Below are 62,991 nucleotides of genomic sequence, written 5' to 3' on the forward strand. Positions count from 1 at the left end.
AATATAGAATCATTACCAAAATAATGCAATATCTTTACAAATTAGCATGACCACATTAGTAAATATGTTGATCGTGGTCATTTTCCCCCTTCTCAAGTGTCATTTTCAATTTGCAATGTGATGTCATTTATCAATTGTTGTTTTACCATGATGCCATTTGTGGTAATCTCATAATTATTTTAAGTAAATGTAAAAATAAACATAGATTTAGAGATGTAAGATAGTTAATATTTGAAATTCCATCTATTGTTGATGCAAATGAAACAACTAAAATATGGCATCATCTTTCATTTATAACCATAAGATAAAAATTTAAATTAAAAGAAAAATTAATATACCAAAAATAACCATCCACACAACAACTAGAACTATTGTTTTTTATTATTGCTTGTACCCAACAGCGGAGATACCCTTCAAGCCCATAATGGTCCTAAGAAAAGCAAAGTTTCACAACATCAGATGTACAGAAAATATGAAATTCATCCCTCTAATATACAAAAATATAACGATAACTTAAAAACTGAGATAATTTTTCTAGAGAAACTGTGTTAACAATTGTTGAAACATCCAATCTTAATAAATTCTTTCAAATACTAGTTTTCCACTCCATTGTGTTGATTGCTAGGACTTTTAGGCAATTGGTTAGCATAGTTTCTCCCTAAAAGTTATCTCATTATGAATTACAACTGTAGAAATTTGCATTCGAAAAAACTTAAAAAACTTCATAGAAAAAATATGATAAGCTCGCTCTTACAACTCTCAACAAAATATTAGCATGTTCACAAGGACCAAGATCGAGTTCATCGAGATCATACTTAACCACTTGTCATATCCATTGCATTGCAAGGACCATGGTGTTTCCTCGACCATAGAAAAGTAAATGTCAAAACCAATCTCCCCACTAGCAAACCCATACTTAGGAGGAAGGCGGCTAATGGCGAAGGTGGTTGGAAAACTAAACTAATATAATGAAGCCGAAGCTCATTATATTATCATGATGTTATCAAACGATGTCTCAATGCATGTAGTTTCATGAATGTGTTATTCTATTCTTCTGTTTGATTCCGAAGATTTTTCAATTATTCTGTGCCCATGTGATGCACAGGGAAATTAGATAATAAAAACTCCTATGAAAATGAAGTGAAAATATATCCTTTTAAAATATTTATACTACAATTTTTAAAGATTATTATTAAAGGTAAATAAGTGAAAGATCATTGTGTTTATAACTTTTTCATTAAAAAAAATCCTATCAACACCAAATATAACCGCGCTTTATTAGAATACCCTTCTGGATTTTTTTGGTAATAAATATATTTTTTGCATTCCACATTATTGAGAATAGAGAAACTTCACACAATTGAACCATGCAACCAATGTGATACGGAGAATTCTAACACTGAAAGACTATAGAACTGTTTCAATTCAAGCTGCAAAGAATATAGAACTGTAACTGTTTCAATTCAAGCTGACAAAGAATATATATTTCTTTCTGTGAAGCGTTAACCATATAAAAAAGTGCAGGCAGATACGCCTGAGCATTGATCGAAATCTCTGGCTGAGTGGGCATAACCATCGCTGTCTGAAGTCTTCACTTATCCACAGCACTGCCGCTATACTGATCCAAAGTTTAGGTGTACGTTATTACTGTGCTGAACATCGCCTTATAAAACTCCACTCATGAATACAAGCTTTTCGCCATGTCTCTCGAATCTGAATCCCTTCTAGCAGCAGAGTGGTCCGCTTGGACAAAAAATCAACAGTAATCCCATCTCGCCTATCGCAGCGCCAACATTGCGAGCTCTGCCCTTCCGATTTATGGATGCTCTACATCGATTACATTCAGAAGGGTCTCATCTACCAAACGCCCTTCGCCGATGATCACCATTTTATTTCGGCGGTGGAGCTTCTCAAGAAGAGCCTCGCTGAAGTCCTCGTCCATTTCTACCCCTTGGCAGGAAGGCTCATTACTTCCTCAGATGGCTTTCTGTACATTGACTGTAACGATGCCGGCACGGATTTGATCGAAGCATCCGCGCCAGATGTCGGGATTCAAGAAGGCTCGTGGCCTGCGTCGCCACGAGCCGATGAGCTTAAAGATCGGAGTGAACTGTCGATCCAGATTGATTCCTCCTCTGCCTTACTCTTATTTCGGCAAGCACATACACAGGCTTGATCACACGGTCCACGTGTTGCCATATGGCGCCCATCGACAGGCCAGATCTGACTGTCCCCCCTGCTGCCATGTGGCGCCCATACACAAACTAAATCTGACGGTCCATGTGCTGCCATGTGGCGCCCATCCACAGGCCAGATCTGAGGGTCCATATGATGCCAAGTGGCGCCCCCACACAGGCCAGATCCAAGGGTCCACGTGATGCCAAGTGGCGCGCATCCACCGGCCAGATCCGACGGTCCACGTGATGCCAAGTGGCGCGCATCCACCGGCCAGATCCGACGGTCCACGTGATGCCAAGTGGCGCGTATCCAGGCTTGACTTGACAGCCTGTGCTGCCAAGTGGCGCGCATCTACAGGCTAGATCCAAGGGTCCGGTACTACCAAGTGGCCCACGTCCGCAGGCCAGATCCCAGGGTCCACGTGCTGCCATGTGGCGCCCATCCGCAGGCCAGATCCGAGGGTCCATGTAATGCCATGTGGCGCCCATCCGCAGGCCAGATCCGAGGGTCCATGTAATGCCATGTGGCGCCCATCTGCAGGCCAGATCCGACGGTCCATGTAATGCCATGTGGCGCCCATCCGCAGGCCAGATCCGACGGTCCAAGTAATGCCATGTGGCGCCCATCCGCAGCCCAGATCCGACTGTCCACGTGATGCCATGTGGCGCCCATCCACAGCCCAGATCCGACAGTCCATGTAATGCCATGTGGCGCCCATCCGCAGGCCCAATCCAACAGTCCACGTGCTGCCATGTGGTGCGCATCGACAGGCCTGATCTGAGGGTCCACGTGCTGCCATGTGGCGCCATCAGCGGTCCAGATCCGAGGGTCCACATTCTACCATGTGGCGCCCATCCGCAGGACAGATCTGAGGGTCCACAGGCCATGTGGCGTCCATCCGCAGGCCAGATCCGAGGCTCAACGTGCTGCCATGTGGCGCCCATATGCGGCCCAGATCCGACGGTCCACTTGATGCCATGTGGTGCCCATCTGCAGCCCAAATCTGACGCTCCAAGTGATGCCATGTGGCGGTTATCAGTACCCAGATCTGAGGGTCCACCTAATGCCATGTGGCGCCCATCCGCAACCCAAATCTGAGGGTCCACGTGATACCATGTGGCGCTCATCCGCAACCCAGATCTGAGGGTCCACGTGATGCCATGTGGCGCCCATCCGCAACCCAGATCCGACAGACCTTGTAATGCCATGTGGCGCCCATCCGCAGGCCCGATCCAACAGTCCACGTGCTGCCATGTGGTGCCCATCGACAGGCCAGATCTGAGGGTCCACGTGCTGCCATGTGGCGCCCATCCGCAGTGCAGATCCGAGGGTCCACATTCTACCATGTGGCGCCCATCCGCAGGCCAGATCTGAGGGTCCACATGAGGCCATGTGGCGTCCATCCGCAGGCCAGATCCGAGGCTCAACGTGCTGCCATGTGGCGCCCATCTGCAGCCCAAATCTGACGCTCCAAGTGATGCCATGTGGCCGTTATCAGTACCCAGATCTGAGGGTCCAAGTAATGCCATGTGGCGTCCATCTGCAAACCAGATCTGAGGGTCCACATGATGCCATGTGGCGCCCATCGACAAGCCAGATCTGAGGGACCACGTGCTGCCATGTGGCGCCCATCCGCAGTCCAGATCCGAGGGTCCACATTTACCATGTGGCGCCCATCCGCAGGCCAGATCTGAGGGTCCACATGAGGCCATGTGGCGTCCATCCGCAGGCCAGATCCGAGGCTCAACGTGCTGCCATGTGGCGCCCATCTGCAGCCCAAATCTGACGCTCTCAACGCTCAGATCTGGCTGTCCGATCTGTGACAAGTGGCGGCCTCTCAGCAATCAGATCTGGCCGTCCGATCTGTGACAAGTGGCGGCCTCTCAGCGCTCAGATCTGGCCGTCCGATCTGTGACAAGTGGCAGCCTCTCAACGCTCAGATCTGGCCGTCCAATCTATGACAAGTGGCAGTCTCTCAGCTGCATAATCAGCCAACGGATCTGTGACAAGTGGTGGCTTCTCAGCCAGAGGATAGGTAACAAGTGGCGCCCTCTAAACGGCCTTGTCAAACCAACAGATTTGTGACAAGTGGCAACCTCTCAGCGGTCTGATCTGGCGACGGATCTCAGGACATGTGGCAGGTTTACATTGGGTGTACGCACCCGATCACCAGCGGTTTTGGTTTAGCTTGTAACGCAGGTAATTTACAACTCTTTCGCCATAAAAAAACGGGAGAGGGCCATGAGAAATGCAGATCTTTCCTTTCGAACCAGACACAGCGCCATTGATGCAGAGCTCTATCAGACGCTAAAATGGAGTTATAACGATTTACCTGATCATAACTTATATTGCGCTGGTTTTCTTGAGGATGCAGAGATTCCTGTGGAGACGTGGGTAGAAACGCAGAGCGCAGAAAATTTGGTCTGCTATCTGATTACAAACTTATGAACTTATTGGTGTATCTGCTCGCAAACTTATCAGTTTATATGCGTATACGCTTATAAGTTCGTACACAGAAAGTTATCGTCTTATAACTAGATAAGCTTATGAATTTATAAACAGAGGAGCTTATAATATTATAAGTCATGAGCTTATCTTCCTATAACCACAAGAGCCTATCATCTTATAAGTCAAAGTTCTTATTAGTCTAAACCTGAGATGCTTATCAAATTATAAGTGAGTAAACTTATCATTTTATAAGCAAGTAAACTTTTCAGTTTATAATCTGATAAGCAGAAGAGCTTATCAAGTTATATGCATAAGAGCTTAAAATATTATAAGTCCTTGTGCTTATCTTCCTATAAGCAGATTATCATATCATCTTATAAGTACGAGTTCTTCTCATTTTATAAGCCCCCTTGGATATCAAATTAAAAGTCCAAATACTTATAATTTTATAAGCATCTACGCTTATCAGCTTATAATAAGATATGCTGATGATCTTATAAGCAAGGTCTTATCAAACTATAAGCAGGGAAGCGTATCAGTTTATACGCAGATCAGCTTTTCAATTTATAAGCAGATAAGCGTATACTCTTATAAGCACAAGCAATTATCAGTTTATAAGCTTATCAGATTATAATCCAGTGAACTTATCCGTTTATAAGCCCAAAGAAGATTATCAGTTTATAAGATATCTACAATGAACAGTCGGGCTTATCAATTTGTAATCAGATAAACTTATCAGTTTATAAACTATCAAATTACAAGCGCATAAACCCATAGGCGCATACGCTGTTCTGTTATCCATTTATCTGCAACAGCCGAAGCACAAAAGAACTGTGAGGCGCTGCGGCGGGAGACAGCAACCGAAGCAGGTCAGGTTGCAGGTATGTTTGAGGCGTTGCGGCGGACATAATACCCATTCAAGCTCTTCACAGAGATTAGGGTTGCATATGACCGTCTTCGTTGTTGGTTGGCACGCGCGATTTATAATACAATACGGGACTCAGTATCGACAACGGTCGCCATAATGTTTGACACCATGTGAAGCGACTGTAATTTTAGATGTCATTATACGATCGTAGCTCTCTCCATGAATCATATTGGAGACAAAGGACTGCCATTGAGAGTCTTAAGGAATTGTAGTTCAAATATGCATTAAAACGCCTTTCCATTAAACACATGAAAACAATGGGAAAAACAATTAAAGCACCCAATTAGAGTTCCCGTTGCTGCAGACTGCCATAAACTGAGTTCATGATTTCCGAAGAAACATCTACTTCACATGAAAACCATCTACAGGTAACCTGCCAGATCTCGTCTGTTTAGGACGTGACAAGTGGTGCCCGTCCAATGGCCATATCTGGGCCGTTTTGGGCTTGACAAGTGGCGCCCATCCAATGGCCAGGTAACCTGCCAGATCTCAGCTGTTTAGGACGTGACAAGTGGCGCCCGTCCAATGGCCATATCTGGGCCGTTTTGGGCATGACAAGTGGCGCCCATCCAATGGCCAGATCTTGTGTGTTGTGGGATCGCCAAGTGGCGCCCATCCAATGGACAGATCTGGACCGTTGTGTATCGTTACGAGTGTTTGTTGTGGGATCAACAATTGGTGCCCATCCAATGGCCATATCTGGGGGCATGAAAAGTGGCATCAATCCGACGTGACAAGTGGCGCCCGTCCAATGGCCATATCTGGCCGTTTTGGGCATGACAAGTGGCGCCCATCCAATGGCCAGATCTTGTGTGTTGTGGGATCGCCAAGTGGCGCCCATCTCGCCAAGTGGCGCCCATCCAATGGACAGATCTGGACCGTTGTGTATCATTACAAGTGTTTGTTGTGGGATCGACAATTGGCGCCCATCCAATGGGCATGTCTGGGGCATGACAAGTGGCATCAATCCATTGGCGCCCATCCATATCTGGGGCATGACAAGTGGCATCAATCCAATGGCCATATCTACAAGTGGCATCAATCCATTGGCGCCCATCCATATCTGGGGCATGAGAAGTGGCATCAATCCAATGGCCATATCTAGGACTCGCCAAACTGGCGCCCATTGGTCGACTAGGAATTGCCAAATGGTAGCCATCTAATGGCATTATGTTGCGTTGGACACATGGCAAAGCAATCAGCCTTCCAAACTTTTCATGGGCAACAGAACAACATGTATTTTTTTTCTACGTGACTGTTTATAAATTCGTGCGAAAAGTCTCTGTTTAATGATGTGTGATAATACCGTGTGGAGTCATAACCGATGTGACAAGCGATGGTAAGCCCATTCATTCACACAGCGTTGCACCTAAATTTTGGATCAGTGTGGCGGCACTGCTGTGGATCAATGAAGATTTCAGACAACAATGCATATGTATAACTAGAATTGTCGTGTCGAACGGTTTTTGTTTCAGATGGAAATTTAATTCCTGTGGAGTGCAACATCGAGGAAGAGTTGGAACATGGTTCCCGCATTGAGATTTGGGAGGACACACTCCTGCTTCTACTCTTTCACCTGAAGATTGAACATGTTGCAGCGCTGGAGCATTTGGGCAACCGCATATTACCATTTTCACTTCTATGCTAAGGGAAGTGCGATATACTATATATTGAATGGAGGGGAATATTGAATTGAATTGTAGGATGGACTATGGCAGGGTCTTACTTCTAGAGTACACGGTAGAACATTTCATACATCTTTTTATTGAATTGACTACCTACTCATTGAAAAAGAAATATTGAAATATTATTAATGACTGTAATTTTTCAGTTTTTGGGATTTCATAATCTTTTAAAATATATTTTCAATTATGATATTTAAGATTAGGACACCCAAACTCACAAATTGGCAGAACTATTGACAATTTTGCTACGAGAAACTCACAAGTTGGCAGAACTATTGATAATTCGTAGCAACTTCATGCCAAGGACTTTCTATGATAGTCCAAGGCATTTGAGACCGTGTTGTTCCTCGGAAGGTAGTGACTATTCCTATCTTAGGATAACTTCGGAAGGTAGCAAAGTACTATCATGCCCGTAGAAACTTACCTGTAGCAGTGGTTCAGTTAATAATTCACTCAAGAGCCTATTCTCTGTAGCAGCAAGGCAAGAGTTGGGCGGTTCAGTTAATAATTCACAAGACCCTATTCTCTGTAGCAAGCAAGGCAAGGGTAGGGCAACATAATACTCTTGGAAATATTGCAAGGGATTACATTCTTTTACCAGGTCAGGACAGTGGAGTAAGGAAACAAGGATTGACTGAAGAATTTAGGTTACAAGATATGATGGATTTGTAAATTGGTTCCTTTGTATGAATTTTTGGTGGGATGATATACTTGTTGTGCTTTCGATATTATCATTGTTATGAATGTTAACTTGGGCTAATACTGTAATAAATTGAAAGATTGGTGAACTATTATTGTATTGTGAAAAACTACTACTATGCTACATTGTCATACACTGTATATCATCTCTGTTTAGAATATTATTTTAAAATCAACAGAAACTACCTTGTGATATTGAAACCCTAGGCTTGTGATATTCCAATGCACCTCATGTCTCTTGAACATTAAATTGTTCACTGAAATTATCTTGTGATATTGAAACCCTAGGCTTGTGATATTCCAATGCACCTCATGTCTATTGAACATTAAATTGGTCACTGTTTTTACATTTCTGACTTGTGTCCCCACAACATTAAATTATTCACTGTTTTTACATCTCTAAGCTATGATAGCTCTAAAGGTGTTTTATTTTTAACGAAAGTAATCATCATGAAATGCACAAACACATAGAGTAACTCCTTTGTGAGTTAAAATAAGATCTTTGTATCTTTATCATTTTTCAATCACTATGAATGCATAATTTGTGACTCTCACAATCACAAGCATAATGTGTGGTCCATTTCTCAACATTTTTTCTCTGCTTAATCTTATATTTATCCTAAAAGGATGTCAACATTTTTTGTCTGCTTAATCTTATATTTATCCTAAAAGGATGAAGACATTGAAATTGAAGTAAGAAAAATTAAGAGGGACCAACAACAACCAAAAAGAAAGATAAATTAAGGAGACATGCCACAATAAGAATTTTACTCACCTTCCAGTGGAGGTGGAGGAAGATCCGACCAATGGTTCATGAATTTTTATGCTTTTTTCTAATAGGTTCTCGATTTTTTATGCCATTTTTTCTAATGCATGCTTCTTGCTTCCATGGTGGGGATGCCTCTAATTTAGTTAGAAGAGCTTTTTTCATAGTATGGATCTCTCTATATAGATTATAGATTATCGATATATACATGCATAATAGCCCACAAATCAGAGTCGTCTACTAGAACGATATCAATTTATGAATATGGATTCCTTTGGCTCCCATTCATAAAGCCGACCGTCTTCCAATAAGTTATCCTATGTTGCCACATCTCCGCATGATTCCTATGACTCGTGGTCCATCCATTTTTTTTTTTGAAAACTATGTAGAGCTTCCCAAATTTTCTTGGAACTTTGGAATAGATAATTTGATGGATGTTCCAATGGACACGCCTTTGGTTCTGCAGTCACCTTCCGTAGTCCACTACATTACCAACCAATAACATCTCCGCATGATTCCTATGACTCGTGGTCCATCCATTTTTTTTTTGAAAATCTATGTAGAGCTTCCCAAATTTTCTTGGAACTTTGGAATAGATAATTTGATGGATGTTCCAATGGACACACCTTTGGTTTTGCAGTCACCTTCCATAGTCCACTACATTACCAACCATGAGTGACATATCATTGAGCCTAACCTCACTACTGTTAAGTAGAGTCCTTTGGCCATAAATGCAGTAAATATATGTGCTATGGACATGCTTATATGTACTATTGACATGCCCTTTGGACAATAACTTTTCCTCTACTGATGCTCCTAGTCCAAGTGGAACTGAGGCCAGATGGGGTAACTGGTGTTGTAATTGATTCTTTTAAATCACCATCCCAATTGTTAATTACACCTAACTTCCTATTTAACTCACCTTACCCCAATTCAACTAATGCCATCCTTTGGTGGTGTAATTGATTCTTTTAAGTCACTCTCTTAGTGGTCAATTACACCTTATTGCATATACAACTCTCCTTAGAATTCAACTAATGCCATCCTTTGGTGGTGTAATTGGTTCTTTTAAATCACTCTCTTAGTTTTCAATTACACCTTACTACATATTTAACTTACCTTACTCCAATTCAACTAATGCTATCCTTGAGAGTGACTTTTATGTATCCTCTATCTCATCATTCTTAGCATTCCTTTACCTACTGGACCTAGTCATTTCTGAAACAACATGATTGTGTTGTTTTGTAAGTGGCAGTGATAGTGGGCCACTAGATATAAGGAAGAAAAAAAAAATCCACACTTATAAAGCATGTAATTCATGTAAGATAGTTCATAATGAAACAAATTAATATAATAAGTTCACAAATAGATTGACAATTGCTAGCATCATAGTCTTCACTTGCATATAGATCTCAGACAACTACTTCATTAGGTTCATCTGTTGATTAAATGGATTAGGTTCATCTATTGACTAATTTGATTAATCTTAGTGAGACACCTTTTGGTCTTCTTCACTTGCATAAAGATCTCAAACAACCACTCCATTAGGTTCATCTGTTGACTAATTGGATTAGGTTCATCTATTGACTAATTGGATTAATCTTAGTGAGACACCTTTGAGCTAGGTTGTGATCCAGGTGTTGACACTTTGATTGTAGGTAGGTACGAGATCTTTCAATGTGTGGGGTTCTCCTTTAGTGATCGCTGAGAATGTGGAGATTGTTGATCTAGTGGCTAGTGCAATTCCTTATTGTCGACTTGTGGATTTAGCTAGGCTTCAACAACTTGTACTCGCAATGGCTTTATCAATCATTTAGCTAAGTAAGTGCAAGAACTAGTAGTTCACCTTTTTATGTTTTATCTTCTCAGCAATAACAATTCCACTTTTGTGTTTTATCTTCTCACCAATAACAATTCCACTTTTGTTGTATCCTCTTCAATTTATTAGTTCGATTGCTTGTCAATTTGCTTGGATTTGCCAACCTTTTCGTGTCAATAGACAACTAGTAACTTGTCCTTTTGCATTTTGATTGATGTGTGACTTACTTATTCTAGATGGATTTGACTTCTTTCTCCAATTATTCTGGGCTTTAATAGCCATTACCTTACTATCAATATCTTTCAATGCCCATACTTCAAACAAGTTTACCTCTCATTGGAGAGACATTTAGAGTACACCTAGGTATTCCAGTATGACATACTTTCACGTTCAAAAACTTTTGTGATTTTTCGTCAAGATCGCTGAAATTCATGGAAAGTAATTAACAATTTAACACTAGGCTCATAATGTTCAATATTTCATTTAAACATAATGTAAAAAACAAACATTTTGTAAAAATGATTCATTAGACAATGGAAAAAATTGTCAACATAACACGAAAGCAAATATGGATGATTTTATATTTTTATTATGCATTACCTAACACAAAAGCAAACATGGATGAGATTTTATCTTTTTATTATGTGTTCTGTCCATTATATACACTCACCTTAATTTGCAATCCCTTCCTTGCATTGAAACAATTATTTTAAAGCAAATATGGATGATTTTATATTTTTACTAGGCACTGCCTAACACAAAAGCAAACATGGATGATATTTTATCTTTTTATTATGTGTTGTTCTATCCGTTATATACACTCACTTAAGTTTGCAATCCCTTCCTTGCATTGAAGGAGTTATCTTTAAATCAAGTTTTCCAATTTCTATAAGCATCTATCATGTCTATCTTCACAAACAAAACTTTTGCTTGATAAAAATTACTCATAAAAATAACTAATAACCCATAACAATAGCACAATTCAGCTCTCAACATTCTAAAAACTTAGATAGATGTTTTGTTTCTATGAAAAAAGAAGCCCCTCCATTTGTGGGTTGGGTTATGAATAATCTCCAAGGAAATGAAATCAATATCAATGTAAGTTGTTGAAGCATTAATTCATAATCATGCAATTTAGCTTTGCTTTTCCATATATTTAAATATATTTCATGAAGAAATTTTGTTAAACCTATCAATAAGTAATCAACATTATCAATTTGTCGATTACCTATCTAAACCTCTAAGAACATCCACTATGTGTCTAGACTTCTAATACCTCTAATAGCATCCACTAGACTCAAGACTAACATTATTTCGACATAGACTCAAGACAATAACATTATTTCAACATTATTTCCACTAGACTCACCTCTGAGGACACCCACTATGTGTCTAGACTTCTAATACCTCTAATAGCATCCACTAGACTCAGGACTAACATTTTTTTCGACACATTATTTCAACATTATTTCCACTAGACTCACGATTAACATTATTTCGACATAGACTCAAGACAATAACATTATTTCCAAATTGGCATTATTTCTGCCCCATTCACACTCCAAGAAACAAAGTTGTGTGCTATAGAGCACACTCCAAGAAACAAGGTTGTGTGCTATAGAGCACACTCCAAGAAACAAAGTTGTGTGCTAGGCATAACAAGAAACAAGGCTGTGTGCTATAGAGCACACTCCAAGAAACAAAGTTGTGTGCTAGGCGTAACAAGTGGAGGCATAACAAGTGGAGAAGATGAAACAATGGGTAGTAAATCAGGCACATTCTAGCAATGACCCACATTTTGTTTGAAAGTTTGCCAATTTACAATAAGCTATATGCTCTCCATGTTATCAAAGCAACTAGAATTCATGCATTCAGAGATGGTTACAGATTCATGTATTCAGAGATAGTTACAGATTCATGCATTCAGAGATCAAAGCAACTAGAATTCATGCATTCAGAGATAGTTACAGATTTCATGCATTCAGAGATAGTTGAAAGCACTATAAGCATGCAAGTCTTGTAAATTGCAACTACCAATGGTATAAACGAAGCCTAAGCAACTAGAATTCATGCATTCAGAGATAGTTACACATTTCATGCATTCAATTCATGCATTCAGAGATAGTTACACATTTCATGCATTCAGAGAATCCTAAGCAACTAGAATTCATGCATTCAGAGATAGTTACAGATACAGATTTCATGCATTCAGAGATAGTTACAGATTTCATGCATTCAGAGAATCCTAGGCAACTAGAATTCATGCATTCAGAGATAGTTACAGATTTCATGCATTCAGAAAATCCTAAGCAACTAGAATTCATGCATTCAGAGATAGCTACAGATTTCATGCATTCAGAGATAGTTGAAAGCGCTATAAGCATGCAAGTCTTGTAAATTGCAACTACCAATGGTATAAACTTTCATGCATTCAGAGATAGTTACAGATTTCATGCATATAGTTATAAACTTTCATGCATTCAGAGATAGTTACAGATTTCATGCATAGTCACAGATTTCATGCATTCAAAGATAGTTGAAAGTGCTATAAGCATGCAAGTCTTGTAAATTGCAACTACCAATGGTATAAACAAAGCCTTTAAGGCAGAAATAAAAAATATGAGCAGTATTCCATCAATTGCTTTTGGTAAATATCTATATCAATAGGTTTTTATTGCAAGTGTTGGTTTTTTTTTTTTTTTTTTATTAGAATTCCATCAAAAGCAAAACACAAAGGCTGCGGCAATGGAAATATATGAGCAATAAATATCTGTATCAATATGTTTTTTTTACAAAAGTCCATAAAAACAAAACACAAAGGTTGCGGCAATGGAAAAATATGAGCAATAAATATCTGTATCAATATGTTTTTTAACAGAAGTCCATAAAAACAAAACACAAAGGCCGCAGCAATGGAAAAATATGAACAGTAGATATATGTATCAATGTTTAAACAATAGCCATCAACTGCAAGATTCTTGTTTTTTTTTACAAAAGTCCATAAAAACAAAACACAAAGGCTGCGGCAATGGAAAAATATGAGCAATAAATATCTGTATCACTATCAATATGTTTTTTAACAGAAGTCCATAAAAACAAAACACAAAGGCCGCGGCAATGGAAAAATATGAACAGTAGATATATGTATCAATGTTTAAACAATAGCCATCAACTGCAAGATTCTTGCTTTCTTGCTTTCCATAGATATCTGTATCAATGTTTAAACAATAGTCATCAACCTTTCCATGGATATCTGTATCACTGTTTAGATATCTGTATCACTGTTTAAACAATAGGCATTTTTTCTCAATTGAATTACTGAATCTGAGTTCCAATAGTATTCAACCCAAACATGCTGACTGAGTTACTAAATATGATATTCCCGAGTCTGACAAAGTTTCGGCATAAACCAGATTTGTCTGAATGCACATGAACATATGAAAATATTCGTGGTACAAAGAAAGGTTAGATATATATATCAATATTTAAACAATAGCCATCAACTGAAAGATTCTTGCTTTCCATAGATATCCATATCAATGTTTAAACAATAGTTATCAACCTTTCCATAGATATCTGTATCACTGTTTAAACATTAGGCATTTTTTCTCAATTGAATTACTTGAATGAGAAAAATTGAATTACTTGAATCTGAGCTCCAATAGTATTCAACCCAAAAATGCTGTCTGAGTTAATAAATATAATATTCCCGAGTCTGACGAAGTTTCGGCATAAACCAGATTTGTCTGAATGCACATGAACATATGAAAATATTCGTGGTAGAAAGAAAGGTTAGATATATGTATCAATATTTAAACAATAGCCATCAACTGAAAGATTCTTGCTTTCCATAGATATCCGTATCAATGTTTAAACAATAGTTATCAACCTTTGCATAGATATCTATATCACTGTTCAAACAATGGGCATTTTTTCTCAATTGAATTACTTGAATCTGAGCTCCAATAGTATTCAACCCAAAAATGCTGACCGAGTTAATAAATATAATATTCCCGACTCTGAAAAAGTTTCGGCATAAACCAGATTTGTCTGAATGCACATGAACATATGAAAATACTCGTGGTACAAAGAAAGGTTAGGTTTCAAATATAGACACTGAGAAACCCTCGAAAAGAATATTCATGAATTGCACTCAAATGACACACTTTCAATTTTTACACGACTTAGAAAAATATAGTGACCAGGATTGCACAGTTGCCTAATCTCATCTATAGTACTGAACAATATCTGGTGAAAATTACATTCCTCATGGAATGCCTCGAAAACAAGTGAAGCATTTCACTCACAATACTCTACCATTATTCATGGTATTCTTGTAAATAAAGAGTCGGTAGACACTTGTTCTTATGTTCCCATTGAACTACCTTAACGATGGTTCCGAACCTTGGTGACTTGATGTTGGATTTGATCCGACAGTTCCATTATCTGGGGGAGGTCCAACACCCCATTTCTCAATTGAATTACTTGAATCTGAGCTCCAATAGTATTCAACCCAAAAATGCTGACTGGGTTAATAAATACAATATTCCCGAGTCTGACAAACTTTCGGCATCAGAATTTGTCTGAATGCCCATGAACATATGAAAATACTCGTGGTACAAAGAAAATGGAAACTGAGGAACCCTAGGAAAGAATATTCATGAATTACGCTCCAATGGCAGACTTTCAATTTTTATACGACTTAGAAAAATATAGTGACCAGGATTGCACAGTTGCTTGATCTCATCTATAGTACTAAACAATATCTGGTGAAAATTACAATCCTGGTAGAATGCCTCCAAAACTTCCATTATCTGGGGGAGGTCCAACACCCCATTTCTCAATTGAATTACTTGAATCTGAGCTCCAATAGCATTCAACCCAAAAATGCTGACTGGGTTAATAAATATAATATTCCCCAGTCTCACAAAGTTTCGTCACCAAAATTTGTCTGAATGCCCATGAACATATGAAAATACTCGTGGTACAAAGAAATGGAAACTGAGGAACCCTCGGAAAGAATATTCATGAATTACGCTCCAATGGCAGACTTTCAATTTTTATACGACTTAGAAAAATATAGTGACCAGGATTGCACAGTTGCTTGATCTCATCTATGGTGCTGAACAATATCTGGTGAAAATTACAATCCTGGTAGAATGCCTCGAAAACTGGAACACAAGCGAAGCATTTCACTTACAATACGCTACCATTATTCATGGTATTCTTGTAAATAAAGAGTCGGTAGACACTTGTTCTTATGTTCCCATTGAACTACCTTGACGATGGTTCCGAACCTTGGTGACTTGATGTTGGATTTGATCCGAGAGTTCCATTATCTGTGGGAGATCCAACACCCCATTTCCCTTCTTACTCCGAAGGCTCAATAACATGAACTCCATCTGTCATTCCAAGAGATGTTGGATTTGATCCGAGAGTTCCGTTATCTGTGGGAGATCCAACACCCCATTTCCCTTCTTACTCCGAAGGCTCAATAACATGAACTCCATCTGTCATTCCAAGAGCAAATTGATTCGGTTCGGATGGATGTGATGCAACGACCAGGGGATAGGGATTACTGCTGCATAAATAACCCAAACAATAAATTAAATTGTAATATGAACAATAAATTAAATGACAGTATGCGCTTGTCAAAAGCCAAATCTTAAAAATAGATGTATCAACCATGACAGAATGAAAGAGCTCATTTACCTGTTCATTCCCGTTGGTAAATATGCACCTAAATATGCAGAAGGTGCAGTGCGACAGTGAGACATCGAGCTTTGTGCATCAAACACTCCAATTGCACCATCACAGAAGCTCGCATAAATTAGGGCGCTGTTACATGAGTGTATAGCACTTGGCACTTGAAAAAGGAGTAGATAGGGAATCATGAGGAGACTACTGCGATGCAACCATGTAACAAGGTCATCCAATCAGATACATAAGGTAGGTGACATTATATGACTGTCTATGTTTGAATTCAAGACTGCTTACAAGTACTTCATGAGGAGACTACTGCAATGCAACCATGTAACAAAGTCATCCAATCAGATACAGAAGGTAGGTGACATTATATGACTGTCTATGTTTGAATTCAAGACTGCTTACAAGTACTTACATACCGCAAGCGTTCCAACTTGGAAGCATTATATACAGTGAGCTGGTTCTCATGCACAACAAACAAGTGAATTTAATTATTATGAAACTGTACTTTGTATCCTCGATTTGTATCCTCGACTGGTGGTGATGATCTTCCTGGCTGTACTGGTAGAATTTTTAACTTCCACTTGTCTCACCCATCTATGCCCCAAGGACGTAACTGCCAAAAGACGTGGTTGTGAGTACATGAACATTTCTACTCGGTAAATTTATGTATTTTTTAAAGTGAACATCATGGAATCACTAATTAGCATGCCATGAAATCAGTGATCTAGATAAATTGGGAGCCTTTGAATTCTTAGCCTATAGTGAGGAACGTTAGGCAAGAGCCTTCTAGAGTGATCCTAAACTGAACACCATTTCTCCCATAATTTGAAAGTTGAAGGTGAGATTAGAGAATAAACCCTTAATTAGCTTGCCATGAAACCAGTGATTTAGATAAATTGGGAGCCTTTGAATTCTTAGGCTATAATGAGGAGCATTAGGCAAGAACCTTCTACAGTGATGATCCTGAACTGAACACCACTACCCACAATTACCCACATAATTTGAAAGAGGAAGGTGAAGACCAGAATAAACCCCTAACCAGACCAATGTAACAATAAATTATATATATATATATATATATAATCGGAATCATTAAAATGAAACTAGTCTTTAGGTAAAAGGCTCTGTTACCTTAAATGCCATCATATTGAATAAGGAGACCTTGCCACCAGTTCACCAGAAGCAGACATCATATAAAAATCATTCTTAGACAAAGCTATACAAGCAGCGGCTTCTTCTAAATTTGTGTCAACAATGTCATTATTCATAATAATCCCACTAACTGGCTGCCACATCTGTGGTGGAATCATTACTACATAAAAAAACAGCTGCAAATTATGTATCCAAAAGTATAACAAACAAATAAATAAAACAAGCTAAAATAAAAAAGAAGCAAATAACAACTACTAAAGAACCCCACCTTTCCAGGATTCGGTCACTCCGCGAGAGCATTGGATGGTAGTACTAAAACAGCAACACCGGAATTGGTGTATATCACTCTTACTACCTGCAAAAAATAGTGCATCACTAGTTTGGATCGATCAATATCGACAGAATTTAGTGTTTCTGTAATAGAAGGATGATTGCATACCTCACTCGCATGCAACCTGAGAGTACTACACTGACCCGAATCATTGATTCAGTCAATTTCCAGTTCTTGCTTGTCTGTAACCTCATCGAGAAGCCTTGGTTTAACCTTTGGGGTCAGATTGCTATCTATACTACTGTGCACACATGTCTCGAGTGTCAGATATTGTTTTAAAGGGGGAAAAAACAAAATCCTATGCTATAGGGAAACTTCAAAGCAACAATATCTGGACTCTGGAGTGTAAGTTTAGAAAATGATAAGACAAACTAAATTGAATCTAGCTGGACAAATATGCTAGATTCTAAAGAATAATACTTGAAAGCAACAATATCTGGACTTTGGAGTGAAAGTTTAGAAAATGATAAGACAAACTAAATTGAATGTGGCTGGACAAATATGCTAGATTCTAAAGAAATAATTCTAGGGGAAAGCACTTACAAAATTGGTCATTGACAATGCAGGTGTAAGTCTCCCTGAACGTTCTATACCGTTGGGAAGGATATTGGTGTTATCCATGTCCCAGAATTTATTTGAAATTCGTCACCAGCTGCCAAGAACCTATTCCTAGTTGCATCAAATTGCACAACACTTAAGGAACGCTTCCTAAAACCACAATATGTCTGCTTGATTTTTCCCTCACTTTCATTCCACTCAACCAGGTATGAATCACCATCTTTACATGCTCCACAAGAGAAGCGCTTAATAAAACACAGATGATTATATACTTCAGAAAAGGCATAGTCTTGAAAGAGCAAACATAGAAAATTGGAGAAAGTAACATTCATGTGGAAAGGGCACAGTCTTGACAGAGCAAATATAGAAAATTGGAGCAAGTAACACTCAAATCCACATGAAGACACTTTACAAACTAAACATCATTCCAAGTTGACATTTTACCTTCTTCCATCAGCGCTATAAGTCATTGTAGTGCACCATAAGTCATTGTAGTGCACCAGAGGCCCTGCAAGATCATACAACCAGGCTTTGATCTTTCCATCAATCGATATAGAAAATTGGAGAAAGTAACATTCATGTGGAAAGGGCATAGTCTTGACAGATCAAATATAGAAAATTGGATAAAGTAACACTCAAATCCACATGAAGACACTTTACAAACTAAACATCATTCCAAGTTGACATTTTACCTTCTTCCATCAGCGCTATAAGTCATTGTAGTGCACAAGAGGCTACAAGTCATTGTAGTGCACCAGAGGCCCTGCAAGATCATACAACCAGGCTTTGATCTTTCCATCAATCGATATAGAAAAAATACAATGCATACTAACAAAGAATCATAATCCGTCTATCTTTAGTGCAATAAAGTATTTTTCACATGGCCAAAAATTCATAGGAAGCCAAACATAAAAAAAAATAGAATATGCAAACTCGAAAACAACAAGAATTTAATATTACTCAACCACAATGCACATAAATTGTTCAGGGCTCAAGGAACGAAGTACCTGAATATTTTCTTACTAGTGAGGACAAAATGAATATACAGGGCCTTCACGACCTTCAAATGTGTATTGTTTTCGACCAATTACTGTATCCCACATCTACAAGCACAAACAATTTTCTTTTTCTTTTTCTTTTTTTAAATTTTCATATACAAGTAAACGACAACTATTATCCACATCTACAAGCACAAACAATTTTATTTTTCCTTTTTTTTTCTTCTTTTTTTTTAATTTTCATATACAAGTAAACGACAACTACAATTTTATTTTATCCTTTTTTTTTTAATGTTCATGTAAAAGTAAATGACAACTATTAGAATGAGTATGGACACATGATAAAGCAGATTACCTTGATGATCCTATCATCCCCACATGCAATTATGTGGGGATTTGGGAGGTAGGGATGATGGGCCTTCAATGCTACATGATCAAACTTAATTGCTTTCTTAGGGCATCTAAGCACTCATAACAAGACACAAGAAATAAATTGACCTTGTTAATTTTCTTCGATCATATATTCCTTAGGGTATCTAAGCACTCATAACAAGACACAAGAAATAAATTGACCAGTTTGGACGATCATGGCCAACTTGAAGGATGATGGCCTTCATCCAAGATGTTTTCCATGTTCGCACTCAACGAAATATCTTCAAGCATCTTTAACTTTGATAAGGGGATGGACCCTATATCAACATGTATTTGCTAATCTTACCTTTAGCTCTTTTCTCTTTCCTTTTTATCTTGCTAGTCTATATTAGAAAATTCTTTTGATTTTACATGAATAAAGGGCTGCGTCCCACCAACAATCTATTAAAATTGACAACTAGGGCCAAATTCCACTTTGGATAACTCATTTGGAGATAATGATTCCAAATTTCCTTTGATGTTACATGAATAAAGGGTTGCGTCCCACCAACAATCTATTAAAATTGACAACTAGGAGATAATGATTGCATTGAATTCCTCTAGGCATCTGAGCACTCATAACAAGACACAAGAAATAAATTGACCAGTTTGGACGATCATGGTCACTGTGAAAGATGATGGCCTTCATACAGGATGTTTTCCATGTATCACACTAAACGAAAGATAGATGATGGCCTTCATCCAAGATGTTTTCCATGTATCACACTCAACGAAATATTTACAAGCATCTTTAACTTTGATAAGGGATGACTTTATATCAACATGTATTTGCTAATCTTACTTTTAGCTCTTTTCTCTTTCCTTTCTATCGTGCTAGTTTATATTACAAATTTTCCTTTGATTTTACATGAATAAAGGGCCGCGTCCCACCAACAAACTGTTAAAAATGGCAACTAGCGCCAAATTCTACTTTGCACAACTCATTTGGAGATAATGATTGTATTGAATTCCTCTTTTTGAGAGGACAAAAATTGACCTAAAGATCATCAAATTTGGACAAGGGAAAATGTATTTTCAAATTGTAAGCCCACATGTGCATATTTGATCAGGTCAGCTATAAATACAAGTGACCTCAACCTCATTTGAACATTATCATGAGATGTTCTTCTATTCTCTTTCTTGTTTTTGGTTCGGAAAGATTTGAGGCAGATCTACAGAGGAATGGGTTCGCACAAAAGTGAAATTGCAGGGTCCGGAGCTGGCATCACTATTTTAGGGTTTTGGGCCTCAGTCGCAGGCATGTCACAAAGAGATCTCAGTTGCAGTCACTCGCTGGCCGACTCATCTGTGTGACTGAAGCATTTTAGTCGCTTGCACAACATGTCCTCCATGCGACCGAAAGTTAGTGTTTGGTTTTTCAGTTATCTGAAGTTTTCGCTCATTGACTGCAGTGTTCGGCAATTGATCGCAGAGAATGAAAATTCATTATAGGCTTCTGAATTCGGGTTTTGAGTATGAGCATGGTTAGGTTCATCTCATGGATATTGTTTAGTTGATTTTTGTTGGATAAGCTTAGGGCTTTGCACCCAAAGTTGTGGGTGTGAATCCATGAAGAGATTTGATGACTTGGCACTTGGACATGATAGAGCACCCTTAAAGGGGCAATGGGTTGCTTCAAGCACACGAAGAGCCTTTGTCACTGTGGAAAAAGAATGTTTATATGTTTTGGGTGGCTGAATTGTTTTAAAGATCAAGTCGGCCTTCGTTAAAGAGTCCCTTCTTGAAGGGATAAATGTCACCCTAAGAGAAAGATATAAATATGTGAGAGGAGAGACCTCATTCCACACATCCAAGGAGCAAAACATCAAAGAATATACCTCTAAAATAGCTGCAGATTAGGAGTTCAAGTGAAGTGGAGAAGGAGCATTTTTGTGTCTTCTTGAGACTGTTTTCAGGATGATATTAATAGGCAACAGGCCGAGGACTAAGAGGGTAATTTTGGGCAAATTTTGTGCACGTTTGAGGAGGTTTTTCTCTATATTTCATGCTGCAAGTTCTTTGGATTGATTGCACGTGAACGACAAATCTTTTGGGGAGGGCAAAGAGACCTAGTAGGATGCCTAACCTAGGCCACAATGACAACAGGGGACAACGTAGTTAGAAGAGCCCTGAAGTGAGGGAAAACACAAGTTTTGTATCGGAATTTAGGGTTGACGTCTGCCCTCACTAGAGCTCAAAAATTGCACTGAAACAGAGGTCAAGGGGAGCAGGGGGAGGTTGCAGAACAAGGTATGTTTGTCCTTGTGTTTTGATGTTGTTTTTTAGTGGATGGTTGTCCTAGTTTGGACAAAGTTGGAGGGGCATCTAAAGGACAGTGTGGAGGGTAGAAGAAGGTGTCCTTGCAGCCCTAGATCAATTTGACAAGGGATTTGGCTACTATAAGAAAGACAAACTTTGAGAAGCCTAAGGGTTTGTTTCTCGGAGAAATAAGGGTAGCCAAGTAGGCTTATGAATCATCCCTAAGTTAATCTTCGGAAAAGGACTATAGACAATCATAGTGGGCAACCCTCCATGCCCTAAGATTGTCTACATTGGAGCAACACAAGAAGGCAATAGTGGGAAGAAGTCCCAATGAGCTGAGGAGCAACAATGGGTAATCTCGGAGTTATTCACAAACAAATTTGTGAACAACTCACAAGAAGACCCTATGTGTTGATTCATTGATGGACTAATGATCAACTAGAGGGCAATTGGTGGACGTGTTCAGAGACCTAAACAAGCGGGATTCATTGATAGAGGCAGATTGGTGTTGTAGTTTGGGAGCCAAAGGACCGACATATGTGTTCATGACACATGGACTGAAAGGGTTGTGGAGCACTAGATCATGTTGGAATTTCTAAGTGTAACTGTTAGAAATCCTTCATGTACTTTCTGATTTATTTCTTCCTACTTGTTTCGTTAATTAACAAGTTATTTACCATGTAAATACTGAAAATAAATACAAGTACAATCTCAACACATACAGATCATCAACTGAAGGAAAAACAAGCACACATGTGACACTGTTATTTTTGGACTAATGTCCCCAGAAAAACCTAATGCGGGAAAACCAGTGCAGCGATCTGAGGGTTTTATTATTAAGCAGTTTCAAAATACAATCTGGGTGCCAAACATGGCTCACCCAACAGAGAATGCCCTCGGCAGTAGTACCTCTCAGTGGGAGACAAATATCAGCCCTAATCTGCTCCACGAAATCTCCCAGCATCAGCCTCTCTGGCCTAACGTCAGCGTCTGTGGCCTCTACGTCTCCCACGCTGGCCCTCCTCAGGCTTTGCACAGCTCCTGGCTGCCTCTGCATGGCCTCTGGTTGCTTCGGCGTGGCCTCTAGCTGGCTCTGCATACCCCCTCTCCCGGCTTTTATGCTGATGCTACCAATACTATCTCTGCCTCTTTGCTATTGCATTCACTACCCCTCAACTGCAACTCTTTCGATTTCCTCAGCAAACCCTACCCCAAAAAATCAAATTCTTGATCAACTCGGTGTGTCCTCCAACTGACCCTCAAGTCTCTTCTTATACTTTTCTCGTTGGCAATTCAACGACCGACATTAAGTCCCTAATTAACGACTAAGATTAGATCTGGCTTGATCCATGACTTTTGGACCATTCTAACTCAGTTTTATATTAATTCCCATTAATATTTTGTTTTCCCTAAGTCTAAACTTAGGGATTCCATTAAAAATATTAATTATTTTAATATCTCCCAAATTGATTAGATTCTGCCCAAACCATTTCTGGGTCATGGAGATCTCATTTGCTTTAGCCTCGCCACCAATTTTCAAGGCTAGAGCACATCTGATGCTACCCCAAATCAACACTCCCTCTTAGCGAGGACTGTGCTCTAGTAATACTCCTCACTAAGCATCACCCTGATCATCTGGCATCGGTCCCTGCGCTGATGCTAGCCCTGCTGCCCAACATTCTCTACACTGCTGCATCATGTACTGCTACCCAGGGCCCTGCTACTGCACTGCTGCATCTGTACGACAACTCCCTCTGCATCTGTGCTGCTGCCCATGGCCCTACCACTACCACTATTGCATCTACCCTTCAACCCCTCTCATCATGCTGCATCATGCTGCCCATAACACTGCCACTGTTAACTGCTGCATTGCAACTTAGTTACTGAGAAGTAAGTAACTGACCTCCCAATGCTAACATCTCCGTCAGGCTAGAAATACTCTGATGTTGAAGCTCCCTCTGTCACTGACAAGTGCTCCCTCTCTGACCTCTATGCCACTGCAACAACTCTGTGCATCTCGCACTGTTGCCTCATGTTGTCTTGGGACACCTGCATTGTAGCTCCCTCTATTGCTCCATCTGCATCGGTCTCTACCAACATCCACCAGTCCTACTACTCCTCTTTGGGGCTCCCCTAGCAAGGTATTATCCAAGAGGTTGTGTACCTCGAGGGTCCTGCCCCTCATCGCCTGTAGTTCGTCTGACTATAGCTCGATGTCTCCCCACTTCCTTTCAAGTGGCGCATGAGCACTCATGGCACAGTCATCATCTGTCTCCACTTCTTTCTCTGCTACCCAGTTCCCCACAGTGCTTCCTGCCTTGGGTAGCCTTTTGATCTCTTCTTGATGAAGAGCCGCCCACAGTTCCACCCAATTTGAAAGGGTCGACTTGCCCAATATGCTCTGGACAAATACCTCCCAATCCTTTAAGACTACATTCAATTCGGTCCTCACCATCATCTCCTCATCTGGCGTGGCCCCTATGGAAGTCAGTTGATCCCGGATCTCCTTCAATTGACCGAGGAAGGTGTCAATCTATTCTCCCTTCTTCATCTGGTATGACCGCAACTGATTTTCTAGTAGCATCTTCCTCTGCATGGAATACAATTTCATCAGGGCCTCCCACATCGCATTTGTCGTGTCCTTTTCGGCAATATGTGGTACTACATGTTCCTTGACCCCGTCGAGGATTGATGCTCTTGGCCCTCGCCATTGCTTCCTCGTACTTTTCATTCTTAGCCGGGTCAACTGGGATCACTATCGTGTTCAAGGTGAAGTGCTTGAGACAATTCCTGTCTAGAACGGACAAGATCCTGGCCTTTCAAACTACGAAGTTTGAGGCTATGTCTAGTCTGTCCTCATCTCTTACCCCATTCGCTGCCATTTCGCTGCTCCTCTTTTAACTCCTCTGAGTCTCTCTACTTCCCTCCTGGAAGTTCTCGATGTCACTCCCTTTGAGCCTCGATTTCCCTCTTGGAAACCCCTTTGTCAATGTCGAGATGCCCCTACTTTGATCATTAGTGCAGTTGCACCACTGATCCGGATTTCTTGGCTAGAAATCCTCGACAGCGACTCCCTCCTCCTTGGTCTTGCCCTGTTAGGTACTGTTCTGACCACAGTACCCACTAGCTTCACTCCGCAACTTACCCACATCGTCTTATCCCCTAGCAAACTGAAGGTTAGAGCCTTTAAGCTCTGCGCAATCTCGGCACCATCAAAATCTACACCTCTTGGCCACGGGCGTCAATCCTTACTGAGAAAGATGACCGGGCACTACGTAGGTCAGGTCAGCTCCTTTCTGCCATTGCGTTGATCCTTTTCCCGGCTCAAGCTGATGACACAAGCACTGCGTCACCCCTGCCTCGCTGCTTTTCTGCTAGGAACAACTTCTGTCACTCGAGACATCTGTTTCTGTTGCTGCTGCTTTGCTCGGCTGATGCCCTCAGTTATCCTGTGATCTGCAACCATGCTCCGATACCATGTTGGAATTTCTAAGTCTAACTGTTAAAAATCCTTCCACAACTTTCTGATTTATTTCTTACTACTTGTTCCATTAATTAACAAGTTATTTACCATGTAAATACTAAAAATAAATACAAGTACAGTCTCAACACATACAGATCATCAACTGAAGGAAAAGCAAGCACACAAGTGACACCGTTATTTTTGGACTAATGTCCTCGGAAAAACCTAATGCAGGAAAACCGGTGCAGCTATTTGAGGGTTTTATTATTAGGCAGTTTCAGAATACAATCTGGGTGCTAGAGATGGCTCACCCAACAGAGAATGCCCTCGACAGTAGCACCTCTCAGTCGGAGACAGATATCAGCCCCAATTTGCCCCACGAAATCTCCCAACGTCAGTTTCTAGGGTCTACGTTAGCCTTTCTGGCCCAGCGTCAGCCCAACATCAGCGTATTTGGCCCAGCGTCAACCTCTCGGGGCTCTACGTCAGCCCCTGGCGCCTTTATGTCTCCCACGTAGCCCTCCTCAGGCTCTACGCAGCTCCTTGCTGCCTCTGGGTGGATTCTAGCTACTTCTGCGTGGCCTCTAGCTGGCTCTGCGTCAACCCTCTCTTGGCTTCTGTGCTGATCGCTAATGTTCTCCCGGCTTCTGCACTGATGCTCCCGGTACTATCTCTGCCTCTCTGCTGCTGCATTCACTGCCCCTCAGCTGCAACTCTAATCACTCCTTTGATTTCCTTAGCAAGCGATGCCCCAGAAAATCGAATTCTTGATCAACTCGGTGTGTCCTCCAACTGACCCTCAAGCCTCTTCTTATGCTTTTCTCGTTGACAATTCAACGACTAAGATTAAATCTGACTTGATACATGACTTTTGGACCATTTTAACTCAGTTTTATATTAATTCACATTAATATTTTATTTTCCATAAGTTTAGACTTAGGGGCTCCATTAAAAATATTAATTATTTTAATATCTCCCAAACTTGTTAGATACTACCCAAACCATTTCTGGGTCTTGGAGATCTCATGTGCTTTAGCCTCTCCACCAATTTTCAAGGCTAGATCACATATGATGCTACCCCAAATCAACACATCAACAAGTAGGTCAAGTGTTGTCTTGTTCAGGGTAGATTGGTTGAAGCATTGACACTGAACCCTAGTTTGTATTTCTAGTATTAGTGATTGTATGAGGGCCATGATCCCTGGTACCAGAGCTCTAAACAATGTACTACAGTTTGTTAATATAACGAATTTTTGTTAATATAACGAAGTTGGGTTGTTGAAAAATGATAAGTTGTCTATTTATGTACATGTTGATTTTTTGTTGTATTTATTCCATTGTGCAAAGTAGTTTGTTGTGGCATTGAGTTGGTTGTGTCATAGATTCTTAGACCCTAACCTACATTCTCTAGTGACGTGGGAAAACAACATCCTCATCTCTAGTGCACATTGTGTAGGGGTGTGCGTGTGATGTGGAGCAAAAAAGCACATAAGTCTAAACATTCCATTTGATGTATATGTCAAACCACTAACTGAGTGGTACTACCCAAGAACCATGCTAGAAGGAAAAAACTTCATGTAAACAAATAATAATAACACTATTTTGTTGGAAACCAACATGATTCACCCATCCTTTGGGTGGCATTTACATTGCCTATCTTCTCAACTCGACCCTCCGAGACACTACAATTGTAGTCACTCAATTCACAAAGTAATATTCTATATGAGATCATGAATAAAGCACGAGTTTAAATAACAAATATACAAAGCAATGTATTAAACATACACATACCTAGCCTACTACCTGAGAACCATGCTAGAAGGAAAAAACTTAAAGTAAACAAATAATAATAATAACACTATTTTGTTGGAAACCAACATGACTCACCCATCCTTTGGGTGGCATCTACATTGCCTATTTTCTCAACTCGACCCTTCAAAAAATTACAATTGTAGTCACTCACTGCGCAAAGTAATATTATATATGAGATCATGAATAAAGCACGAGTTCAAATAACAAATATACCAAGCAATGTATTAAACATACACATACCTACCATATACAAAGTGATGTATTAAACATACACATACCTACCCTCCCTTCCCTTGGCTAATATTTTAGCAACAAATAGAATAAATCACTTACAATTTGTAGAATGTCTAATGCATCTTCACCACTTCACCTTTGTAGATTGTACAATTGTATCTCTTCACTATATAAAGAAGATCAATGTAGTTGATTATGACAACATAGATAAAGCATATGATAAATTAAATAGAAAAAAATGGAGCCACAAATTAGCAAAATATACTTTTAAGTGAAACGCATTAGGTGTGTTGACTCACCCTCATTTATGAACAATAACCTCCTCCATTTTTTTTGTCTGCTTCATTTGTTGGTGTGGAAAAGGAAACAAATGAAGCCATGACAAAAGGATGAATCATTGTGCAAGAAACATATATTACGGTGGATTAAAGCACAATATTATTATGTAGGAAAAAAATATGGCTCACCAATCCTTTGCGATATGTTTGTAGAATCTCCCAGGTATTTTCACCACTTCACCTTCATAGACTATACAACTGTAGTCGCTCACTACACAAAGAAAATAAATATAGTTGAGTATGCGACCACATATAAACCATATAATAAATTGAAAAACAAGCAAATAGAGTCACAAATGAGAAAAAGATAATTGTGAGTGAAGTGCATTGTGTATAGTTAGGGTGATTCACCTTCATTTATCAATGATAACCTCCACCTCATTTCTTTCATATTTTCTCCATGCAAACGAAACCAAGACCAAACTACAAGAAATGAGAAAACGAGTACAACACAAAGCATGGTCACTCTCAAACTCGACAAAAGCAAAACATGTAGACAACAAAAAACAAAAAATTGTAAGCATCCCCCTTGCATATTATATCTATTGCAATGTCTTCTCCTCCACTTGAAAGAAAAAAAGTGGGGTGATTAAGGTTAAAATATCAACATAGATAGTAATGATAAGCATATTTAAAAACTAATAAATATCTAGAATAAGAAACATACCTCCTTTAGAATTTGTTATTTTAACGGTAGACATTGCTTTGTATTCCATTTACTTGTGCTCACCAGAATAAGCCATCTACAACAGATACATAATAAAATATTAGAATCATTATACAAGTTAAACTAGAGAGTTGAATGTAATAATCAATCATAATATGAAACATACATGTCTTTGAGTTTTGTCGGGGAGCAACAGGAGGTTGCAGAACGAGGTATGTTTGTCCTCTTGTTTTGATGATGTTTTTTAGTGGATGGTTATCCTAGTTTGGACAAAGTTTTGGGGGCATCTAAAGCATTGTGTGGAGGGTAGAAGAAGGTGTCCTTGCAGCCCTAGATCAGTTTGACAAGGAATTTGGCTGCTATAAGAAGGACAAACTTTGAGAAGCCTAAGAGTTTGGTTCTTGGAGAAATAAGGGTAGCCAAGGAGGCTTATGAATCATCCCTAAGTTAATTGTTGGAGAAGGACTATAGACAATCATAGTGGGCAACCCTCCATGACCTAAGATTGTTTACATTGGAGCAGCACAAGAAGGCAATAGTGGGAAGAAGTCCCAAAGAGTTGAGGAGCAACAATGGGTAATCTCAAAGTTATTCACAAACAAAGTTGTGAACAACTCACAAGAAGACCCTATGTGTTGATTCATTGATGGACTAATGATCAACTAGAGGGCAGTTGGAGAGCCGTGTTCAGAGACCTAAAGGAGAAGGATTCATTGATAGAGGCAGATTGGTGTTGCTGTAGTTTGGGAGCCAAAGGAACGACATGTGTTCGGGACACGTGGACTAAAAGGGCCGTGGAGCGCTACATCAACAAGTAGGTCAAGTGTTGTCTTGTTCCAGGTAGATTGGTTGAAGGATTGACACCGAACCCTAGTTTGTATTTCTTGTATTAGTGATTGTATCAGGGCCATGATCCTTGGTACCAGAGCCCTAAATAATGTACTACAGTTTGTTAATATAACGAAATTGGGTTGTTGAAAAGTGGTAAAAAGTTGTCTATTTATGTACATGTTGATTTTTTGTTGTATTTATTCCATTGTGCAAAGCAGTTTGTTGTGCAATTTAAGTTGGTTGTTTCATAGATTCTTACACCCTAACCTACATTCTCTAGTGACGTGGAAAAACAACATCCTCGTCTCTAGTGAACATTGTTTAGGGGTGTGCGTGTGATGTGGAGCAAGAAACCACATAAATTTAAACATTCCATTTGTGATGTATATGTCAAACCACTAATTGAGTGGTACTACTCGAGAACCATGCTAGAAGGAAAAAACTTCAAGTAAACAAACAATAATAACACTATTTTGTTGGAAACCAACACGACTCACCCATCCTTGTGTGGCATCTACATTGCCTATCTTCTCAACCCGACCCTCTGAGACACTACAATTGTAGTCACTCACTGCACAAAATAATATTATATATGAGATCATGAATAAAACACGAGTTTAAATTACAAATATACAAAGCGATATATTAAACATACACATCACTGCCCTACTACACGAGAACCATGCTAGAAGGAAAAAATTTCAAGTAAACAAATAATAATAACTCTATTTTATTGGAAACCGACATGACTCACCCATCCTTTGCGTGGCATCTACCTTGTCTATCTTCTCAACTCGACCCTTCAAGACACTACAATTGTAGTCACTCAACGAACAAAGTAATATTATATACAAGATCATGAATAAAGCACTAGTTTAAATAACAAATATACAAAGCGTTGTATTAAACATACACATACCTGCCCTCCCTTGGCTAATATTTTAGTAACGAATAGAATAAATCACTTAAAATTTGTAAAATGTCTCACCCATCCTCTGCGACAGTTGTAGAATATCTAATGCATCTTCACCACTTCACCTTTGTAGATTGTACAATTGTAGCTCTTCACTACATAAAGAAGATCAATGTAGTTGATTATGACAACATAGATAAAGCATATAATAAATTAAATAGCAAAAAAATGGAGCCACAAATTAGCAAAATATACTTTTAAGTGAAGCGCATCGCATATAAGTGTGTTGACTCACCTTCATTTACGAACAATAACCTCCATTTTTTTTGGCTGCTTCCTTTGTTTCCTTTTCCACACCAACAAATGAAACCGAGACCAAATTACAAAGAACGTGAAAAAAAAGGAAAACGAGTACAACAAATCCAATAAATGAAACCAAGACAAAACTACAAAAAAAAGAGAAATAAAGCTGAAACAAAGAAAAACGATTACAACACAAAGCATGGCCATGCTCAAACTCAACCAAAAAAAACATGAACAAGGAAAAAAATGCAAACACCCGTTCTGCACATTATTTCTCATGCAATGTACCGTCCTCTCCTAGAAGGAAAAGAAGTAAACTGAACAAGGTTAAAATACACATAGTAATGGTACACATATTTCAAAACCAATAATTATTCATAATAGGAAACATGCTTCCCCTAGAGTTTGTTTTATAACAATGAATGATCTATTTTGTATTCCACTTGCTCGTGCTCATCAAAACAAGTCATCTACAAAAGATACAAACTAAGCTATTAGAATTGTTATATAAATTAAACTAGAGATTAGAATGAAATTATTAATCATAATAAGAAACACACCTTTCTTTGAGTTTGTTATATAAAAAGAGAGGCTATTTTGTATTTCACATGTTCTCATTGGAGAAATACTCTGCAATAAATACATAAAAAAATATTAAATTTCTAATAAAAGTTAAACTAGAGAGTTTGAAGGCATGAAATTGTCATGCAACTTAGTTCGAGTCCAATTGTATTCCATGCCATATCACAAAAAAAATATAAATTATCACAAGAAATATAAATTTTCTAGAATAGATGTACTTCTACTAGGAATAATACAAAGAATGCTTTCATTAGAGGTAAATTTATTTTGTATGAAATGAACCTAAACATATCTAAACAAATTGAACTCCCAAAACCATAGGGTCCACAAGGAAATAGTGTTGTATGTTAGCACGATGGTTGATTGGTTGAAGGGTCAATATGCTTGCTTGCTCAACTTTACCCACCTCTTATATAAGGCATGTACTATGGAGAGCCAAAAAAATACAAATTTAAAAAAACCATGTGATGTATACGTGAAACCACTAATTGAGTAATACAACCCAAGAACCATGCTCAAAGGAGAAATAGTAGTGCACACAAATAATAAAAATACTATTTTATTGGAAAACTATGACTCACCCATCCTCTATGCTCCATTTACATTGCTTAAAGTATTTTCTCCACTCGACCATCCCAGACACTACAGTGGTAGTCACTCACCGCACAAAGTAATCTTGTATGTGAAATCATGAATAAACCACGAGAGAAATTGAATAAAAAATATATAGAGAGATAAATTAATCATACACATACCTGCTAACTCTTCAGTAATGTTATAGCAGCAACAATTATGAACAATAACCCTGGAAATGTGAACCCCGTTATAACTTTTCTCTCTATTTCGAATCAAATTTTTCAGAAAATCTCAAACCTCACACCTATTAACAAGATCATACTACATTGAAGCCATGGATTAAAGCACAATATTATTATGTAGGAAAAAAATATGGCTCACCAATACTTTGCTGTGCGTTTGTAGAATCTCTAAGATATTTTCACCACTTCAAGTTCATAGACTATACAACTGTAGTCGCTCACTATACAAAGAAAATAAATATAGTTGAGTATGAGACCCCATATAAACCATATAATAAATTGAAAAGCAAGCAAATAGAGTCACGAATGAGGAAAAGATAATGAGTGAAGTGCATTGTGTATAGTTAGGGTGATTCACCTTCATTTATCAATGATAACCTCCACCTCATTTCTTTCATTTTCTCTCCATGCAAACAAAACCAAGACCAAACTGCAAGAAATGAGAAAACGAATACAACACAAAGCATGGTCACTCTCAAACTCGACAAAAACAAAACATGTAGACAACAACAAACAAAAAATTGCAAACTTCCCCCTTGCACATTATTTCTATTGCAGTGTCCTCTCCTCCGCTGAAAAGAAAGAAAGTGGGGTGGTTAAGGTTAAAATACAAACATAGATAGTAATGATAAGCATATTTAAAAACTGATAATTATTTAGAATAAGAAACATACCTCTTTTAGAATTTGTTATATAACGATAGACATTGCTTTGTATTCCATTTACTTGTGCTCACCAGAACAAGCCATCTACAACAGATACATAATAAAATATTAGAATCATTATACAAGTTAAACTAGAGAGTTGAATATAATAATCAATCATAATATGAAACATACATGGCTTTGAGTTTTGTTATATAAAGGGGAATAATCCATTCTGTATTTCACATATTCGTGCTCACTGGAATCAAACATTTGCTTGGTAGGTACTCCAAACCCTAGGGTACAAGGTTGTGAAGGATTTGGAACTGCATGGGATTTGTGGGCAAGAGTACCCAAGCTGTGGTCTTTGCACCCAAAGTTGTGGGTGTGAATCCATGAAGAGATTTGATGACTTGGCACTTGGACATGATAGAGCACCCTTAAAGGAGCAAGGGGTTGCTTCAAGCACCAAGAGAGCCCTTGTCACTGTGGAAAAATGAACGTTTATATGTTTTGAGTGGGTGAATTGTTTTAAAGATCAAGTCGGCCTTAGTTAAAGAGGCCCTTCTTGAAGGGATAAATGTCACCCTAAGCGAAAGATATAAATATGTGAGAGGAGAGAGCTCATTCCACACATCCAAGGAGCAACACATCAAAGAATATACCTCTGAAATAGATGAAGATCAAAAGGAGTTCAAGCGAAGTGGAGAAGGAGCATTTTTGTGTCGTTTGAGACTGTTTTGAGGACAATATTGATAGGCAATAGGCCAAGGGCTAAGAGGTGAATTTTGGGCAAATTTTGTGCACGTTTGAGGGGATTTTTCTCTGTGTTTAAGGCCGTTGGTTCTCTGGATTGATTGCAGGTGCACGACATATCTTTTGGGGAGGGCGGAGAGGCCTAGTAGGATGCCTAACCTAGGCCACAATCACAATAGGGGACAACGTAGTTAGAAGAGCCCTGAAGTGAGGGAAAACACAAGTTTTGGATCAGAATTTAGGGTTGAAGTGTGCCCTCACTGGAGCTCAAAAATTGCACTGAAGCCGAGGTCAAGGGGAGCAGCAAGAGGTTGCAGAACAAGGTATGTTTGTCCTCTTGTTTTGATGTTGTTTTTAGTGGATGGTTATTCTAGTTTGGACAAAGTTTGAGGGGCATCTAAAGGACTGTGTGGAGGGTAGAAGAAGGTGTCCTTGCAACCCTAGATCAGTTCGACAAGGAATTTGGCTGCTATAAGAAGGACAAACTTTGAGAAGCCTGAGCGTTTGGTTCTTGCAGAAATAAGGGTAGCCAAGGAGGCTTATGAATCATCCCTAAGTTAATTGTTGGAGAAGGACTATAGACAATCATAGCGAGCAACCCTCCATGCCCTAAGATTGTTTACATCGGAGCAGCACAAGAAGGCAAGAGTGGGAAGAAGTCCGAAAGATCTGAGGAGCAACAGTAGGTAATCTTAGAGTTATTCGCGAACAAAGTTGTCAACAACTCAGAAGAAGACCCTATGTGTTGATTCATTGATGGACTAATGATAACCTAGAGGGCAATTGGAGAGCCGTGTTCAGAGACCTAAAGGAGCAGGATTCATTGATAGAGACAGATTGGTGTTGTTGTAGTTTGGGAGCCAAAGGAACGACATATGTCTTCGGGACACATGGACTGAAAGGGCGGTGGAGCGCTACATCAACAAGTAGGTCAAGTGTTGTCTTGTTCAAGGTAGATTGGTGGAAGGAATGACACCGAACCCTAGTTTGTATTTCTTGTATTAATGATTGTATGAGGGCCATTATCCCTGGTACCAGAGCCCTAAATAATGTACTACAGTTTGTTAATATAATGAAGTTGGGTTGTTGAAAAGTGGTAAAAAGTTGTCTATTTATGTACATGTTGATTTTTTGTTGTATTTATTCCATTGTGCAGCGTAGCTTGTTGTGGCATTTGAGTTGGTTGTGTAATAGATTCTTAGACCCTAACCTACATTCTCTAGTGACGTGGAAAAACAACATCCTCGTCTCTAGTGCACATTGCCTAGGGGTGTGCATGTGATGTGGAGCAAGAAAGCACATAAATTTAAGCATTCCATCTGATGTATATGTCAAACCACTAACTGAGTGGTACTACCTGAAAACCATGCTAGAAGGAAAAAACTTCAAGTAAACAAATAATAATAACACTATTTTGTTGGAAACCAACACGACTCACCCATCCTTTGTGTGGCATCTATATTGCCTATCTTCTCAACCCGACCCACCGAGACACTACAATTGTAGTCACTCACTGCAACAAGTAATATTATATATGATATCATGAATAAAGCACAAGTTTAAATTACAAATATACAAAGCGATGTATTAAACATAAACATACCTGCCCTACTACACGAGAACCATGCTAGAAGGAAAAAACTTCAAGTAAACAAATACTAATAACACTATTTTGTTGGAAACCAACATGACTCACCCATCCTTTGGGTGGCATCTACATTGTCTATCTTCTCAACTCGACCCTCCAAGACACTACAATTGTACTCACTCAATGAACAAAGTAATATTATATATGAGATCATGAATAAAGCACAAGTTTAAAAAACAAATATACAAAGCGATGTATTAAACATACACATACCTACCCCCCTTTGGCTAATATTTTAGCAACGAATAGAATAAATCACTTACAATTTGTAGAATGTCTCACCCTTCCTCTGCCACAGTTGTAGAATGTCTAATGCATCTTCACCACTTCACCTTTGTAGATTGTACAATTGTAGCTCTTCACTACATAAAGAAGATCAATGTAGTAGATCATGACAACATAGATAAAGCATATAATAAATTGGATAGCGAAAAAATGGAGTCACAAATTAGCAAAATATACTTTTAAGTGAAGCGCATTGCATATAGGTGTGTTGACTCACCCTCATTTACGAACAATAACCTCCATTTTTTTTGTTTGCTTCCTTTGTTTCGTTTTCCACACCAACAAATGGAACCGAGACCAAATTACAAAGAACGTGAAAAAAAAAAGGAAAACGAGTACAACAAACCCAAACAATGAAACCAAGACAAAACTAAAAAAAAGAGAAAAAGAGCTTAAACAAAGAAAAACAATTACAACACAAAGCATGGCCATGCTCAAACTGAACAAAAAAAAAAACATGAACAAAGAAAAAAATGCAAACACCCTGTTCTGCACATTATCTCTCCTGCAATGTACCGTCCTCTCTTGTAAGGAAAAGAAGTAAAATGAACAAGCTTAAAATACACAGTTAGTAATGGTACACATATTTCAAAACCAATAATTATTCATAATAGGAGACATACCTCCCCTAGAGTTTGTTTTATAACAATGAACGTCTATTTTGTATTCCACTTGCTCGTGCTCATCAGAACAAGTCATCTACAAAAGATACAAAATAAGCTATTAGAATTGTTATATAAATTAAATAGAGATTAGAATGAAATTATTAATCATAATAAGAAACACACCTTTCTTTGAGTTTGTTATATAAAAAGAGAGGCCATTTTGTATTTCACGTGTTCTCACTAGACAAATATTCTGCAATAAATACATAAAAAAATATTAAATTTCTAATAAAAGTTAAACTAGAGAGTTTGAAGGCATAAACTTGTTATGCAACTTAGTTTGAGTCCAATTGTATTCCATGCCATATCACAAAAAAATATCAATTATCACAAAAAATATAAATTTTCTAGACTAGATGTACTACAAGGAATAATACAAACAATGCTTTCATAAGAGGTAATTTTTTTTGTTTGAAAATGAATCTAAACATATCTAAACAAATTGAACTCCCAAAACCATAGGGTCCACAAGGCAATAGTGTTGTATGTTAACATGATGGTTGATTGGTTGAAGGGTCCATATGCTTGCTTGCTCAACTTTACCCACCTCTTCTATAAGGCATGTACTATGGAGAGCCAAAAAATACAAATTTAAAAAAACCATGTGATGTATACATGAAACCACTAATTGAGTAATACGACCCAAGAACCATGCTCGAAGGAGAAATAGTAGTGCAAAGAAATAATAAAAATACTATTTTATTGGAAAACTACGACTCACCCATCCTCTGTGCTCCATTTGCATTGCTTAAAGTATCTTCTCCACTGACCATCCCAGACACTACAGCGGTAGTCACTCACCGCACAAAGTAATCTTGTATGTGAAATCATGAATAAACCAAGAGAGAAATTGAATAAAATATATACAGAGCAATAAATTAATCATACACATACCTGCTAACTCTTCAGTAATGTGATAGCAGCAACAATTATGAACAATAAGCCTGGAACCATTATAACTTTTCTCTCTATTTCGTATCAAATTTTTCGGAAAATCTCAAACCTCACACCGATTAACAAGATCAAACTACCTTGAAGCCATGACAAAAGGATGTATCATTGTGAAAGCAACATATATTACGGTGGATTAAAGCACAAAATTATTATGTAGGAAAAAAATATGGCTCACCAATCCTCTGCAGTGCGTTTGTAGAATCTCTAAGGTATTTTCACCAACTTCACCTTCATAGACTATACAACGGTAGTCGCTCACTACACAAAGAAAATAAATATAGTTGAATATGAGACCCCATATAAACCATGTAATAAATTGAAAAGCAAGAAAACAAAGTCACGAATGAGGAAAAGATAATTGTGAGTGAAGTGCACTGTGCATAGTTAGGGTGATTCACCTTAATTTATCAATAATAACATCCACCTCATTTCTTTCATTTTCTCTCCATGCAAAGAAAACCAAGACCAAACTACAAGAAATGAGAAAACGAGTACAACACAAAGCATGGTCACTCTCAAACTCGACAAAAACAAAACATGTAGACAACAACAAACAAAAAATTGCAAACTTCCCCCTTGCACATTATTTCTACTATAGTGTCCTCTCCTCCGCTGAAAAGAAAAAAAGTGGGGTGGTTAAGGTTAAAATACAAACATAGATAGTAATGGTAAGCATATTTAAAAACTGATAATTATTTAGAATAAGAAACATACCTCCTTTAGAATTTGTTATATAATGATAGACATTGCTTTGTATTCCATTTACTTGTGCTCACAAGAACAAGCCATCCACAACAGATACATAATAAAATATTAGAATCATTATACAAGTGAAATTAGAGAGTTGAATGTAATAATCAATCATAATATGAAACATACATGTCTTTGAATTTTGTTATATAAAGGGGGATAATCCATTATGTACTTCATGTATTCGTACTCGCTGGAATCAACCATCTGCATTAGATACACAATAAACTATTAGGATTCTAATAAAATTTAAACTAAAGACTTGAAGGCAGGAGAGAGCTCATTCCACACATCCAAGGAGCAACACATCAAAGAATATACCTCTGAAATGGATGAAGATCAAAAGGAGTTGAAGCGAAGTGGAGAAGGAGCATTTTTGTGTCTTCTTGATACTGTTTTGAGGAAAATATTAATAGGCAACAGGCTGAGGGCTAAGCGGTGAATTTTGGGCAATTTTTTTGCACGTTTGAGGACATTTCTCTCTGTGTTTCAGGACGCAGGTTCTCTAGATTGATTGCAGGTGAACGACATATCTTTTGGGGAGGGCGGAGAGGCCTAGTAGGATGCCTAACCTAGGCCACAATCACAGTAGGTGACAACATAGTTAGAAGAGGCCTGAAGTGAGGGAAAACACAAGCTTTGGTTCAGAATTTAGGTTTGACGTGTGCCCTCACTAGAGCTCAAAAATTGCAATGAAGCCGAGGTCAAGGGGAGTAGCAGGAGGTTGCAGAACAAGGTATGTTTGTCCTCTTGTTTTGATGTTGTTTTTAAGTGGATGGTTATCCTAGTTTGGAAAAAGTTTAAGGGGCATCTAAAGGACTGTGTGGAGGGTAGAAGAAGGTGTCCTTGCAGCCCTAGATCAGTTCGACAAGGAATTTGGCTGCTATAAGAAGGACAAACTTTGAGAAGCCTAAGGGTTTGGTTCTTGGAGAAATAAGAGTACCGAAGGAGGCTTATGAATCATCCCTAATTTAGTTGTTGGAGAAGGACTATAGACAATCATAGTGGGCAACCCTCCATGCCCAAAGATTGTTTACATTGGAGCAGCACAAGAAGGAAATAGTGGGAAGAAGTCCGAAAGTGCTAGCAGCAACAGTGGGTAATCTCAGAGTTATTCACAAACAAAGTTGTGAACAACTCACAAGAAGAACCTATGTGTTGATTCATTGATGGACTAATGATCAACTAGAGGGCAGTTCGAGTGCCGTGTTCAGAGACCTAAAGGAGCAGGATTCATTGATAGAGGCAGATTGGTGTTGTTGTAGTTTGGGAGCCAAAGGAACGACATATGTGTTCCGGAAACATGGACTGAAAGAGCTGTGGAGCGCTACATCAACAAGTAGGTCAAGTGTTGTCTTGTTCAAGGTAGATTGGTTGAAGGACTGACACCGAACCCTAGTTTGTATTTCTTGTATTAGTGATTGTATGAGGGCCATGATCCCTGGTACAAGAACCCTAAATAATGTACTACAGTTTGTTAATATAACGAAGTTGGGTTGTTGAAAAGAGGTAAAAAGTTGTCTATTTATGTACATGTTGATTTTTTGTTGTATTTATTCCATTGTGCAAAGTAGTTTGTTGTGGCAATTGAGTTGGTTGTGTAATAGATTCTTAGACCCTAACCTACATTCTCTAGTGACGTGGAAAAACAACATCCTCGTCTCTAGTGCACATTGTCTAGGGGTGTGCGTGTGATGTCGAGGAAGAAAGCACATAAATTTAAACATTCCATCTGATGTATATGTCAAACCACTAACTAAGTGGTACTACTCGAGAACCATGCTAGAAGGAAAAAACTTCAAGAAAACAAATAATAATAACACTATTTTTTTGGAAACCAACATGACTCACCCATCCTTTTTGTGGCATTTACATTGCCTATCTTCTCAACCCGACCCTCCGAGACACTACAATTGTAGTCACTCACTGCACAAAGTAATATTATATATGAGATCATGAATAAAGCACGAGTTTAAATTACAAATATACAAAGCGATGTATTAAACATACACACACCTGCCCTACTACACGAGAACCATGCTAGAAGGAAAAAACTTCAAGTAAACAAATAATAATAACACTATTTTGTTGGAAACCAACATGACTCGCCCATCCTTTGCGTGGCATCTACATTGTCTATCTTCTCAACTCGACCCTCCGAGACACTACAATTGTAGTCACTCAATGAACAAAGTAATATTATATATGAGATCATGAATAAAGCACAACTTTAAATAACAAATATACAAAGCAATGTATTAAACATACACATACCTGCCCTCCCTTGGCTAATATTTTAGCAACGAATAGAATAAATCACTTACAATTTGTAGAATGTCTCACCCATCCTCTGCCACAGTTGTAGAATGTCTAATGCATCTTCACCATTTCACCTTTGTAGATTGTACAATTGTAGCTCTTCACTACATAAAGAAGATCAATGTAGTTGATTATGACAACATTGATAAAGCATATAATAAATTGAATAGCAAAAAAATAGAGCCACTAATTAGCAAAATATACTTTTAAGTGAAGCGCATTGCATATATGTGTGTTGACTCACCCTCATTTATGAACAATAACCTCCAGTTTTGTCTGCTTCTTTTGTTTCCTTTTCCACACCAACAAATGAAACCGAGACCAAATTACAAAGAACGTGAAAAAAAAAGAAAAACGAGTACAACAAACCCAATAAATGAAACCAAGACAAAACTACAAAAAAAGAGAAAAAAAGTGAAACAAAGAAAAACGATTACAACATAGCATGGCCATGCTCAAACTCAACAAAAAAAACATGAACAAAGAAAAAAATGCAAACACCCGTTCTGCACATTATCTCTCCTGCAATGTATGGTCCTCTCCTGGAAGGAAAAGGAGTAAACAGAACAAGGTTAAAAAACACATAGTTAGTAATGGTACACATATTTCAAAACCAATAATTATTCATAATAGGAAACATGCCTCCCCTAGAGTTTGCTTTATAACAATGAACGATCTATTTTGTATTCCACTTGCTCTTGCTCATCAGAACAAGTCATCTACAAAAGATACAAAATAAGCTATTAGAATTGTTATATAAATTAAACTAGAGATTAGAATGAAATTATTAATCATAATAAGAAACACACCTTTCCTTGAGTTTGTTAGATAAAAAGAAAGGCCATTTTGTATATCATGTGTTCTCACTGGACAAATATTCTGCAATAAATACATTAAAAAACATTAAATTTCTAATAAAAGTTAAACTAGAGAGTTTGAAGGCATGAACTTGTCATGCAACATAGTTCAAGTCTAAATGTATTCCATGCCATATCACAAAAAAATATAAATTATCACAAAAAATATAAATTTTCTAGACTACATGTACTTCTACTAGGAATAATACAAACAATGCTTTAATAAGAGGTAATTTTTTTTGTTTGAAAATGAATCTAAACAAATTGAACTCCCAAAACCATAGGGACCACAAGGCAATAGTGTTGTATGTTAGCACGATGGTTGATTGGTTGAAGGGTCAATATGCTTGCTTGCTCAACTTTACCCACCTCTTCTATAGGGCATGTACTATGGAGAGGCAAAAAAAAATACAAATTTAAAAAAACCATGTGGTGTATACGTGAAACCACTAATTGAGTAATACGACCCAAGAAACATGCTCGAATGAGAAATAGTAGTGCAAACAAATAATAAAAATACTATTTTAATCGAAAACTACGACTCACCCATCCTCTATGCTCCATTTGCATTGCTTAAAGTATCTTCTCCACTCGACCATCCCAGACACTACAGTGGTAGTCACTCATCACACAAAGTAATCTTGTATGTGAAATCATGAATAAGCCAGAAGAGAAAGTGAATAAAAAATATACAAAGCGATAAATTAATCATACACATACCTGCTAACTCTTCAATAATGTTATAGCAGCAACAATTATGAACAATAAGGTTGGAAATGTGAACCCCGTTATAACTTTTCTCTGTATTTCGTATCGAAATTTTCGGAAAATCTCAAACCTCACACCCATTAACAAGATCATACTACCTTGAAGCCATGACAAAAGGATGAATCATTGTGAAAGCAACATATATTACGGTGGATTAAAGCACAATATTATTATGTAGGAAAAAAATATGGCTCACCAATCCTTTGCGGTGCGTTTGTAGAATCTCTAATGTATTTTCACCAACTTCACCTTCATAGACTATACAATTGTAGTCGCTGACTACACAAAGAAAATAAATATAGATGAGTATGAGACCCCATATAAACCATATAATAAATTGAAAAGCAAGCAAATAGAGTCACGAACGAGGAAAAGATAATTGTGAGTGAAGTGCATTGTGTATAGTTAGGGTGATTCACCTTCATTTATCAATGATAACCTCCACCTCATTTCTTTCATTTTCTCTCCATGCAAAGAAAACCAAGACCAAACTACAAGAAATGAGAAAACGAGTACAACACAAAGCATGGTCACTCTCAAACTCGACAAAAACAAAACATGTAGACAACAACAAATAAAAAATTGCAAACTTCTCCTTGCACATTATTTCTATTGCAGTATCCTCTCCTCCGCCGAAAAGAAAAAAAGTGGGGTGGTTAAGGTTAAACTGATAATTATTTAGAATAAGAAACATACCTCCTTTAGAATTTGTTATATAAGGATAGACATTGCTTTTTATTCCATTTACTCGTGCACACTAGAACAAGCCATCTACAATAGATACATAATAAAATATTAGAATCATTATACAAGTTAAACTAGAGAGTTGAATGTAATAATCAATCATAATATGAAACATACATGTCTTTGAGTTTTGTTATATAAAGGGGGATAATCCATTTTGTATTTCACGTATTCGTGCTCACTGGAATCAACCATCTGCAATAGATACACAATAAACTATTAGAATTCTAATCAAAGTTAAACTAGAGAGTTGAAGGTATGAACTTGTCATCCAACTTAATTCCAGTCCATTTATATTCCATGCTATATCTCAAAATATATAAATTTTCTAAACTAGATGTAATTCTACTAGGAATAATGCAATCAATGTTATCATAAGAGAAATAATTCTTTTTGTAGAGGGATCTAAGCATATTTAAACATATTCAACAACCAAAATCCTAGGGGCCACAAGGCAATAGTCTTGTCTATTAGCACAATGGTTGATTGGTTGAAGGGTTTGTATGCTTTCTTGCTCAACCTTACCATCCTCTGTTGAGATTTTTAGCTTGGTAGGTACTCCAAACCCTACGGTACAAGGTTGTGAAGGATTTGGAACCGCATGGGATTTGTGCGCAAGAGAGTACCCAAGCTGTGGGCTTTGCACCCAAAGTTGTGGGTGTGAATCCATTAAGAGATTTGATGACTTGACACTTGAACATGATAGAGCACCCTTAAAGGAGCAAGGGGTGGGGTTGCTTCAAGCACCTAGAGAGCCCTTGTCACTGTGGAAAAATGAACATTTATATGTTTTGAGTGGGTGAATTGTTTTAAAGATCAAGTCGGCCTTAGTTAAAGAGGCCCTTCCTGAAGGGATAAATGTCACCCTAAGCGAAAGATATAAATATGTGAGAGGAGAGAGCTCATTCCACACATCCAAGGAGCAACACATCAAAGAATATACCTCTGAAATAGATGAAGATCAAAAGGAGTTGAAGCGAAGTGGAGAAGGAGCATTTTTGTGTCTTCTTGAGACTGTTTTGAGGACAATGTTGATAGGCAACAGGCCGAGGGCTAAGAGGTGAATTTTGGGCAAATTTTGTGCACGTTTGAGGAGATTTTTCTCTGTGTTTCAGGCCACAAGTTCTCTGGATTGATTGCAGGTGAACGACATATCTGTTGGGGAGGGCGGAGAGGCCTAGTAGGATGCCTAACCTAGGCCACAATCACAGCAGGGGACAACATAGTTAGAAGAGGCCCTCACTAGAGCTCAGAAATTACAATGAAGCCGAGGTCAAGGGGAGCAGCAGGAGGTTGCAGAACAAGGTATGTTTGTCCTCTTGTTTTGATGTTGTTTTTTAGTGGATGGTTATCCTAGTTTGGACAAAGTTTGAAGGGTATCTAAAGGACTGTGTGGAGGGTAGAAGAAGGTGTCCTTGCAGCCCTAGATCAGTTCGACAAGGAATTTGGCTGCTATAAGAAGGACAAACTTTGAGAAGCCTAAGGGTTTGGTTCTTGGAGAAATAAGGGTAGCCAAGGAGGCCTATGAATCATCCCTAAGTTAATTGTTGGAGAAGGACTATAGACAATCATAGTGGGCAACCCTCCATGCCCTAAGATTGTTTACATTGGAGCAGCACAAGAAGGCAATAGTGGGAAGAAGTCCCAAAGAGCTGAGGAGCAACAGTGGGTTATCTCAACGTTATTCGCAAACAAAGTTGTGAACAACTCACAAGAAAACCCTATGTGTTGATTCATTGATGGACTAATGATCAACTAGAGGGCAGTTGGAGAGCCGTGTTCAGAGACCTAAAGAAGCAGGGTTCATTGATAGAGGCAGATTGGTGTTGTTGTAGTTTGGGAGCCAAAGGAACGACATATGTGTTCGGGACACATGGACTGAAAGGGCTGTGGAGTGCTACATCAACAAGTAGGTCAAGTGTTGTCTTGTTCAAGGTAGATTGGTTGAAGGACTGACACCGAACCCTAGTTTGTATTTCTTGTATTATTGATTGTATGAGGCCATGATCCCTGGTACCAGAGCCCTAAATAATGTACTACAGTTTGTTAATATAACGAAGTTGGGTTGTTGAAAAGTGGTAAAAAGTTTTCTATTTATGTACATGTTGATTTTTTGTTGTATTTATTCCATTGTGCAAAGTAGTTTGTTGTGGCATTTGAATTGGTTGTGTAATAGATTCTTTTACCCTAAACTACATTCTCTAATGACATGGAAAAACAACATCCTCATCTCTAGTGCACATTGTCTAGGGGTGTCCGTGTGATGTGGAGCAAGAAAGCACATAAATTTAAACATTCCATCTGATGTATATGTCAAACCACTAACTGAGTGGTACTACCCGAGAACCATGCTAGAAGGAAAAAACTTCAAGTAAGCAAATAATAATAACAATATTTTGTTGGAAACCAACATGACTCACCCATCCTTTGTGTGGCATCTACATTGCCTATCTTCTCAACCTGACCGTCCGAGACATTACAATTGTAGTCACTCACTGCACAAATTAATATTATATATATGAGATCATTAATAACGCACGAGTTTAAATTACAAATATACAAAGCAATGTATTAAACATACACATACCTTCCCTACTACACGAGAACCATGCTAGAAGGAAAAAACTTCAAGTAAACAAATAATAATAACACTATTTTGTTGGAAACCAACATGACTCACCCATCCTTTGCGTGGCATCTACATTGTCTATCTTCTCAACTCGACCCTCCAAGACACTACAATTTTAGTCACTCAATGAACAAAGTAATATTATATATGAGATCATGAATAAAGCACAAGTTTAAATAACAAATATACAAAGCAATGTATTAAACATACACATACCTGCCCTCCCTTTGCTAATATTTTACAAACGAATAGAATAAATCACTTACAGTTTGTAGAATGTCTCACCCATCCTCTGCCACAGTTGTAGAATGTCTAATGCATCTTCACCACTTCACCTTTGTAGATTGTAAAATTGTAGCTCTTCACTACATAAAGAAGATCAATGTACTTGATTATGACAACATAGATAAAGCATATAATAAATTGAATAGCAAAATAATGGAGCCACAAATTAACAAAATATACTTTTAAGTGAAGCACATTGCATATAGGTGTGTTGACTCACCCTCATTTACGAACAATAACCTCCATTTTTTTTGTTTGCCTCCTTTGTTTACTTTTCCACACCAACAAATGAAACCGAGACCAAATTACAAAGAACGTGAAAAAAAAAGGAAAACGAGTACAACAAACCCAATAAATGAAACCAAGACAAAACTACAAAAAAAAAAAGAGAAAAAAAGGGTGAAACAAAGGAAAACGATTACAAAATCGCATGGCCATGCTCAAACTCAACAAACAAACAAACAAAAAAACATGAACAAAGAAATAATGCAAACACCCATTCTGCACATTATCTCTCCTTCAATGTACCGTGCAATGTACCGTCCTCTCCTGGAAGGAAAAGAAGTAAACTGAACAAGGTTAAAATACACACAGTTAGTAATGGTACACATATTTCAAAACCAATAATTATTCATAATAGGAAACATACCTCCCCTAGAGTTTGTTTTATAACAATTAACGATCTATTTTGTATTCCACTTACTCGTGCTCATCAGAACAAGTCATCTACAAAAGATACAAAATAAGCTATTAGAATTGTTATATAAATTAAACTAGAGATTAGAATGAAATTATTAATCATAATAAGAAACACACATTTCTTTGAGTTTGTTATATAAAAAAGAGGCCATTTTGTATTTAACGTGTTCTCACTCGACAAAAATTCTGCAATAAATACATAAAAAAATTATTAAATCTCTAATAAAAGTTAAACTAGAGAGTTTGAAGGCATGAACTTGTCATGCAACTTAGTTCGAGTCCAATTGTATTCCATGCCATATCACAAAAAATATAAAATATAAATTTTCTAGACTAGATGTACTTCTACTAGGAATAATACAAACAATGTTTTCATAAGAGGTAATTTTTTTTGTTTGAAAATGAATCTAAACATATCTAAACAAATTAAACTCCCAAAACCATAGGGTCCACAAGGCAATAGTTGATTGGTCGAAGGGTCAATATGCTTGCTTGCACAACTTTACCCACCTCTTCTATAGGGCATGTACTATGGAGAGCCAAAAAAAATACAAATTTATAAAAACCATGTGATGTATACGTGAAATCGGTAATTGAGTAATACAACCCAAGAACCATGCTCAAAAGAGAAATAGTAGTGAAAACAAATAATAAAAATACTATTTTATTGGAAAACTACGACTCACCCATCCTCTATGCTCCATTTGCATTGCTTAAAGTATCTTCTCCACTCGACCATCGTAGACACTACATCAGTAGTCACTCACCGCACAAAGTAATCTTGTATGTGAAATCATGAATAAACCACGAGAGAAATTGAAAAAAAATATACAGAGCGATAAATTAATCATACACATACCTGCTAACTCTTCAGTAATGTTATAGCAACAACAATTATGAACAATAAGCCTGGAAATGTGAACCCCGTTATAACTTTTCTCTCTATTAAGTATCAAATTTTTTGGAAAATCTCAAACCTCACACCCATTAACAAGATCATACTACCTTGAAGCCATAACAAAAGGATCAATCATTGTGCAAGCAACATATATTACGGTGGATTAAAGCACAATATTATTATGTAGGAAAAAAATATGGCTCACCAATCCTTTGTGGTGCGTTTGTAGAATCTCTAAGGTATCTTCACCAACTTCACCTTCATAGACTATACAACTGTAGTCGCTCACTACACAAAGAAAATAAATATAGTTGAGTATGTGACCCCATATCAACCATATAATAAATTGAAAAGCAAACAAATAGAGCATGAATAAGGAAAAGATAATTGTGAGTGAAGTGCATTGTGTATAGTTAGGATGATTCACCTTCATTTATCAATGATAACCTCCACCTCATTTCTTCCATTTTCTCTCCATGCAAACAAAACCAAGACCAAAGTACAAGAAATGAGAAAACGAGTACAACACAAAGCATGGTCACTCTCAAACTCAACAAAAACAAAACATGTAGACAACAACAAACAAAAAATTGCAAACTTCCCCCTTGCACATTATTTCTATTGCAGTGTCCTCTCCTCCGCTGAAAAGAAAAAAAGTGGGGTGGTTAAGGTTAAAATACAAACATATATAGTAATGATAAGCATATTTAAAAACTGATAATTATTTAGAATAAGAAACATACGTCCTTTAGAATTTGTTATATAACAATAGACATTGCTTTGTATTCCATTTACTTGTGCTCACCAGAACAAGCCATCTACAACAGATACATAATAAAATATTAGAATCATTTTACAAGTTAAACTAGAGAGTTGAATGTAATAATCAATCATAATATGAAACATACATGTCTTTGAGTTTTGCTATATAAAGGGGGATAATCCATTCTGTACTTCACGTATTCGTGCTCACTGGAATCATCCATCTGTGATAGATACAAAATAAACTATTAGGATTCTAACCAAAGTTAAAATAGAGAGTTGAAGTCGAGAACTTGTCATCCAACTTAATTACAATCCATTTATATTCCATGCTATACCTCAAAATATATAAATTTTCTAAACTAGAAGTAATTCTACTAGGAATAATGCAATTTAATGTTTTCATAAGAGAAATAATTCTTTTTGTAGTGGGATCTAAGCATATTTAAACATATTGAACAACCAAAATCCTAGAGGCCACAAGGCAATAAGTCTTGTCTATTAGCACAATGGTTGATTGTTTTAAGGGTCTGTATGCTTGCTTGCTCAACCTTACCATCCTCTGCTGAGATTTGTAGCTACGTAGGTACTCCAAACCCTAGGGTACAAGGTTGTGAAGGATTTGGAACCACATGGGATTTGTGGGCAAGAGAGTACCCAAATTGTGCGCTTAGCACCCAAAGTTGTGGGTGTGAATCCATGAAGAGATTTGATGACTTGGCACTTGGACATGATAGAGAACCCTTAAAGGAGCAAGGGTTTGCTTCAAGCACCAAAAGAGCCCTTGTCACTGTGGAAAAATTTAACGTTTATATGTTTCGAGTGGGTGAATTGTTTTAAAGATCAAGTCGGCCTTAGTTAAAGAGGCCCTTCTTGAAGGGATAAATGTCACCCTAAGCGAAAGATATAAATATGTGAGAGGAGAGAGCTCATTCCACACATCCAAGGAACAACACATCAAAGAATATACCTATGAAATAGATGAAGATCAAAAGGAGTTCAAGCCAAGTGGATAAGGAGCATTTTTGTGTCTACTTGACACTGTTTTGAGGACAATATTGATAGGCAACAGGCAGGGGGCTAAGAGGTGAATTTTGGGCAAATTTTGTGCACGTTTGAGGAGATTTTTCTCTGCGTTTCAGGCCGCAGGTTCTCTGGATTGATTGCAGGTAAACGACATATCTTTTGGGGAGGGCGGGCAGGCCTAGTAGGATGCCTAATCTAGGCCACAATCACAGCAGAGGACAACGTAGTTAGAAGAGGCCTGAAGTGAGGGAAAACACAAGTTTTGGATCAGAATTTAGGGTTGATGTGTGCCCTCACTAGAGCTCAAAAATTGTACTGAAGCCGAGGTCAAGGGGAGCAGCGGGAGGTTGCAGAACAAGGTATGTTTGTCCTCTTGTTTTGATGTTTTTTAGTGGATGGTTATCCTAGTTTGGACAAAGTTTGAGGGGCATCTAAAGGACTGTGTAGAGGAAGAAGAAGGTGTCATTGCAGCCCTAGATCAGTGCGACAAGGAATTTGACTGTTATAAGAAGGACAAACTTTGAGAAGCCTAAGGGTTTGGTTATTGGAGAAATAAGGGTAGCCTAGGAGGCTTATGAATCATCCCTAAGTTAATTGTTGGAGAAGGACTATAGACAATCATAGTGGGCAACCCTCCATGCCCTAAGATTGTTTACATTGGAGCAACACAAGAAGGAAATAGTGGGAAGAAGTCTGAAAGAGCTGAGGAGCAACAATGGGTAATCTCAGAGTTATTTACAAACAAAGTTGTAAACAACTCACAAGAAGCCCTTATGTGTTGATTCATTAATGGACTAATAATCAACTAGAGGGCAGTTGGAGAGCCGTGTTCAAAGACCTAAAGGAGCAGGATTCATTGATAGAGGCAGATTGGTGTTGTTGTAGTTCGGGAGCCAAAGGAACGACATATGTGTTCAGGACACATCGACTGAAAGGGTTGTGGAGCGCTACATCAACAAGTAGGTCAAGTGTTGTCTTTTTCAAGGTAGATTGGTTGAAGGACTGACACCGAACCCTAGTTTGTATTTCTTGTATTAGTGATTGTATGAGGGCCATGATCCCTGGTACAAGAGCCCTAAATAATGTACTACAGTTTGTTAATATAACGAAGTTGGGTTGTTGAAAAGTGGTAAAAAGTTGTCTATTTATGTACATGTTGATTTTTTGTTGTATTTATTCCATAGTGCAAAGTAGTTTGTTGTGGCATTTGAGTTGGTTGTGTAATAGATTCTTAGACCCTAACCTACATTCTCTAGTGACGTGGACAAACAACATCCTCGTCTCTAGTGCACATTGTCTTGGGGTGTGCGTGTGATGTGGAGCAAGAAAGCACATAAATTTAAACATTCCACTAATGTATATGTCAAAGCACTAACTGAGTGGCACTACTCAAGAACCATGCTAGAAGGAAAAAACTTCAAGTAAACAAATAATAATAACACTATTTTGTTGGAAACCAACACGACTCACCCATCCTTTGTGTGGCATCTGCATTGCCTATCTTCTCAACCCGACCCTCCAAGACACTACAATTGTAGTCACTCACTGCACAAGGTAATATTATATATGAGATCATGAATAAAGCACGAGTTTAAATTATAAATATACAAAGCGATGTATTAAACATACACATACCTACCCTACTACACGAGAACCATGCTAGAAGGAAAAAACTTCAAGTAAACAAATAATAATAACACTATTTTGTTGGAAACCAACATGACTCCCCCATTCATTGCGTGGCATCTACATTGTCTATCTTCTCAACTCGACCCTCCGAGACGCTACAATTGTAGTCACTCAATGAACAAAGTAATATTATATATGAGATCATGAATAAAGCACAAGTTTAAATAACAAATATACAAAGCGATGTACTAAACATACACATACCTGCCCTCCCTTGGCTAATATTTTAGCAGCATATAGAATAAATCACTTACAATTTGTAGAATGTCTCACCCATCCTCTGCCACAGTTGTAGAATGTCTAATGCATCTTCACCACTTCACCTTTGTAGATTGTACAATTGTAGCTCTTCACTACATAAAGAAGATCAATGTAGTTGATTATGACAACATAGATAAAGCATATAATAAATTGAATAGCAAAAATATGGAGCCACAAATTAGCAAAATATACTTTTAAGTGAAGCGTGTTGCATATAGGTGTGTTGACTCACCCTCATTTACGAACAATAGCCTCCAACATTGCCTATCTTCTCAACCCGACCCTCCGAGACACAACAATTGTAGTCACTCACTGCACAAAGAAATATTATATATGAGAACGTGAATAAGGCACGAGTTTAAATTACAAATATACAAGGTATGTTTAAATTGCAGAACAAGGTTTGTTTGTCCTCTTGTTTTTGATGTTTTTTTTAGTGGATGGTTATCCTAGTTTAGACAAAGTTTGAGGGGCATCTAAAGGACTGTGTGGAGGGTAGAAGAAGGTTCCTTGCAACCCTAGATCAGTTCGACAAGGAATTTGGCTGCTATAAGAAGGACAAACTTCAGAAGCCTAAGGGTTTGGTTCTTGGAGAAATAAGGGTAGCCAAGGAGGCTTATGAATCATGCCTAAGCTAATTGTTGGAGAAGGACTATAGACAATCATAGTGGGCAACCCTCCATGCCCTAAGATTGTTTACATTGGAGCAGCACAAGAAGGCAATAGTGGGAAGAAGTCCGAAAGAGCTGAGGAGCAACGGTGGGTAATCTCAGAGTTATTCACAAACAAAGTTGTGAACAACTCACAAGAACACCCTATGTGTTGATTCATTGATGGACTTATGATCAACTAGAGGGCAGTTGGAGAGCCGTGTTCAGAGACCTAAAGGAGCAGGATTCATTGATAGAGGCAAATTGGTGTTGTTGTAGTTTGGGAGCCAAAGGAACGACATGTGTTCGGGACACATGGACTGAAAGGGTTGTGGAGCGCTACATCAACAAGTAGGTCAAGTGTTGTCTTGTTCAAGGTAGATTGGTTGAAGCACTGACACCGAACCCTAGTTTGAATTTATTGTATTAGTGATTGTATGAGGGCCATGATCCCTGGTACCAGAGCCCTAAATAATGTACTACAGTTTGTTAATATAACGAAGTTGGGTTGTTGAAAAGTGGTAAAAAGTTGTCTATTTATGTACATGTTGATTTTTTGTTGTATTTATCCATTGTGCAAAGTAGTTTGTTGTGGCATTTGAATTGGTTGTGTAATAGATTCTTTTACCCTAACCTACATTCTCTAGTGACATGGAAAAAACAACATCCTCGTCTCTAGTGCACATTGTCTAGGGTGTGCGTGTGATGTGGAGCAAGAAAGCATATAAATTTAATCATTCCATTTGATGTATATGTCAAACCACTAACTGAGTGGTACTACCCAAGAACCATGCTAAAGGAAAAAACTTCAAGTAAACAAATAATAATAACACTATTTTGTTGGAAACCAACACGACTCACCCATCCTATGTGTGGCATCTACATTGCCTATCTTCTCAACCCGACCCTCCGAGACACTACAATTGTAGTCACTCACTGCACAAAGTAATATTATATATGAGATCATGAATAAAGCATGAGTTTAAAGTATAAATATACAAAGTGATGTATTAAACATACACATACATACCCTACTACATGAGAACCATGCTAGAAGGAAAAAACTTCAAGTAAACAAATAATAATAACACTATTTTGTTGGAAACATGACTCACCCATTCTATGCGTGGCATCTACATTGTCTATCTTCTCAACTCGACCCTCTGAAACACTACAATTGTAGTCACTCAATGAAGAAAGTAATATTATATATGAGATCATGAATAAAGCACAAGTTTAAATAACAAATATACAAAGCGATGAATTAAACATACACATACCTGCCCTCCCTTGGCTAATATTTTAGCAGCGAATAGAATAAATCACTTACAATTTGTAGAATGTCTCACCCATCCTCTGCCACAGTTGTAGAATGTCTAATGCATCTTCACCACTTTACCTTTGTAGATTGTACAATTGTAGCTCTTCACTACATAAAGAAGATCAATGTAGTTGATTATGACAACATAGATAAAGCATATAATAAATTGAATAGCAAAAATATGGAGCCACAAATTAACAAAATATACTTTTAAGTGAACCGCATTGCATATAGGTGTGTTGACTCACCCTCCTTTACGAACAATAGCCTCCATTTTTTTTTTGCTTCCTTTGTTTCCTTTTCCACACCAACAAATGAAATCGAGACCAAATTACAAAGAACGTGAAAAAAAAAAGGAAAACAAGTACAACAAACCCAATATGAAACCAAAACAAAATTACAAAAAAAGAGAAAAAAAGGTGAAAAAAAGAAAAACGATTAGAACACAAAGCATGGCCATGCTCAAAGTCAACAAAAAAAAACATGAACAAAGAGAAAAAATGCAAACACCCGTTCTGCACATTATCTCTCCTGCAATGTACCGTCCTCTCTTGGAAGGAAAAGAAGTAAACCGAACAAGGTTAAAATACACATAGTTAGTAATGGTACACATATTTCAAAACCAATAATTATTCATAATAGGAAACATACCTCCCCTAGAGTTTGTTTTATAACAATGAACGATCTATTTTGTATTCCGCTTGCTCGTGGTCATCAGAACAAGTCATCTACAAAAGACACAAAATAAGCTATTAGAATTGTTATATAAATTAAACTAGAGATTAGAATGAAATTATTAATCATAATAAAAAACACATCTTTCTTTGAGTTTGCTATATAAAAAGAGAGGCCATTTTGTATTTCGCGTGTTCTCACTCGACAAATATTCTTCAATAAATACATAAAAAATATTAAATTTCTAATAAAACTTAAACTAGAGAGTTTGAAGGCATGAACTTGTCATGGAACTTAGTTCGAGTCCAATTCTATTCCATGCCATATCACAAAAAAATATAAATTATCACAAAAAATATGAATTTTCTAGACTAGATGTACTTCTACTAGGAATAATACAAACAATGCTTTCATAAGAGGTAATTTTTTTTTGTTTAAAAATGAATCTAAACATATCTAAACAAATTGAACTCCCAACACCATAGGGTCCACAAGGCAATAGTGTTGTATGTTAGCACAATGGTTGATTGGTTGAAGGGTCAATATGCTTGCTTGCTCAACTTTACCCACCTCTTCTATAGGGCATGTACTATGGAGAGCCAAAAAAAATACAAATTTAAAAAAACCATGTGATGTATACGTGAAACCACTAATTGAGTAATACAACCCAAGAACAATGCTCGAAGGAGAAATAGTAGTGCAAAGAAATAATAAAAATACTATTTTATTGGAAAACTACGACTCACCCATCCTCTATGCTCCATTTGCATTGCTTAAAGTATCTTATCTACTCGACCATCCCAGACACTACAGCGGTAGTCACTCACCGCACAAAGTAATCTTGTATGTGAAATCATGAATAAGCCACGAGAGAAATTGATAAAAAATATATAGAGCAATAAATTAATCATACACATAACTGCTAACTCTTCAGTAATGTTATAGCAGCAACAATTATGAACAATAAGCTTGGAAATGTGAACCCCGTTATAACTTTTCTCTCTGTTTCGTATCAAATTTTTCAGAAAATCTCAAACCTCACACCCATTAACAAGATCATACTACCTTGAAGCCATGACAAAAGGATGAATCATTGTGCAAGCAACATATATTACGGTGGATTAAAGCACAATATTATTATGTAGGAAAAAATTATGGGCTCACCAATCCTTTGCAGTGCGTTTGTAGAATCTCTAAGGTATTTTCACCACTTCACCTTCATAGACTATACAACTGTAGTCGCTCACTACACAAAGAAAATAAATATAGTTGAGTATGAGACCCCATATAAACCATATAATAAATTGAAAAGCAAGCAAATAGAGTCACAAATGAGGAAAAGATAATTGTGAGTGAAGTGCATTGTGTATAGTTAGGGTGATTCACCTTCATTTATCAATGATAACCTCCACCTCATTTCTTTCATTTTCTCTCCATGCAAACAAAACCAAGACCAAACTACAAGAAATGAGAAAACGAGTACAACACAAAGCATGGTCACTCTCAAACTCGACAAAAACAAAACATGTAGACAACAACAAACAAAAAATTGCAAACTTCCCCCTTGCACATTATTTCTATTTCAGTGTCCTCTCCTCCGCTGAAAAGAAAAAAAGTGGGGTGGTTAAGGTTAAAATACAAACATAGATAGCAATGGTAAGCATATTTAAAAACTGATAATTATTTAGAATAAGAAACATACCTCCTTTAGAATTTGTTATATAATGATAGACATTGCTTTGTATTCCATTTACTTGTGCTCACAAGAACAAGCCATCTACAACAGATACATAATAAAATATTAGAATCATTATACAAGTTAAATTAGAGAGTTGAATGTAATAATCAATCATAATATGAAACATACATGTCTTTGAATTTTGTTATATAAAGGGGGATAATCCATTCTGTACTTCACGTATTCGTACTCACTGGAATCAACCATCTGCATTAGATACACAATAAACTATTAGGATTCTAATAAAATTTAAACTAGAGAGTTGAAGGCAGGAACTTGTCATCCAACTTAATTACAATCCATATATATTCCATCCTATATCTCAAAATATATATATTTTCTAAACTAGAAGTAATTCTACTAGGAATAATGCAATTTAATGTTTTCATAAGAGAAATAATTATTTTTGTAGAGGGATCTATGCATATTTAAACATATTGAACAACCAAAATCCTAGAGGCCACAAGGCAATGTCTTGTCTATTAGCACAATGGTTGATTGGTTGAAGGGTCTGTATGCTTGCTTGCTCAACCTTACCATCCTTTGTTGATATTTGTAGCTTGGTAGGTACTCCAAACCCTACGGTACAAGGTTGTGAAGGATTTGGAACGGCATGGGATTTGTGGGCAAGAGAGTACCCAAGCTGTGGGCTTTGCACTGTGGGTGTGAATCCATTAAGAGATTTGATGACTTGACACTTGAACATGATAGAGCACCCTAAAGAAGCAAGGGGTGGTGTTGCTTCAAGCACCTAGAGAGCCCTTGTCACTGTGGAAAAATGAACATTTATATGTTTTGAGTGGGTGAATTGTTTTAAAGATCAAGTCGGCCTTAGTTAAAGAGGCCCTTCCTCAAGGGATAAATGTCACCCTAAGCGAAAGATATAAATATGTGAGAGGAGAGAGCTCATTCCACACATCCAAGGAGCAACACATCAAAGAATACACCTCTGAAATAGATGAAGATCAAAAGGAGTTGAAGCGAAGTGGAGAAGGAGCATTTTTGTGTCTTCTTGAGACTGTTTTGAGGACAATATTGATAGGCAACAGGCCGAGGGCTAAGAGGTGAATTTTGGGCAAATTTTGTGCACGTTTGAGGAGAGTTTTCTCTGTATTTCCGGCCGCCGATTCTCTGGATTGATTGCAGGTGAACGACATATCTTTTGGGGAGGGTGGAGAGGCCTAGTAGGATGCCTAACCTAGGCCACAATCACAACAGGGGACAACGTAGTTAGAAGAGGCCCGAAGTGAGGGAAAACACAAGTTTTGGTTCAAAATGTAGGGTTGACGTGTGCCCTCACTAGAGCTCAGAAATTGCATTGAAGCCGAGGTCAAGGGGAGCAGCAGGGGGTTGCAGAACAAGGTATGTTTGTGCTCTTGTTTTGATGTTGTTTTTTAGTGGATTTTTATCCTAGTTTGGAAAAAGTTCGAGGGGCATCTAAAGGACTGTGTGGAGGGTAGAAGAAGGTGTCCTTTCAACCCTAGATCAATTTCACAAGGAATTTTGCTGCAATAAGAAGGACAAACTTTGAGAAGCCTAAGGGTTTGGTTCTTAGAGAAATAAGGGTAGCCAAGGAGGATTATGAATCATCCCTAAGTTAATTATTAGTGAAGGACTATAGACAATCATAGTGGGCAACCCTCCATGCCCTAAGACTGTTTACATTGGAGTAGCACAAGAAGGCAATAGTGGGAAGAAGTCCTAAAGCACTGAGGAGCAACAGTTCGCAATCTCAGAGTTATTCACAAATAAAGTTGTGAACAACTCACAAGAAGACCCTATGTGTTGATTCATTGATGGACTAATGATCAACTAGAGGGCAGTTGGAGAGCTGTGTTCAGATACCTAAAGGAGTAGGATTCATTGATAGACGCAGATTGGTGTCGTTGTAGTTTGGGAGCCAAAGGAACGACATATGTGTTCGGGACACATGGACTGAAAGGGCTGTGGAGTGCTACATCAACAAGTAGGTCAAGCGTTGTCTTGTTCAAGGTAGATTGGTTGAAGGATTGACAACGAACCCTAGTTTGTATTTCTTGTTATATTGATTGTATGAGGGCCATGATCCCTGATACTAGAACCCTAAATAATGTACTACAGTTTGTCAATATAACGAAGTTGGGTTGTTGAAATTTGGTAAAAAGTTATGATTTATGTACATGTTGATTTCTGTTGTATTTATTCCATTGTGCAAAGTAGTTTGTTGTGGCATTTGAGTTGGTTGTGTAATAGATTCTTAGACCCTAACCTACATTCTCTAGTGACGTGGAAAAACAACATCCTCATCTCTAGTGCACATTGTCTAGGGGTGTGCTAAGAAAGCACATAAATTTAAACATTGCATTTGATGTATATGTCAAACCACTAACTGAGAGGTGCTACCCGAGAACCATGCTAGAAGGAAAAAACTTCAAGTAAACAAACAATAATAACACTATTTTGTTGGAAACCAACACGACTCACCCATCCTTTGTGTGGCATCTACATTGCCTATCTTCTCAACCCGACCCTCCGAGACACTACAATTGTAGTCACTCACTGCACAAAGTAATATTATATATGAGATCATTAATAAAGCACGAGTTTAAATTACAAATATACAAAGCGATGTATTAAACATACACATACCTGCCCTACTACACGAGAACCATGCTAGAGGGAAAAACTTCAAGTAAACAAATAATAATAACACTATTTTGTTGGAAACCAACATGACTCACCCATCCTTTGCGTGGCATCTACATTGTCTACCTTCTCAACTCGACCCTCCGAGACACTACAATTGTAGTCACTCAATGAAAAAAGTAATATTATATATGAGATCATGAATAAAGCACGAGTTTAAATAACAAATATACAAAGCGTTGTATTAAAGACACACATACCTGCCCTCCCTTGGCTAATATTTTAGCAGCGAATAGAATAAGTCACTTACAATTTGTAGAATGTCTCACCCATCCTCTTCCACAATTGTAGAATGTCTAATGCATCTTCACCACTTCACCTTTGTAGATTGTACAATTGTAGCTCTTCACTACATAAAGAATATCAATGTATTTGATTATGACAACATAGATAAAGCATATAATAAATTGAATAGCAAAAAATTGGAGCCACAAATTAGCAAAATATACTTTTAAGCGAAGTGCATTGCATATAGGTGTGTTGACTCACCCTCATTTACAAACAATAACCTCCATTTTTTTTTCTCTGCTTACTTTGTTTCCTTTTCCACACAACAAATGAAACCGAGACCAAATTACAAAGAACATGAAAAAAGAAGGAAAACGAGTACAACAAACTCAATAAATGAAACTAAGACAAAACTACAAAAAAAAAAAGAGAAAAAAGGGTGAAACAAAAATAACGATTACAACACAAAGCATGGCCATGCTCAAATTCAACAAAGAAAAAACATGTACAAAGAAAAAAAAGCAACCACCCGTTCTGCACATTATCTCTCCTGCAATGTACCGTCCTCTCCTGGAAGGAGAAGTAAACTGAACAAGGTTAAAATACACATAGTTAGTAATGGTACACATATTTCAAACCAATAATTATTCATAATAAGAAACACACTCCCATAGAGTTTGTTTTAAAACAATGAACGATCTATTTTGTATTCCACTTGCTCGTGCTCATCAGAACAAGTCATCTACAAAAGATACAAAATAAGTTATTAGAATTGTTATATAAATTAAACTAGAGATTAGAATGAAATTATTTATCATAACAAGAAACACACCTTTCTTTGAGTTTGTTATATAAAACGAGAGGCCATTTTGTATTCACGTGTTCTCATTGGACAAATATTCTGCAATAAAAACATAAAAAAAAATATTAAATTTCTAATAAAAGTTAAACTAGAGAGTTTGAAGGCATGAACTTATCATGCAACTTAGTTCGAGTCCAGTTGTATTCCATGCCATATCACAAAAAAATATAAATTATCACAAAAAATATAAATTTTCTAGACTAGATGTACTTCTAATAGGAATGATACAAACAATGCTTTCATAAGAGGTAATTTTTTTTTGTTTGAAAATGAATCTAAACATATTTAAACAAATTGAACTCCCAAAACCATAGGCTCCACAAGGCAAAAGTGTTGTATGTTAGCACGATGGTTGATTGGTTGAAGAGTCAATATGCTTGCTTGCTCAACTTTACCCACCTCTTCTATAGGGCATGTACTATGGAGAGCCAAAAAAATACAAATTTAAAAAAACCATGTGATGTGTACGTGAAACCACTAATTGAGTAATACAACCCAAGAACCATGCTCAAAGGAGAAATAGTAGTGCAAACAAATAATAAAAATACTATTTTATTGGAAAAACTACGACTCACCCATCCTCTATGCTCCATTTACATTGCTTAAAGTATCTTCTCCGCTCGACCATCCCAGACACTACAACGGTAGTCTCTCACCGCACGAAGTAATCTTGTATGTGAAATCATGAATAAACCACGAGAGAAATTGAATAAAAAACATACAGAGCGATAAATTAATCACACATACCTGCTAACTCTTCAGTAATGTTATAGCAGCAACAATTATGAACAATAAGCCTGGAAATGTGAACTCCGTTATAACTTTTCTCTCTATTTTGTATCAAATTTTTTGGAAAATCTCAAACCTCACACCATTAACAAGATCATACTACCTTGAAGCCATGACAAAAGGATGAATCATTGTGCAAGCAACATATATTAGGGTGGATTAAAGCACAATATTATTATGTAGGAAAAAATATGGCTCACCAATCCTTTGCGGTGCGTTTGTGGAATCTCTAAGGTATTTTCACCAACTTCCTTCATAGACTATACAACTGTAGTCGCTCACTACACAAAGAAAATAAATATAGTTGAGTATGAGAACCCATATAAACCATATAATAATTGAAAAGCAAGCAAATAGAGTCACGAATGACGAAAAGATAATTGCGAGTGAAGTGCATTGTGTATAGTTAGGCTGATTCACCTTCATTTTTCAATGATAACCTCCACCTCATTTCTTCATTTTCTCTCCATGCAAACAAAACCAAGACCAAACTACAAGAAATGAGAAAACGAGTACAACGCAAAGCATGGTCACTCTCAAACTCGACAAAAACAAAACATGTAGACACAACAAACAAAAAATTGCAAACTCCCCCTTGCACATTATTTCTATTGCAGTGTCCTCTCCTTCGTTGTAAAGAAAAAAAGTGGGGCGGTTAAGGTTAAAATACAAACATATATAGTAATGATAAGCATATTTTAAAAACTGATAATTATTTAGAATAAGAAACATACCTCCTTTAGAATTTGTTATATAACGATAGACATTGCTTTGTATTCCATTTACTTGTGCTCACCAGAACAAGCCATCTACAACAGATACATAATAAAATATTAGAATCATTATACAAGTTAAACTAGAGAGTTGAATGTAATAATCAATCATAATATGAAACATACATGTCTTTGAGTTTTGTTATATAAAGGGGGATAATCCATTCTGTATTTCACGTATTCGTGCTCACTGGAATCAACCATCTACAATAGATACACAATAAACTATTAGGATTCTAATAAAAGTTAAACTAGAGAGTTGAAGGCAAGAACTTGTCATCCAACTTAATTACAATCCATTTATATTCCATGCTATATCTCAAAATATATAAATTTTCTAAACTAGAAGTAATTCTACTAGGAATAATGCAATTAATGTTTTCATAAGAGAAATAATTCTTTTTGTAGAGAGATCTAAGCATATTTAAACATATTGAACAACCAAAATCCTAGAGGCCACAAGGCAATAGTGATGTCTATTAGCACAATGGTTGATTGGTTGAAGGGTCTGTATGCTTGCTTGCTCAACCTTACCATCCTCTGTTGAGATTTGTAGCTTGGTAGGTACTCCAAACCCTAGGGTACAAGGTTGTGAAGGATTTGGAACCACATGGGATTTGTGGGCAAGAGTACCCAAGCTGTGGGCTTTGCAACCAAAGTTGTGGGTGTGAATCCATGAAGAGATTTGATGACTTAACACTTGGACATGATAGAGCACCCTTAAAGGAGCAAGGGGTTGCTTCAAGCATCAAGAGATCCCTTGCCACTGTGGAAAAATTAACGTTTATATGTTTTGAGTGAGTGAATTGTTTTAAAGATCAAGTCGGCCTTAGTTAAAGAGTTCCTTCTTGAAGGGATAAATGTCACCCTAAGCAAAAGATATAAATATGTGAGAGGAGTGAGCTCATTCCACACATCCAATTAGCAACACATCAAAGAATATACATTTGAAATAGATGAAGATCAAAAGGAGTTCAAGCGAAGTGGAGAAGGAGCACTTTTGTGTCTTCTTAAGACTGTTTTGAGGACAATATTGATAGGCAACAGGCCGAGGGCTAAGAGGTGAATTTTGGGCAAATTTTGTGCACGTTTGAGGAGATTTTTTCTTTGTGTTTCAAGCCACAGGTTCTCTGGATTGATTGCAGGTGAACGACATATCTTTTGGGGACGGCGGAGAGGCCTAGTAGGATGCCTAACCTAGGCCACAATCACAGCAAGGGACAACGTAGTTAGAAGAGGCCTGAAGTGAGGGAAAACACAAGTTTTGGATCAAAATTTAGGGTTGACGTGCACCCTCACTAGAGCTCCGAAATTGCACTGACGCCGAGGTCAAGGGGAGCAGCAGGAGGTTGCAGAACAAGGTATGTTTGTCCTCTTGTTTTGATGTTGTTTTTTAGTGGATGGGTATCCTAGTTTGGACAAAGTTTGAGGGGCATCTAAAGGACTGTGTGGAGGGTAGAAGAAGGTGTGTCCTTGCAAGGGAGCATCTAAAGGACTGTGAGGAGGGTTGAAAGGGAGCTTTGACAATCCCTAACTAAGAGGGAGTTGGGCAAGTCACTGGTCAGAGGGAACGAGGGTACATTCCTTTACAGGAATGGGGCATATTTCCCTAGTTGAGAGGAGAGATAAAACAGCATTCTTGTCTTCATTGTGGAACGAAAGAATGGAGATGTGGTAATCATATGGATCCAATGCTCTTTGAGGATGTGTAGGGCATCGAAGATAAGAGTAGGAAAGAGGACCAAATTTCTTTGAGGGTTGGGAACCCAAGATAAGAATAGTCCTAGAGGTATACTCAGTGAACACTCGGTTGGGTATGTACCTTGAGAGACAATGAAAAAGGTATTCTATAGTCATTGGTCTGCCAACATTGTTGTGCTCTGATCTAGTAAGAGATAGAGTTGTCAATAACACTTTGTTGTGGAAACAATGTTGTTTACTATGATGCTATAACAGATGGATTGCTAATCCAATTTCTCTTATGGGAATTCTTTGTATAAAAAATGTCCAAAATCTTGTAATCATTTATGAATACCTCCCTAGTTAAGAGGGAGTGTGAAAGAAGAAAGTGTAACTAGGTTCAGTCTTCATAATGTAATTTTGATCTTTGCACTTGAAAAATAAAAGAATTATTATTTTTTATTATCAAGAATGGGTTTCTTGCCATTTAGATAGGTCATGCACATGTTTAAGTGACTTCTAGGTAAGTCAAAGAGTATTTGAGAAAGAAATATTCGGTCTTCATAAATGTTATTTTGATCTTTACACTTGTAAAAGAAAAGAATTATTATTTTTGTCATTATCAAGAATGGGTTTTTTCCCATTAGATAGGTCACGCACATGTTTAAGTTCTTCTATGGAAAGTCAAAGAGTATTAGAGTCAAAGAAATATGTCAAAAAGATCCTCCAAAGCAAAGACAAGTCTCCTCTTCAAGTCGGCTCAAAGAAATGAATTTTTGGTGCACTTAAGGATATGACGGCCTGACTACCTCAAGTCTGCCCAAATAGGAGGGACAAACTCCTATATATAGGGAAGTTCGACCTCACCAATAGACCATCAAGCTATCTCTGAAGTCAGCGAGAAAGAAAGTGAAGAAGGTGTGAAGAAGAGCAAAAGGCTGCATCTAGGCCAACGAAGAAGAGAAGAAAGAAATCGAAATTTTTGGGACTGTTTTAGGGACACTTTTCCATCACATGTGCAAAGGAGAAAGGGCTCATTCTGCTGC

At 37.7% G+C, this 62,991-nt stretch overlaps 1 protein-coding gene and 4 long non-coding RNA genes across 10 annotated transcripts; all 5 read right to left on the bottom strand.

Moving 5' to 3' along the window:
• Window positions 1-14,439: 14,439 nt before the first annotated feature.
• LOC149143912 (protein TOPLESS-RELATED PROTEIN 2-like) lies at window positions 14,440-27,369 on the bottom strand. Of its 6 annotated transcripts, none has more exons than XR_016264808.1 (10): window positions 27,295-27,369; window positions 18,966-19,036; window positions 18,718-18,781; window positions 18,259-18,518; window positions 17,824-17,956; window positions 17,653-17,739; window positions 17,364-17,544; window positions 16,645-16,845; window positions 16,236-16,541; window positions 14,440-16,104 (listed from the first exon to the last, which is right to left on the bottom strand). XR_016264808.1 is itself a non-coding variant. In XM_089449542.1 (10 exons), the coding sequence occupies exons 8-10, from the start codon at window positions 16,695-16,697 to the stop codon at window positions 16,002-16,004; spliced, it is 348 nt and encodes a 115-aa protein (XP_089305668.1). In that variant the 5' UTR covers window positions 16,698-16,845; window positions 17,364-17,544; window positions 17,653-17,739; window positions 17,824-17,956; window positions 18,259-18,493; window positions 18,718-18,781; window positions 18,966-19,036; window positions 27,295-27,369; the 3' UTR covers window positions 14,441-16,001. The 6 variants fall into 6 exon arrangements, 5 of the variants coding, with proteins under 5 accessions (XP_089305668.1, XP_089305669.1, XP_089305666.1 ...); XM_089449542.1 differs by having other exon boundaries at window positions 14,441-16,104; window positions 16,236-16,427; window positions 18,259-18,493; XM_089449543.1 differs by having other exon boundaries at window positions 14,441-16,104; window positions 16,236-16,427; window positions 17,364-17,527.
• Window positions 27,370-27,919: 550 nt separating this feature from the next.
• Window positions 27,920-30,954, bottom strand: LOC149143913 (uncharacterized). The gene is made up of 6 exons (XR_016265160.1): window positions 30,498-30,954; window positions 30,044-30,357; window positions 29,787-29,860; window positions 28,459-28,534; window positions 28,143-28,214; window positions 27,920-28,002 (listed from the first exon to the last, which is right to left on the bottom strand). It is a non-coding gene; the product is annotated as an uncharacterized LOC149143913 (long non-coding RNA).
• A 1,625-nt stretch (window positions 30,955-32,579) lies between these two features.
• Window positions 32,580-35,303, bottom strand: LOC149143914 (uncharacterized). Its single transcript, XR_016264389.1, has 3 exons — window positions 35,002-35,303; window positions 34,744-34,818; window positions 32,580-32,654 (listed from the first exon to the last, which is right to left on the bottom strand). It is a non-coding gene; the product is annotated as an uncharacterized LOC149143914 (long non-coding RNA).
• A 557-nt stretch (window positions 35,304-35,860) lies between these two features.
• LOC149143915 (uncharacterized) lies at window positions 35,861-37,461 on the bottom strand. Its single transcript, XR_016265316.1, has 6 exons — window positions 37,256-37,461; window positions 37,033-37,115; window positions 36,798-36,934; window positions 36,625-36,684; window positions 36,027-36,096; window positions 35,861-35,937 (listed from the first exon to the last, which is right to left on the bottom strand). It is a non-coding gene; the product is annotated as an uncharacterized LOC149143915 (long non-coding RNA).
• A 17,431-nt stretch (window positions 37,462-54,892) lies between these two features.
• On the bottom strand, window positions 54,893-57,470 carry LOC149143916 (uncharacterized). The gene is made up of 3 exons (XR_016264943.1): window positions 57,392-57,470; window positions 55,058-55,135; window positions 54,893-54,967 (listed from the first exon to the last, which is right to left on the bottom strand). It is a non-coding gene; the product is annotated as an uncharacterized LOC149143916 (long non-coding RNA).
• Between the last annotated feature and the right edge of the window lie 5,521 nt (window positions 57,471-62,991).

The sequence above is a fragment of the Pinus tabuliformis genome, chromosome X, assembly GCF_031772625.1.
Source record: "Pinus tabuliformis cultivar Carrire ecotype Pingquan chromosome X, CPIR1, whole genome shotgun sequence".
Classification (NCBI taxonomy): domain Eukaryota; kingdom Viridiplantae; phylum Streptophyta; class Pinopsida; order Pinales; family Pinaceae; genus Pinus; species Pinus tabuliformis.

What these genes read in the sequence shown, in the direction of transcription:
- LOC149143912 (XM_089449542.1), bottom strand. Translation starts at nt 16,697, where the DNA reads ATGAGAACCAGCTCACTGTATATAATGCTTCCAAGTTGGAACGCTTGC. An exon ending in AGTTGGAACGCTTGCGGTAT is followed by an intron (nt 16,428 to 16,644) that starts GTAAGTACTTGT and finishes GTTGCATCGCAG; the next exon opens with TAGTCTCCTCATGATTCCCT. An exon ending in TTACCAACGGGAATGAACAG is followed by an intron (nt 16,105 to 16,235) that starts GTAAATGAGCTC and finishes TTATTTATGCAG; the next exon opens with CAGTAATCCCTATCCCCTGG.